The 72089-nt window shown below is 30.7% G+C and overlaps 3 protein-coding genes across 8 annotated transcripts; 1 reads left to right on the forward strand and 2 right to left on the reverse strand.

Annotated features, from left to right (window-relative positions):
• The first annotated feature begins 17997 nt into the window (after window positions 1-17997).
• LOC113861208 (chloride channel protein CLC-b-like) lies at window positions 17998-47530 on the forward strand. 4 transcript variants are annotated; one of them, XR_003504150.1, is made up of 9 exons: window positions 18061-18541; window positions 18639-18839; window positions 18967-19144; window positions 20063-20595; window positions 21148-22265; window positions 22430-22523; window positions 32908-32914; window positions 34105-34115; window positions 47521-47530. XR_003504150.1 is itself a non-coding variant. In XM_027493876.1 (6 exons), the coding sequence occupies exons 1-6, from the start codon at window positions 18345-18347 to the stop codon at window positions 22569-22571; spliced, it is 2370 nt and encodes a 789-aa protein (XP_027349677.1). In that variant the 5' UTR covers window positions 17998-18344; the 3' UTR covers window positions 22572-22732. The 4 variants fall into 4 exon arrangements, 3 of the variants coding, with proteins under 3 accessions (XP_027349677.1, XP_027349678.1, XP_027349679.1); XM_027493876.1 differs by lacking the exons at window positions 32908-32914; window positions 34105-34115; window positions 47521-47530 and having other exon boundaries at window positions 17998-18541; window positions 21148-22300; window positions 22464-22732; XM_027493877.1 differs by lacking the exons at window positions 32908-32914; window positions 34105-34115; window positions 47521-47530 and having other exon boundaries at window positions 22430-22553.
• LOC113861210 (uncharacterized RNA methyltransferase pc1998) lies at window positions 22687-30322 on the reverse strand. Of its 3 annotated transcripts, none has more exons than XM_027493879.1 (15): window positions 30065-30322; window positions 29849-29963; window positions 29657-29768; window positions 28835-28879; window positions 28668-28735; window positions 28508-28562; window positions 28320-28399; window positions 28126-28209; window positions 26175-26288; window positions 25274-25392; window positions 25060-25177; window positions 24707-24840; window positions 24467-24620; window positions 24285-24364; window positions 22687-23038 (listed from the first exon to the last, which is right to left on the reverse strand). In XM_027493879.1, the coding sequence occupies exons 1-15, from the start codon at window positions 30214-30216 to the stop codon at window positions 22945-22947; spliced, it is 1524 nt and encodes a 507-aa protein (XP_027349680.1). In that variant the 5' UTR covers window positions 30217-30322; the 3' UTR covers window positions 22687-22944. The 3 variants fall into 3 exon arrangements, with proteins under 3 accessions (XP_027349680.1, XP_027349681.1, XP_027349682.1); XM_027493880.1 differs by having other exon boundaries at window positions 22906-23038; window positions 24704-24840; window positions 30065-30293; XM_027493881.1 differs by lacking the exon at window positions 26175-26288 and having other exon boundaries at window positions 22906-23038; window positions 30065-30293.
• An 11331-nt stretch (window positions 47531-58861) lies between the features above and the next one.
• LOC113863031 (26S proteasome non-ATPase regulatory subunit 6 homolog) lies at window positions 58862-62046 on the reverse strand. Its single transcript, XM_027496405.1, has 8 exons — window positions 61854-62046; window positions 61667-61781; window positions 60515-60605; window positions 60296-60441; window positions 59984-60203; window positions 59754-59862; window positions 59359-59527; window positions 58862-59264 (listed from the first exon to the last, which is right to left on the reverse strand). The coding sequence occupies exons 1-8, from the start codon at window positions 61987-61989 to the stop codon at window positions 59090-59092; spliced, it is 1161 nt and encodes a 386-aa protein (XP_027352206.1). The 5' UTR covers window positions 61990-62046; the 3' UTR covers window positions 58862-59089.
• Window positions 62047-72089: the final 10043 nt, after the last annotated feature.

Here is a 72089-nt window from a genome sequence, read left to right on the forward strand (position 1 = left end):
GAACGACCCGTGACTGGCAACTATTCATGGTGTGAAACTGTGATTACAATGCCACAATGAGCGTGGCTAGGTGCAATGAGTGCACGTGTGTAAATTGTTTGGTGCCATGAGTGTATCGATTATGAACTACAAATATGCAAGGTGAGTCTTTATGTTGTGCATGTGTGTGGAATAGTATAGAGTACTCACCCCTTACATTTATCATTTCAGGTGACTAAGATTATAAGCACCAGACTCAGTGAAGGAAGAATGAACTGCTATAGGACTTAAATTGTATTTTGAAATTATGATGTAATTGAATTAGTCCTGTAGCAATCTTTGATATCAATTTGTAATCTTTTATTTTTTTGAACTGTTTTATGAAACTCTATAATGGGATCTTTTTATTTAAATGAAAATTCTATTACTTCCATTTTGCGAAATTATTACTTGAAAATTAATTTAAGGTGTTACACTTGCTACTGTGAGAAAGCATCAAAATGCCTGATTATAAACGTTGATTTCTTGTTACAGCGAAAAATCCTACAACTCACATATAAAACTCTCCTAATTTCAAGCAACATGCATTAACAACTCACACCAAATACAAAATTAATAAATAATAAAATAAGGGTGTTACAATCCCTACCTACTCTATCCTATTTTGGGATTGTTTTAAGTTTATTAACCTTTTTATGATGAATACCTAATTTGGATCCTACTAAACTGATTCTATTGACCTTAGCCTGGACTTGGTTATTATGCAAGGGCTCAGATGCGTATTCCTTATTTTTATTATCACTAGAATGACTAGTAGATCAGGGTTGTTTTCCAAACCTATCTGAGGTTCTTTATTGTTTAAGATATTGAATCTTGTACCAAAGGCATACTCCCTACTTTTCCCAACTAGGTTAGAGTGATTAAATGTTATGTCTTATCCTAGTTTATTTCTCATTGGTTTCTCGCTAGACCTTTTCTTTACCTTTGTGTGCTCCATCTTCTCTAAGTTGCAAAGACGATAGGCTTCCTGAGTGAGAAGTTCCCCCCCAAGTATTGGCTAAAAAATCTTGTGGCTAGCGTCGTCGGACAAACTAAGGTTTAAGGGATGGAAAACCCTAGCACAACATCGTAGTGTCCTTCCTCCAAGAAAGTTTCTTGAAAAGCCTAAACTGACAAAACCCTTATTGATATATAATTTTTTTCCTTCTAATATTTGTATTTATAATTACTAATAACTTTGATTGGCTAGATTCAAAATTATTAAGTTACCATATTTAACAAATTAAAAAATATAATTTTTAATAATAAATATTGAATTTAATTTTGGTAGATTGTCAATATAAAAATTTATACACTATCAATCAATTAAAATATATTATAAATATAATATTTATATTAATTATTATAAAAAATAATGATTCTTATTCATGTAATAATTCATGATAGATTGACAATGTAAAATATTTTAATTTTGTATAACTTTAATTAATTATAAAAAAATTATTTTGCTGGCATTCCTTTTGTATTGTGGCTGCCATACTGTACTCATATATTTCTTTTTAAGGAAAAATAATGACAGGTGTCAAAAAAACGTACAGCAAATATGCAATGCATTTTGCAATTGCAATGACACTTTCGAGTCGCCACTGATTGAGTATATATAAGTGTTGTAATGATATTATGAATCTATGACCAAATAATATTTGTAGTCCCCACCCCAAAACTAAATTGCTTGATCGATCATGTGACCCAATTATTCTTCTGTGGAACTTTCACCAATCTTATATGCATACGCAACAATCTTATTATTATACACGGAACGTCACGATTGTTCTCCAGATAGCCTCAATATTATTCTTTTCTAATGTTATTCTCAATATTTTTTAAATGATTGTTTTAAATTAGTCGTTTATTATGAAATGTTGTTGACAAATTTCCTACGAAAATCAAAATAAAGTCCTGCTAACAGTTTCATTATTTTATTAGCAATTAAGTACTTACCTTTTGTTTCTTTTAAACTGCTCTAGTGCTGTCATGTGTTAAATATTCTCATTTTCCCTCATGAAAATTAATAAGACTCAAATTTTTACGTCCAGCAATTTGCATTTTTGCTAATTCATTTATTAAATAATTTTTTATATAGGTTAAAAGTGAAAATAATTAATTAAAAATATATATAACAACTTATTACAGTATATATTTGTAACAAAATTTATTATTCTTAAAATTAAGAATATCTAGAGTTACTTTATTTATATATATATATATATATATATATATATATATAAAAGAGATTTACAATAAATTTATTATTATTAAAATTTATAATGTTTTAGAGTCATTTCTGTATAAATAATAAATTTATATATTACTTTATGTATTTATAATAAAATATAATTATTAAGGTTTAAAATGTTTAGAGTCACTTAAACTATTGGTGATATGCACATTACTTCACTAGAAAAGATAAAATATAAATAAATTTACTGTAGATTACATTAAATTTAAATTTATTAAAATCAATTATAATATTTTGTATAATTTAATAATTTAAATTATAATTTTTATACTTATACCTTTTAAATTTAATAAAAATTTATTAGAATTAATTGTATATAAAATTTTTAAAATTATTAAAATTTATTATATATAAAAATATTGGAAAGAACATTATAAAATGTTAAAAATAGAAAATAAATATTAATTAAATGATATAAAAATAATCTTGCAAAAATCTAATAAAATTTTTGATTTACATTAATTGAAAATAAAATTGTATTATTATTTCAAGTCTTATTAAATTTGAATGGTACTAATTTAAATTATATTATTATTTTATTAATTAATTTGATATATTTTTTTTTTAAAGTGTACATTAAACATTAAAATGTACCTCGAATTAGAAAACTATCTTTACAAAATTATTGTTTATATATATATATACACGATGAAAAGATAATTTTTATTATATCAAATTTTTATTTTTAAACTTTTTATATATCATTAAATAAGATATTTTCTTCACTTATATAAGTAATATTTATATAATTTTAAAAAATTACTAATATTTATTTTTATTATCTTATTTTATTTTTTTATTTTGCAATCATGTCAACGGTTAAGAATTACATATTTAAGTAAGTACATATACTTTTTAGGTTAATATGTTTTATTTTATTTCACTAAATTATATTCATATATTTTATTTTAATTTATTGAGTAAACATAAAAATATATTATTTTTAAGTGATATTATATATTAAATTTTATTTTAACTAATTAAATTATTTCAAAATTATCAATATTTTTTTAACCTATCAAACTTATAATAGTATAAATTTATATTATTTAAAATTATATCATGGAGTTGATGTATTATATATGTTTATATTTTTAATTTTGTAAATAAAAATATTTATATGTATATTTGATTATGAAAATAATAAAATATATGTTATAAATATTTGATTGTTTTAATAGCACTTATTATATATTTTAATTAAAATATTTAAACCAATATATAATTTTGGTTTTACCAATAAAAATTGATCATATTCATACATAGATTCAATTTATATTCATCCTAAAAAATTACTTACTTTTATATTTTTTATACTTTTTCAAGAGAACAAGACCTTCCAATGAAGATTGATAGATTTTTCTTAACAACTTGAATTTTAAAACAGATTATTAAAAATAAAAGTGTAAATATCATGATTGTGAGATATTATAAATATATAGAAAAAAGAGTTAATTAGTATTGATATGGTACCAATTGGTAAAAAAGTATTAGTCTTTATATTTTTCTTATTAAAATTTATTATTTTTAATAAATTTTAATTATTTTACATGTTGTTGTATACAAACTACCTTCCAATTAATTTATTTTTAATTTTTTTAATTAATTTATTTTTTTCTTCAGAGCAATTACATACATGCTTTGATAAAGAAACATATATTGATTGCAAGTTTAACGGTATATTAAAGGAAGAAAAAAAATACTCTATCAAAAAAATTTGTGTCAAAGAACAAAGATAGAGTTGTTGTGGTTTAAAATAATTTGTAATTCTGTCACAACTATTATAAAGAAATTAGACCATAATAATAACAATTTTTTACCATATTTTTTAGTTTATGAACTTTAAAGATTTGAAAATCAAAATAAAAATAAAGTCTTAACAAGTATTTTATCATAAAATTTTACTAAACTTTGTTATATAATTTGTATTTAATTTATTAATTAATTTCCTAAATTTATTTATTTTATGAATAAATGTGGTTAGAGTGGTCATGCATATAAGTCCTATTAACGAAAAAAATTATTATTAAGAAGGAAGGTATTGGCAAGCCCAAAGGGGGGAACAGGGGACGAATTATTAGGGACAAAATTCACGTGATTCTATGCTAGACATTGCCCAAAGTCAAAAGGAGTTGAAAAGTACAGAATCAAATGTCATGGAGGAAGTAACTCATATACGAATAAGAGGGAATCCATTGACTTTAAACAACAATAATGATTTGATTATCAATAATAAGGTAGATATTGTACGATTGGGTGAAAATGCATTGGAAAAGGAGGTTGACTAAGGTGAACTTGGGTTGATGGAAATTTATGAGGAAGAAAGTTTGTGGGACATGGGAGCTGATGAAGGGTTATGACAATTGGGTATTATTGATAAGAGATCAAAAAGAGGCAATAATGTTGCACAAAAAGAGTTTATTGCACATTCAAACGAGGCTAATAATGTATTTAGTTAAGGACTAGACTCTCTTCAATCCAATGATGTTGTCGAGGTGGTGGTGAAGGAAAGAATTAATTTTAGGAGTGCATTTTGTAAGGAGAGGAGGAAGAAGCATGGCTTCAAGTTCTGGACACGGTATAAATCCATTAAAAATAATTCTATAAGGGGATCGAAGCTTAGACCAAATGTTTGGGACATGTCATAGTGTCAGTGTCGAAGCGAGTCTGTTTCTATTTTCTAGGCGTGGCCAGTTTCAAGTAGGAAGGAGAGGGAATTGGCAAAAATAAATATTGTCGATTGGAGAAGATGTAGAGTATGCAGGAATTCTATGGAGGAGATTAACAAATTAGTTGAGATGGAGGCAAGAGATAGCCGAGAGGCAAGTAATGAAGGGGTGCCACTAGTCATCAATGAAAGTCCTAACATTTAATATTCAAAGGCTAGGGTCAGTTGAAGAAGAAGAAAATTGGAGAGATCATTAGGAAGGTAGGTATTGGTATCTTAGCTCTTCAAAAAACTAAACTTAAGGCTTGTTCTAAGGAGGTATATGGTCAAATATAGAACAATGATGACTTTGAGTGGTGTAAGTGGCCTGCAGTTAGAAGTAGTTGTGATTTGCCTACTATTTGGAATGCAACAAAAGGTAAGCTACTCTTCACCTTTCATGGAGTGAGTTTTGTTAGTGTGTGCCTCAAGTGGAGACTAAACACAAAGCAAGTGAGAATATTAAATGTTTACTCTCCATGTTGATTGAATGACAAAAGGAGGTTGTGAAAAAATTTGAGTATATCTAGACGTAAAATGGTTATGGGTGCATTTTAATGCAATCCGATGTTCATGATATGATGGAATTCAATCAATTTACTACTGACATGAAATTGGTTAACTTGTCGCTTGTGGGAAGAAAATTCACTTGGATGCATTGGGGCAACGAGGTAATGAGCAGGCTAGATAGGGTGATGGTCTCAGAGGATTGGTGTGACATGTAGGAAAATGCAGTGGTTCGATACTTACCAAAAGACTTATCTGATCATTGCTTGTTGTTATTAATGCATAGGGTGGATGATTGGGGCCCAAAGCCTTTTAAGTTTAACAATTGCTGGACAGAGCATGTCGCTGTTCACAAGGTAGTTAAGAAGGCATGGAATGACAATGTTAGCGAGTCATGGGTAGTGAAACACATTAAGAGAAGGTTGACTAATGTTAAAATTGCTCTTAAGGGTGGAATTGAGAAGTGTTCAGAGATGTGGATAATAAATTGGTGACATGACATTAGAGCTTGCAGTTTTAGATGTGAAAAATGAAATTTAAGACTTGTCAGGGAAGAAGCAAATCGACAAAAAGACTTGGTTGCGAGTATTTGGCAGGTGAGGAGGTATAAAGATATTCTTTTGACACAAAAGGCAAGGAACAAGTGGTCTGTGGAAGGTGATATAAATACTTCCATGCTTGCATTAGAGGAAGATGATGACATAATCAAATATTGACACTAGAAGTAGAGAGTAGGTGGTTTGAGGATGTAAACAAGGTAAAATCTTATATTCTAAATTTTTTTCATAATCACTTTGTCACTCGTGAATGGAATAGACCAACAATTGACAACATTACTATGCCATTTATACCAGATGATCAAAGGAAGGAATTGGATGAGGCTTTTACTGAGGAAGAAGTGTCGAGTATGGTAAGGGAGTGCGAGGGAGATAAGAGTCTGAGTCCTGACGGATTCAACTTTGTGTTCATAAAATCGTTCTAGGACTTGGTGAGAAGTTGTGTAATGCAAATGCTTACAAAATTTCATATGAATGCCTCAATTCCCAAAAGGTTGCTCTCCTATTTTGTAACACCGATTCCAAAAATGAAGAATCCCTACGGAGTAAGTAAGTATAGACCTATATTTTTATTAAAGTGTATTTATAAAATTATTTCAAAAGTGCTTGCAAATAGAATGCGGGGTGTGTTAGCATGCATAATACATGAGCAACAATTAGCATTCATACTAGGAAGAAACATATTAGATAGTGTACTTGGTTCCAATGAGGTGGTGGATTATGCTAAAAAGAGTAAAAAATAAATGTTTTGTGTTCAAAGTAGATTATGAAAAAGCTTACGATTCAGTGGATTGGAAATATATGTTATATATATTACAAAAGTTTGGCATTAGGGAGAAGTGGGTAAGGTGGATGAAGACTTGTATATGTGGTGGTCATTTATCAGTCCTTATTAATGGGAGTCCTACGGAGAAAGTGACGATAAACAGAGGCCTTAAACAAGACAATCCTTTATCTTCTCTCTTATTTTTATTGGAGGCAGAAGGTTTGAGGGGGTTGATGAGGAATGTTGTTTCAAAGGGACTTTTTTCTAGGGGTCAAAGTTAGTGATGGACCCAAAATCTCATTACTATAATTTTCAGATGATACTTTGATTATAAGTAAAGCTATTGAGTGAAATTTGTGGACGACAAAGGCTATTCTATGAAGTTTTGAGCTTATATCTAGACTTAAAGTTAATTTTCACAAGAGTTGTATTATAGAGGTGAATATGACAAGCGACTTTCTAGATACGACATCTCATTTTCTAAATTGTAAGGTGGGATCTTTGTCTTTTTGGTATTTAGGTATCTATGTTGGGGGAAAACCAAGAAGAAGAAGAAGTGCTTGGCAAAAGCTTATTGAGGTGCTTAACTGCAAACTAGCATCTTCGAAGCACAAATAAATTTCTATTGTAGGTAAAGTAACACGACTTAATGTTGTTAAGCCTTCAACTACATTATTTATCTTTTTGGAGAATGTTGTCGGGTGTTATCAAGGAAGTAGTGAAGATTCAACATCAATTTCTTTGGAGTAGGGTGAAGAAATCATAAAAAATAGCTTCATTTAAATGGAAAAAAGTATGTATGCCAAAGAATGAGGACAATTTAGGATAAGAAATGTAGAATGGTTTAATTGGAGCTTGTTAGGTAAATGAGTTTGGAGAGGATTGAAGTTTCCAAACTCACTGTGCTTTAATGTACTATGGACACGTGGTATGGATCATGTATTAATATGTTAGTTTATTTGAAGGTGACTCAATACTTCATATTATTAAAGGGTCGTAGTGTGGGTTCGTAAGCAAGTTAATGGGTGGATAGATTCTAATGTCACATGAGTTATTGGTGATAGTTGTTCCTTTAGTTTTTGGAGAGATAAATGGGTGAAAAATAGTACGTTGACCTAAGGTTATTTTCAGCCACAACTAATAAGGAGGTGCAGATGGTGGATAATGGATGATTTGAGATGGGTTAATGGGTATGGAAAATTCCTTAAAGAAGGCAATTATTTGCATGGAAGAAGGATTTACAATACCAGTTGTGGGAGACAATGAAAAGTAAGAGGTTGAGAGAAAATGTGAATGATATGTTGATGTGGAAGAGTAATGGTAATAAAGACTACAATGTTCAATCCGCTTATCACTACATTCATAATTACTTCATTGTAAGTAGCTGTTTGGAGTTGTATTTAGTGCAGGCATTACAAAAAAATTAGAAGGTCAGTGCACCAAGGAAAATAATAATATTTGTGTGGTGTCTGTTCCTTAATGTAATTCTGGTGCAGAGGAATTTAACCAAATGCGGATTGACGATTTCTTCAGAAGCTTGTGGGTTTTATGAGGTACTACGCCTTTTTTTGCATTGCGCTACTTTATGAGACTATGGTACATGGTGTTTGAATAGTTTGATATCAGTATATACTTACCTGAAAATTTGCATTAGACATTACTGAGTATGTGTGAAATTTGATGTACAAAAAAGAAATGAAAGAGAGATGTAATAGTGTGATTTGCAGTAGTATGAACAATTTGACTTCAGAGAAATAAAATTTTCTTCATTAACGGTGTACTAAATGTTAATAAAATATTTGATTCTATTAAGTATCATTCTTAGAAGTGGCTCATGGCTAAACTTTTGAGAAGCTCAATTATATATGTGAATTAGATAAATATTCCATTAACATGTATGATTAATTTCATTCGGAAATGTAATAAGTTAAAGTATTCCTTGTAATTTGATTTTATCTTTAATAAAATATTAATACTTAAAAAAAATAATTATTTAAGGTAAGATTAATATCAAGAACACTTCAATTACAAGACAAATATTTTAAAGTTAAAAAAATATAATTTATAAAAAAATATTTTTATTTTAATTAAATCATTTATAGATGAAATAAAGTAAAAATAACATTATATGATAATTATATTTTACTGTTTAAAAAAATAATAAAAGATAATATATCTAAAATTTCAAATATCAATATTGTAATATTTACATTTATGTAGTTTAATTTTGATATATTAATAAAAATATTATTAAATTTTTATAGTAATCTTTATAGGTATCATTAAAATTGTTTATATTTAATTAGTTTTTATTTTTATACAAAATTTTATAATATATTTTATTTATTTATAATTTTTGTTCCTGGTGTAGTTTTTTTGTGTCATAAAATGTTTATAATGGTAGTGTTAAAATATTAAAATTAAAAATTATGTTAAAGTAATAAAAAATCATGAAATAGTTTGAATTAATAATTTTTTAGAAAAAATATATTTTTATTTTTTAATTAACATTTTTAAAACATGATTAGTATTTGTATAAAATTTTTATTAAATTATATTAAATATTATAAATATTTAATTATTATAAATATTTTATTTAAAATAAATTAATTAATATTAAATTCCAGTCAGAAAATAAAAATTATTTTATTAGAAATATATTAAAAATTTAAAATAAATAATTAAATAAAAAATAATTTTTTTACTTTGTCTTCAGATTTGACAATTTGGACTGTGGTGCCTAGCCTAGATTGATTAACAATCATAGAGATAGGTGACGTGGATCTGGTGTCCTTTGGAGCTGGTCAAGAGCCAACTTTTAATATTGAACCGTTGATTATTCAATTCACCTCTCAAAAAGGCACGTGGCACATAACAAGTGGTCCTCAAACTTATCCTTATCTACCTTATAAAATATATTTTTATTATTTTCATCCAAATAATTAATAAAAAAATCTCTATAAAAAAAATAAATACATTAAATGGCTAAAGTAAGAGTTTAACTTAATTTAATATCTGAAATCACAAAAGCATTTCTATATTTCAATTTAAAACTATATTTCAATTCTGTTTTATGATTAACACATTAAGAAGAAGAATTGCTACGTACGAGGTACCACATCAACCAAAACAGAAGGGACCATGGGCAGTTTTCTTTTCTTTTTTTTTCCTATTCAGGGTTAATTTAAATTGGAAATTACCTTGTTGTATGTAAAACATATTTCTTAAAATATTTTTTATGCATGATATGGTCTCGGATGACACTCAATTTTTTCTTTTAACGAGTATATATGCTGTCAACTAACACTTATTTATTTTATTTTGACTTATACGTGTCTCAAATGTTAATAAAAGTTAATTAAATTTAAAATTCAAAAATTTAACACAATCCTAAATAGTATCAACACTAGTAGGAATGATATAGTGTAAGATTACATCACATTGACAGATTTTTCTCTTTTTCTCTTTTGTGTTTGTACTTTTTCTTCTTTTTCTCATTGTCAATGTATTTATTTTTAAAATTCTTTCTCAAGCAGATATAGAGAAAAGACTATTTTTTTTAGTAGTTGTTACTACTTCAATTAGCAACATTTCCTTGTTTTGCTTTAATAAGCAGGATTTAGAAAAAAAATAGTCTTTCATTCTATCTATTTTTTCATGGATGCCCCATATTTGATGGAGTCATCCATTAAACTTATTTTGGCTTTGGCCTTTGAGTTCACAAAGGCAATTGAAAAAAAAAAAAAAATAAGAGCGAAAAGACTTCACATTAAAAATAAAGTTTTTATTATCAAGGAATGTAATTTTATCTCAAAGTGAAACGTTTCTCAAATTCATAAAATTTAGTTCATGTGAAACGGAAAAAAGAATATCTTAAAGAGTATTTTTTTGATCAATTTAATTCAACTCCTAACTCAATCAAACTTTGACAACCTTTGTTTTTAAATTATAAATACAGATTAAGACCAATAATAGAGTAAGAGAAAGAAGTTTTTTTTGTTATTTTTCTTGGCAATCATGGAAGATGAAGGAAAAGAACAAAGGAAAAAGAAAAGAAAAAAAGAAGAAAGGGATTGCAACATAACAAGACCTAGTATGTGGTGCAATTCTAACTAGTATATGCCAATACTAGTTATGATTGCACCACTTGACATCTTTCACGGCTTCACTCCTAATCGTTGATTTAAATTTTTAAAATTTAAATTTAGTTAACCATTATCAACTTTTGACACGTGTAAGGTTAAAATAATTATCGACACTACCAACATACTCATTTAATCAAGTATCCTTCCTAAGAAGGATAATACTAATGTTATGTGTTAAAATTGACCCTAAACTAAAAATATGTTCTACAAAAATCTTATTTAAATAATTTATTTTTAAATTAACATTAAATAACAAAAAAATTATCTTTAGTGCAGTTAAAGAAAAAATAAATTGAAAAAAATAAAATAATTAAAATTTAATCATTTTTGAAATTGTAATAATAATTTATTCTATCTAAGAACTAATATAAGTAATATTTTAATAACTAATTCATTATATTAATTAAGTCATTAACAAAGGAATTTAGATAGTATATATATATATGTATGTATGTATATCTCATAGTTTTAAAAATATTGGTTATGTTGCCTCTAGTCTGACTATTAACAAAAGTAAATTCTTTGTCTTCTTCTCCAAGAATACTAATCCAGCCAATAGTACTTCCATTTCTAAGTGTTTAGGAATTAACCCTTATAAGCAGCTTGGTAGGTACCTAAGGGTCCTTATTATTTCTAAAAAAACCCACTAAGAACCAGTTTTCCTTTCTTATTGACAAGATTAGAAAAAAAATTGTCTCTGTGGAAAATGAATTCTTTGTCCTTAGCTGGTATAGTAACATTGGCCTAATCTTGTCTCATGAATATCACAGCTTATGTCATGGAATCTCTCATAATCTCAGCATTTGTGTGTAATGAAATTCTAGCATCTACAAAATGTTTATATGGGGATTCTTGAGTGGTAGGAAATATCACCTCATCGGATGGGATATAATTTGTGCTCCTAAAAATAAAGGGAGTTGGACTTTAAAGACCTAATTACTACTCTGAATAAATCTTACGTGATGAAGCTGTGGTGGGGGTTGGTTAATTCCTCCTCTAAGGACTTGTGGGCCCAAGTTCTCATTCAGAAATATAAATTTAGAAGAGATAAGAATAATAATAATAATAATAATAGGACATCTCACCTGTGGAAGGGCTTGTTGTTAGTATAGCTGCATTTTTATAAAGGCCTTAAATGGACTGTGAGAAATGGGTTGTCCATCAAATTCTGATCTGATAACTGGGTCACAAATTTCAATAATATCTTTAATTTTGCTACTTTCCAAGTTCCTACTTCTGAGTTAGACTTACCTTACCTGTTGCCATGTTCACTGAAAATGGTGATTGAGACTGGTGTAAAATTAGCTCTGCCTTCCCTGTCCAAATTTGCCAAGTTATTAGCCTAATTCAACCTCCCTTCATTATTGATTGCCATGATTCTGTGTTTTAGTCGTTGACTAGCAATGGAATTTTCTCCATTAGATATGCTCACCAAATTTTAAGTCAGAACAAACAGTTTAACAGGGTGAACTAGACCTTATTCAAAGCTATTTGGAGGTGTGAAGACCCTCCAAATATTTCTTTATTTATGTGGAAAGTAGCCCATGGAAAATTACTCACAAATAAGGAAAGAGTCAAGAGGAGAATGACAGATTCTCCTTGTAGGGGATTTCCAAATTTGTAATCCATGTTGTTAGGGACTGCTTCTATGCTAAAACTATTTGGAGCCATTTTATTTTCCCTGATAAATGCGTAAACTTTTTTAGCTCAAGACTATCATCTAGGCTGTTAAATAACCTTTCTTCTGCTTTTCCTAATAGGTTCAAGAATTGTAGTATGATTTTTGAGTCTATTATATGGCATCTATGGAAGGACAAGAATAATTTTATTTCAAAATCAAAAAGCTAAGCCTGATCAACTAGCTATTAAAGCAATGTTTGATGTTGACTCATTTTCTTTGTATTGCAGGAATGTTTCATCTTCCAAAGCTTTGGATCATGCTGAAATTAGATGGCTACCTCCCCCTTCTAATCACCTAAGCCTCAACATTGATAAGGCTATGTCTAAAGCTGGAGGTGTTGCAGCCAGTGGAGGTCTCATTAGAGATACTAAATGAAATTGCATTGCTGGATTTTATGGCAAAATTAAGTATTGTTCCCCCTAGCCCCTAAGCTCTAGAGTAATTTCTTTGGCATTCAATTGGTAATCTAACTTAATATACCAACTATCTAGATTAAATTTGATTCCAATGAGGCAATTGCTCTCTCATGAATATTCAACCTACTAATCATTTTTTATATCCTTTAATTTGTAAGATTAGAGGAGTATTGAAAGTCATTAAATTTGTTAGACTTTTACATATCTATAGGGAGGTCAATATGTGTGCTGACTTATTGGCCAAATTAGGCTTAGATCTGCTTACTTCCATCTCTCATTTCTATGATACTCTTCTTTCTCTTCTCCTTTTCTTGAGTTTAGATTCTTATAGTCTAATGTTCAGTAAATTATTTATGTAGTTTTGGTTGTTGGACTTTTGCCCCTTTAATAACAAATATATATATATATATATATATGTAATTTTTTATATATTTGTAAAAGATACTCAAATTACTATTGAACATTTGAATTAACAAACAAATAATTATTTTAATTTAAGATATAATTTTAAGTTTTAATAAATACAGTTGTATTAAATATTTGAAAAAGTAATTTTACTGCTTATAATGTCAAATGACTTCAAATTGTATAAATAAATAATCATTCATGACTTTAAATCTCATTCTTATTATTAAATAAATAAATATTTCTTAAATTAAAAATATTATTTATTTTAATTTTATAAAATTCTTAATTTTAGCAATAAATTATTTATTTTACTTTTTTAACTTAGATAGATAAATAGATTTTATTTATAAAAAATTAATTAATTAATAAATATAAATTTTAATATAACATCTTAAATCTCTTAATCTATTTAAGATGAGATTATTTATTTTGTAAGCTAACTTAAACAAATTTTACTTTTAATATCATCATCATAAGTTAAAATGAGAGTTAATTCCTAACTAAATTAATTTAAGATTTTATTATTTATTTTTTCAACATATTGACTATTTAAGATTTTAATTATTTTGCGTATCTATTCTTGTGATTCATTTAAATTTGGCTATAATATTACCTTATAATTTTTGTTTATTTATTAGTATTTATGAATCTATAACATTATTTAATATTATCTCATAATAATACAAATATTCATAAATATTATAAATACTATTAAATTTTATATTAAATTATTGTTATTATTATTATATTTAAAATTTTAGAAATGAAAATCCAACAATACTATTAAAAGAAGAACGAAAAACAATTAGAAAAGTGTTATAATTATTGATAAATTTATTTACTGGATAATTAAGTTTAATAATTTATTTTTTAATCCTTCAAATTATAATTTTTATTATTATTTTTATAACACATAAATAAAATATCTTTTAACACAGTTTTTAGATTAATCCGTGTAAAATATATGTATAAAAACTCCACGTAAAATACGGATATTATGACTAGTTATTAACTGCTACACGTCTTCTTTTGTTTAAATATTTTGGAAAATAAATTAATTTTCTTAAAGAAATTGTTTTAGCAAAATGAATAAAAATTTTTAATGGTGTTATGAAATTTATTTTAGATAATTATTCTTTTTCATCTAATTAAATATCTTTCTTAATTATTTTTTCTCTTTCTTTTGATTTTTCAATGCATACTTTCTTTTTTTTTATCAAATTCACACAACCTAATCTTATAATCATTGATATATTAATATACCAAATATAAAATATTTTTTTATGATTAAATTTCCTAAAAATTATAGACATAATCATTTTTTTTTCCAAAGACATGATCTTATTTTACATAATTAACTTTTTCCAGAACGAATCCAAAGATACACTCACTTTCTATTATTATACCAAAGTCATCTAGAATAGTAAATTTTTTAATGGAATTTATTATGTTGTACTAAAGTATAAAACTCATGCATCAAACAAATTAGAATATCTCTTACGAAGCAATATCAATTATATGGATTATGAAATATTATTGAATTAATAAAAATAAAATTTTTAAAATATTATTTAAAGTCCTTTTAAGTTTATCTTTATTTAGTTAAAAGTCATGTTATTTATTTTCTTTACTAATGTTTTTAATAGTCCTCTTATATTTTTTTTATAATCATTTATTTATTTTTAACATTTTTATTTATGTAACTTTTATCTTTTAAGGTCCAACATTTATTATCATAAAGAATAGTTGATTGTATGATAATATGATAATTTTTTTTTAACTTAATAAGTACTTTATGATCATAAATATTTTTTAGTATTTTTTTTTTTTTTTGTATTTTAACCACCTAACTTATATTTTATATGTAAGTGTTAACGTCTTTATTAATTTTTTTATTATTTCATATAATTGATCTCAAATGCTTAAATTTAAAATTTGTGGTACGATATCATCTCTAATTTTAACTTCCGAAGTATTATCGTTATCTTTTTTCTTCTTTTGATTCTTTAACTAAAACTATATTATCTTTAAAAAAAATTGAGAATAATTTTTTGTATGTAACTTGTAATTACGTCTAAAAGTGAGTTAAATAAGTAAAGACTTAAAGATGAGTCTTGATATAAACTTATTTTTAATAAGAAAGTCGTCCTAAATATGTCTTCAAAAGTTTTTATACTTGTTATTGTCCAATCATACATGTTTTATATAAATTGGATATATGTCACATAAACATCTTTTCTTTCCAAATTTATTCATAACACTTCTCTTTATAAACTCTTTTTTCAGAACTTTACTATAAATAAATTTATTTGTGACCTTAAAAGTTCACTCTTATAAGTGATAAAGTGTTCCTCCTATTTCATAAAATAAGAATTCATAATCTTGAAGTTATGTAAATGAAAAATCAAGATTATCTTGTCCTTTATTCCAAAATCAAAATCTCTATGGGTTCTTATAATTTGTCTTGTTTCACAACAAATGCAACCATTTAGACTTTCACCTATGAAAATACTTTTGTTCTATGGAATAACTTGAATCAATCTTCCAAAAAATTTCATTCAAAAGAGCTTTAAAGCCAACTTACAAATCATACATTGATGTATTAATAGTTTTATGTGCAACTATTAACTTCAATCATATGATTCTATCAATAATTCTTGTAACCTCTTTTTTTTTTAATTTTTGTCCATAATGATACCAAAGTTTAAAATTTGTAATGGCAAGCTCTTTAACTTGTTTTTCTAATTATTTTTGTTTCTTGAAAGCACATGATGTTAATGTTTCTTCAAATCTTAGCATTCATCACTTCTAAAGATTTACCTATCAAAATATCAATATTTGATAAACTAAATTTGATCAAGCATTCATGAACTGAATTGTCTTCTTTACTCATATCTATCAACCGATATATGAGAACTCTTTCTAATTTAACATTATATATTGGTGTTAATGTATTGACTCTAACTTATTTGATATTGTATTCAAGTTATACAAAAGGTTACTTTAAGGTAACAACCTAACTCTAATATAATATCATAATGAGTAATCTATGAATTGATTTTGACAAATTTCACGTTAACTAACAAAAATCTAACATTGTTAACACTCCTATTTTATTCAAACCTAGGACTACTTATAGGATCATAAAAAAAAAAATTTAATGACACAACAATATTAAATTTTAAAATATTAAATAGTGTTAATAAAAGAAACTATGAAATAAATTTGTTTAGTACCTAGCTTGTGAGAGAGGTGATATTGATTAAGAAAATATATTCTTTAGATGTGATTAAGTGATTCTGGTATTGGTGAGGTTCATGCAAGAAAACATTTCAATGTTTAATTTAGAAAGTTAAATTAGAAAGAGGGTGAGATAAGGAATATTAACATACTTAGGCTTTATTTAGGAGTTTAGAAGAGGAGGAAGAAAAAGAGTTTGAAGGAAAAAGAAGGGAAAAGGAAGGAAGGTTAAACTCCTCCATTGTTTGAATGTTTAATATTAAGAAGGGAGGGTGATACAGAGGTTTAATTATATAAATAATTTTAAAATTAATATTTTTATTTTTTATTTTTTTTCTAAAAAATTATCACTTAAAAAACTAATATTTTTTTAAAATAGTTAAAATCTTATTTGTGAAATAGTATGAGAGTGGAAGAGAGAAAACTCCAAAATGGGAGAATTCAAAAAATAAGCTTTTGAAGGGTTTAAAAAAACTCCCAAAACTTCTCTCTCCTAATTAAGCAACTTTCAAACAAAATTAAATCTCTTTTAATCCCTTTCCTCTCCTCCTCTCCCCTCTTCAACCTAACTCACAAATATTGTTTTAAGGCTTGAAGTTCCCTTCCTTGGTATAGACATTGTTTTACCTTTTAATTTGGATTTTTATCATTGTGTTGATGTAAGTTAATGGATAGAAGTTGCCCAATAATAAGTTAAATAAATCTCAACTTTTGCTACCTCTGATCAGATATTTTGCGAAGCAAGCCATTCGTTCCAGCACCTTTGGGTTAAAATTGTTTGTGAATAATTCAAAAATAAATAATCTTAAATGGATGCACTCATCATCATCATAATAATAATAATAACAATCTTGAATGGTAGAATGCTACATGTCAAAATTAAATAAATATAGTAAATAGCATATTTAATTTGTTTTCTTTTGATAGTTGCAGTGGAATCCTTCGGAAACGGACAAAAGCTTACATCTAAAACAATGAAAAATAAAACATCGATGTAGCCCTCATATTCACATATTAGATGACAACTTGTAAGCACCCATTTGACACATTATTTTTCAATAGTAATACAATACTAACACCTTAAAAATCATAATAATATAGATTGAACAATGACATATTTATCATCCATATCCATTCATCGCACAGAACAGTTGCATTTCACTGTCTCTGGTCCCAACCATTATTATGAGCCAAGAATCTTGGATTATAAAAGGTAACATCTTCAACAAATATGTAGTTTTGCTTGATGATAAGCTTATTTTATACCTTTTTCTAGCCAAAAGTTCCAGTTTAGGATAGGAGCTACTCTGATTTGAAAAGACAAGTTCCTTTTGGTCCCTAAATTTCATCTCCAAGTATTTCATGCCATAACATTTCTAATTCTATCCATCATGCAACTTTTTAAGTGTGAATAATACCATTTGGAATCATTTAGATAAAACAATCGTCTAGTTTACTATTCAATAAATAATTAGCAAGGCAACATACATAAGAACAACTAGGCTTAAACGTAACAAGTCTCCACTTGTTTATAGGTGAGGTGGTTCAACTTGTTCTAATCCAAAACAAACAAAAAGCTCACCAACTTCAGAGCTATATAAGCTCTCTTCTCTACCTCAACCTCATCTGTGTAGTTCCCATGGGAGAGGATTCTCGGGAGTTCGGAGAAAGCACAATAATCAACCAAAAAATGGAAGAAGTTGAAAGAGAAGAAGAACTAGACCCAGAAAGCAATTCACTGAATCAGTCACTACTCAAGAGGAACCGCACACTGTCTTCAAATCCACTTGCTCTAGTTGGAGAAAAAGTTTCCTACATAGAAAGCTTGGATTATGAGTAAGAGAAGCATTATCCTGGTATATGTATTTTGTTTCTTTCCACCACCAAAAGGTTCTCTTTTTTTTTTCTCATTAGAAAAGGCTTTGTTATTTAGGATAAATGAGAATGATCTATTCAAGCATGATTGGAGGAGCAGATCAAGAGCTCAAGTGTTGCAATACATATTCTTGAAATGGTCACTAGCATTCCTTGTTGGACTTCTCACTGGTATTATAGCCACTCTCATCAATCTTGCTGTTGAGAACATTGCAGGGTACAAATTTCTTCTTGTTCTTAAATTCATCCGCAAGGTCAGGTCAGAACAACACACCCATTTTTTTCTAATATTTTATAACTGTCAATTCTCTTTTCTTTTTTTTCCCAAATGATTGGGCTTCAACAGTGTCATTAAGTTGGTATGAGTGTGAATATGCATGGGACAGGTACTGGACGGGTTTCCTATATTTCACGGGCATTAATTTCATTTTGACATTTGTTGCTGCTGTTTTGTGTGTGTGTTTTGCACCCACAGCAGCTGGACCTGGAATTCCTGAAATAAAAGCTTATCTTAATGGTGTTGATACTCCCAACATGTTCGGTGCTACAACATTGATTGTCAAGGTAAGCATGCTGGCTTGTATTTTACGACACGCCAATTCTTTTAGTCTGATTTACCTCATCAACATAAATCTCACCATTATTAAAGATATAAAAAGAATTTAGCAAATAATACATCTAAAAGTAGATCTTTATTTTTTATAATTAAGATAATATATATATATATATATATATATATATATTTGTAGTTACGCTTTATAGAAAAGATGAGTAGACAATTCAATTACAAGGTTTTCTTAACGGTATGTTTTGGGGTTTAGAAAGAGGTCCATGAAGGTATGTGGGTAAATAATCCATTGCTAACAAGGGTTTGTTTATTTCCTTAGCATCTTTCTTTCTGTTATACAGAAGATCCAAACAATGAATAATTTCTACCGTCACTTTCCTTTCATTTCTGTTTTCTTCCTTCTATCCACATAAGGGTCCCAGACAATTTCATTATTTGCGGCTGATTTCTGGAATTATACATATAATATAATAATATAATACGGCAATTTCGGTACAATCAGCAAAGCGTCAAAGGTTGAGAAAGTAGTAGTAGTAATAGGAATAATAATATTATTAATAATAAAGCGCTTGCAAAAGATGGCTCGTGATGTCAGTGTTGCCGGTTTCAATCATTCAAGACTTGTAATTTGTCCAACAATTATGAAGCGTCAACAGCATTATCTAAAGTATAATACATAAGTTATGCTTCTCCTTGAATAGAACGGCAGTTATAAATATGGATAATCAAGTTTACAAGTCTCGTTATTGGTAAAAACGACCCCGGTGCTACAACGCAAATGGTGCTCACATTTAACATCAATGTTGTCAACAAATTACCAAGTCCTTTATCATATCCCTATTTGATAATCACTGCTTTAACTACAAAAATCTAGAAGTTCTCTTCCTATCATAGCTCATGAATTTTTCTTGTAGATAGTTGGAAGCATTGGAGCTGTCTCTGCAGGCCTAGATTTGGGAAAAGAAGGACCGTTGGTACACATAGGAAGCTGCATTGCTTCCTTACTAGGCCAAGGAGGCCCTGACAACTACAGGATCAAATGGCGCTGGCTTAGATATTTTAACAATGATCGTGACCGTCGAGATCTTATTACCTGTGGTGCATCTTCAGGAGTTTGTGCAGCTTTTCGGGCTCCTGTGGGTGGAGTTCTTTTTGCTCTTGAAGAGGTGGCAACCTGGTGGAGAAGTGCTCTTCTATGGAGAACTTTTTTCAGCACAGCTGTGGTGGTAATGGTGCTCAGAGCCTTCATTGAAATCTGCAATTCTGGGAAATGTGGGCTTTTTGGTAAAGGAGGGCTGATCATGTTTGATGTGAGCAATGTCACTGTGAGGCACCATGTTATGGATATAGTCCTTGTCGTAGTCATTGGAATCATAGGCGGGGTACTGGGAAGCCTTTACAATCATGTTCTATACAAGGTCCTCAGACTCTACAATCTCATCAATCAGTAAGCAGCCATATCCAAACCCTAGTCTCTAAACATAATGCACCTGATCTTTTAAGGACACATAATTGCAGAAAAATGAAAAAAAGTATCATGATAAAAGTTGTCTACTGACCACACATGCATCATCTATTTGAGACAATGTTGTGCCAGTCGTTGCCAACAAGATTATAAACATATATTTGCTCAGCTGCTCAGGCCAAAATATAAAGAAAACCGCAAAATCAATCATGGCATCTGACGAACCAAACTTGCAGTATAAACTGAGGGATTCTACAATGGTCTCTTTCAAGTTAGCGTGCATCCATAGACCTAATATGTGTAACCGTTGGATCCTAACAAAAAAAGTAACATTTATTTATTTTATTCAGATCCAACAGTAATAGATGCAAGGTGCATGGATGAACCCTAACTTAAAGGGTGAATGTTAGAATTACTCCCCAGACTGTATCCTGGATTCGTACTCTATAATGAAGCAATGCAAGTGCCAAAACATCCAAAATTGATCATATGGGAATCACATGATTACTAAGGGAGTTTCTACCTTTATTGCAGGAAAGGAAAAATACATAAACTCCTCCTCAGTCTTGCAGTTGCACTTTTCACATCAGTGTGTCAATATGGTCTCCCATTCTTAGCAAAATGCACCCCATGTAATTCATCGCTTCCAGAGTCTGTCTGCCCTACCAATGGACGGTCTGGAAATTTTAAACAATTCAACTGCCCACCTGGCTTCTACAATGATCTTGCTACTCTGCTTCTTACCACTAATGATGATGCTGTCCGAAACATATTCTCAACCAACACCCCTCATGAATATCAACCCTTGTCCCTCCTAATTTTCTTTGTACTCTATTGCGTATTAGGACTAATTACTTTTGGAATTGCAGTGCCATCAGGGCTCTTCCTCCCAATCATCCTTATGGGCTCAGCTTATGGCCGCCTCCTTGGCATCTACATGGGACCTAATACAAACATTGACCAAGGGTTGTTTGCAGTACTTGGTGCAGCCTCCCTCATGGCTGGTTCCATGAGGATGACTGTTTCCCTTTGTGTGATCTTCCTTGAACTCACCAACAATCTACTCCTACTACCAATAACAATGATTGTTCTCCTAATAGCCAAAACTGTTGGAGATACTTTCAACCCAAGCATCTATGAGATGATACTGCACTTGAAAGGCCTTCCTTTCATGGATGCAAATCCTGAGCCATGGATGAGAAATCTCACTGTAGGTGAGCTTGTTGATGTAAAGCCAGCAGTGTTTACCCTCCATGGAGTAGAAAAGGTAGCCAACATAGTAAATGTCTTGAAAAATACTACACATAATGGTTTCCCAGTTATGGATGATGGGGTGGTACCACCGGTAGGACAGATCAGTGTAGCAACAGAACTGCATGGACTGATTCTAAGAGCACATCTCATCCAGGCACTAAAGAAGAAGTGGTTCTTGAAAGAGAGAAAGAGAACAGAGGACTGGAAAGTGAGAGAGAAATTTACCTGGATAGAGCTAGCTGAGAGAGAAGGAAGTATTGAAGAGGTGGCTGTGACTAGTGAGGAAATGGAGATGTTTGTTGATCTACATCCTCTTACCAATACAACTCCCTTTACAGTGCTAGAGAGCATGTCAGTAGCAAAAGCAATGATCCTCTTCAGGCAAGTTGGACTTCGCCATCTGCTTGTAGTACCCAAGTATCAAGCTTCCGGGGTGAGTTTATTAAACACATCATTAATATCAACACCATTCAAACATGAATAGACACATCAAATTGTTTTCTTGTAGCCTTTCACAAGCAAAATAAAATTGATGGCTGATCTTTAATTATTTCAAATTAACATATGACTAACCAAATGATGCCATCTCCTCATAGGTATCCCCTGTAATTGGGATCTTGACCAGGCAGGATCTACTTGCCCACAACATTCTGACAGTTTTTCCTCACCTGGCAAAATCAAAGGGCAGAGAAAAGAGGAACTGAAGCTTTCCTAGTCATTGAATGGCCAAGCAGCTCTCTAGGGACAAGTTGGTTTCTTAATTCCATCAGTTGTTCCTCAGTTTTGTATTACTTGGATCAAAAGCATGGAGATGAATAAAATACAAAAAGCGATGTCAACTATATTCAAATTTTAATATTCCTTCAACACAATTTTATCAAATGATGAAACGATATTCCCTTTTCCACCATTACAAACAATCCCAACCCCACAACATTCCCCCAAAACTTGACAATGGTATTGAACCATTCCCTTTCACTCGAGACTGCTATAAAACTTATCCATTTCTTTTCTTCCATGCAAAATTATACACTGATGCTGGTGTACACAAAACCAGGGTATTGAACCATGTCCTAATTAATGTCTCACAGCTCCTTGCAAGTGTTTTTTCTTTTTCTTTCCTTGTTTCTTTTTCTGAGGGCCCCTCTTGAACACTGCTAGAACTTCAATGCTGCAACCAATAGGCAAATGAAAAATTAATAATCTTTCTTTTTCTGGATTTACAGTCATATAATCAGCTGGTCAATGTATCCTTATTTTACTTCTGAACAGAAAAAGGCTACAATAAAATTTAAATGGGGGGGGGGGGGGGGGGAGAAGAAACTCAGGTGGGGGACTAATACAAGTTGTTATAGATTATATATAAAGCAGGCATTTAATGGAGATAGGATAATCACTCCCTCAAGGAATCATTCTGTAATTTTATGTATGAACCAACGGGGTAATTGATAAAATCCTTGGGAGAACCATACCACAATAGCTAGCCATAGTAGTTGGAGAACCCAAGGTCTTATTTAGCGCATACTAGAATTCCATACTTCAAATGTGGGACTCAAGTCTCATACATTGCCATTGGGATCCTAACAGTAATGGTCAACTGTCTCCAGTTGGTTTCATGTTTAGATTACAAACATAAAGCTTGTAGTGCTAGTAGCAAGTTAAATTTGGGTTGAACAACTATGCCTTCCAAGTTAATCCATCACATGTATCAAAGATCAAATATGACACGTTTGACTAGTCCCAGGACTAATATCATGTAGTGGCATTGTCTTATGTGGGAGGACATTGAGCAGGGAAGCTGAATATTGTTAAGAACAAGCCAAGTTCATTCATCTCCAAAATTCAGTTTTATGGGGCGTTTCCATTATTGATTGAGCATGTTTAGATCACCTTATTTTGAAATCACTTACTTCTTTCTGCTTCCCAAGAGGAGAACTTTTGAAAAACAAGTGATTATTCATCTAGAATTAAGTGGAACCAAACATGCTGTTAGTGATCATGTTTCATGAGTCTAACCTGGATACTTGGATAGGTTATCCCCTTCTGGACATACTACACTTAAAAGTTAAAAGCTCCTATCACTCACTTACACTTGTACACAAACAAATGCAAAACTGTAATTCGTGAGTTGTACATGATATGGTGTATATACATACATGGTCTTCAAAGTAACCAATATGTATATTGAATCATTAGAGAAAAATAAGTACTTGATGTGGATTAAAACTATATCGAAGGTTTATGTTCTAGATAAAAACAAAGCAGAAATATAATTTGAATTTAATGCAGAGAATGATAAAAAGGGAAGATTCGTCAACTCCATTAAGATTTTTTATGCAAGAATAAAAGAAAATATCACAATTAGTAAATACTAAAACTTAATTAAAAAAAATAAGAGATAAAAGAAACATAAATACCTTTGTGTACCAGGAAAGAAATTAAAGGCATGAGCTTTTTCCAAATACCATGCCTTACTAGACAACAATGACTTGCAGTCCTGTCAGCAACTTATAGAATTAATATAAAGAGAAAATTCAAGTTTGAGGGGGTAAAAAAAAAAAAACCAAATACACCTATAAAACATTAAGTGTGGAAATACCTCTTTAAAACTTTCCCATCCACAACTTATATAAATAAGGGTTTGTGGCACTGATTGAGGGATGCGGGCCGGAGATGGTTTGCTTCCAATCTGGACTGAAGCTTCTTTAGCACGTAAAACCCATGGTCTTTTCTCTTCTTGGGCTGAGTTTGAGCTGCAATTAACTTGCACTAGATCAAAAACTGGCTTAGGGAAATATTTACCAATTTACCGAACTAGGTAACTTCACAAATATACAACCTTTCAGATGATGAGAAAACTTTACGCTCGATTGCTGATATATTCTTCAATGCATCAATAAGAGATGCATCAAGTCCTTTCCTGGGAGGATCAATGACAACAACATCTGACCCCACAAGCCACAAAAAAGGTTCCTGTTACTTGCAAACAATTCATACAATCAGTTCCAAATAACACATGACTCTTGGTTTTATGAAAAAAAGTTAGCCTTTTCAAATAACATTTTCACATATGATAAATAAATGTGCATACCAAAATTTAAGTTGTAGTAATGATAGTTATGTGAATTAGAAATAACAAAAAAAAGTTAAAACATGAAATATATGATGATGCTTCAGATACTCGGTACTAACTTTTGAAGCATCTGCATGATGCCAAGTAATACTGCTTTCAACAGTGGCAGGTAAACGTTCAATTGTCTTCTCAAAAGATGCCTTTGACTCTTTGTTAATCTCAATGCATTTAATGGATCTGTCAGACAACTAGAAAAGTAAATCCTCCTAATCAACTATGTAACAGAAAGTTAGAACATAGCATTTTAGAGTTTTAGAATGGTCCAGGTCTTGCCTGCATTTTCTTGTGGCAGCTAATGACAACCCAATGACCCCAGTTCCAGCATACAAATCAGCAACAGATGATTCATGTGGAACATACTTCTGTAACTTCCGAAGCAAGGTATCAAAAGCCTGGAAAAATGAGGAAGCAAGACAGGAGTCCTATCACATTAGTTCTTTCATGCTTAATGGCACAGCAGTCCTCAATCATACAATAACACTGGATTCATGCATACACAGAATGCATGTTTTCATGCATCTCACTACTTCATCATACTAAGGAGATTTTGTTTAGTTCAATACTTACACAAGCATAAAAACACATCATGTTGTGTCCAACACGTGCCTGACACTTAAAAATCATAAAATTCACCTTAACACAGTGAGGAAATGAGACCTTAATATAATGCTCTTAGAAACAAAAGAAGCCTACAAGTTATTAGTTGACAATGGAAGACACCTAAATATGTTTCTAACTACCCTAAATAAAAAGTTTCTAAATTTACTAAGCATAAAAAATTAAAAGGTGACCCAATGCACAAGGCTCCCACCCTGTGGGATTTGGTAAAGGTAGATGCAGCAGCCTTACCCCTGCAAGTAAAGAGGTTTACAAAATTTGAACCCATGAGCTTCAAGTTACAAGGCAACAACCTTACTATTGCACCAAGGCTCATCTCACACATACTAAGCATAGTTTAGAATTTAGATATATTTTCATATACTTGATTTAACAATACTATAAATATGTATTTACACTTACACATCAAGAGTTATTTATTTATACAATATGTACTGTGTGTGCTGTATTTTGTGTCTAGTGTCCATGTTTTCAATTCTAACTAACTCAAGATAGACTAAATGCATTCTCTGGCTGCCATATAAATTACGAAAATTTACTAAATTAGAGTATTTACCCGTGTGTTTGCCTGGCCAAAACTAGAAGGGGCCAAGGACACATCAATTCCACCAACATGTTCCCAAAAATCTCTTTCTCCAAGAAGATGTCTCCATCTATTCCCAAAAATTATCTGAGCCATCAAGTAGGCATTTCAAAGCCACGAGTTATTTATAAAAACAATTATGCATGCATGTCATAATGCTTATGAATTATTCATAAGTTGTCTAAAGTTGGCAAGATCAGCATACAAGGAATCCAAGTTAACAATCGCTTATTTTATTTATTTATAATATATTAAAACTGAGTCATAGGCTTACACATTGTCACCTCATCTATTTTTATGCCGTGTATACATATTTTTTCCACATCAAATATAATCTTACTCATCACCTTCTAAGATCCACCCAGCCATTGCATTTGCAAGCTTATGCATTTTCCTCCTACTTGTGTTGCATGTCCTTTTAGTCACCAAAACACAAACCATTTCATCTTCAATAACAATATTTTTTCAATTAATGAATGTTAGCAATAATCATTACTGCTGTACCATTACTCTTAAGTCTTCAACGATCATCAATCTTCAACAACCATTGCTTTTTACAAACATTACTCTTTCAAACAGGAATTGCAGGGTACTGATATATATATATAATTTGACCAAAGGGATACTATGAAATATATCATGATTCATGAACAAAGTTTAAATAAAGGATGTATAAATATACCTGCACTTATATTTAAAGAAAAAGCAAGAAATTGTATGTCACCGAAGCAAAATATTATCATGGGAAAAATTGAATACTCTTAGGAAAATGTCATATATCAAAATGTTTTACAAATTATCAATGACATTGAAAAATAAATATATATCAACAACAACTAAACTTTATCCCACTAGATGAGGTTAGTTACATGAATCGCACAACGCCGCTAAGCTCGATCAAAAACCAAAATTCCAAAAAGTTAGTTAGTCAAAAAGTATCTTTTAATAACTTTATCTAAAGTTCTTTTGGATCTCCCTCGACCCCTCTTTACAGGTAATTCACTCTCTCTACAAGTACCTCTAAAGATACATGACCAAATTACCTTAAACGATTTTCAGCTATCTATTTCACTATAGGTGTTGCTCCAATATTTTTCTGTATATTATCATTTCTTCTCGTGTCCTTTCTTATGCAACCACTCATCTACTTTAATATTCTCATTTTTGTCACTCTCACTTTCTTTTCATGTTGACATGTTCTTTTAAGGTCCGACATGTACTACCATATACGATAATTGGTCGTATTGCAATACTCAAATAAATAAATATCACTTCACTAAAAATTCTACATGATACTAACATATTTCCTTTTTTTTAATATTAACCCAATGCTTATTTATAATATGTAAAATATCTTTTATGTTTTTCATTTTTAAAATTAAAAAATATTTATTTTAATGATATATAAATTAAAAATATTTTTATTTATATGCTTGCACATCATGTGGGTCTTAATCTGGTTTTAACTTTTACGTAATAACTGAAATGGAGATATAAAGTTTCAGAATTTCAACAGCCAAAGATTGCCCCCTCAAACATGAATTATCAACATAATTCATGTCACCCTAGATATAAAATCATTTTCCAAAGACAATCTAAGTTGAAAAATCTAAAATGATATAGAATATTTAAAACTCTTTCGTCTGCCCACCACAAGATGTTTGGAGAAAAACTAGTATAACAGTACTTTGTTCCCACAAAAAATGAAGATATGAACATTATGAATCAACAATATGTCTGATTTAAAATTCCAGCACCAAATGATTTGTATGGTATTCAAAAGCAGTTTATGAACCAAGAGCTCTCCTTGCTTCCCTACTACAACTAAAACATCTATCTTCCATATATCACACAAAGCATACCATTTTCCATTTTAATCACATACAAACCATTCATTTGTTTCATAACAACAATGTAAACTCACATTGTTAGTAGAAGTCTGAAAGTTGGCCCACACAGAGTGAACTAAATGAAGCCTGCTCCGTGGCCCACCATTTTTCCATAGAAACTGCAATCAATCCTATGAAAAATCACTTTTTATGACCAATTGGGAAGGAGCAGGGGAATTTATAACACTTTAAAACAACAATTATACTAGAAAGGAAGCAGTACGCTCACATTTGCCAATGCATTCAATTTGTCTGAACCAGGAGTATTTTCATTTCTTGAATTCCAAACCAATGTAACCTGAACCTTTCCTGAAACCACATAATTGAAATGAAATAATGGTTATTCAATTCCATTAACAATAAGAAAATATTAACTCCTTTTTCTCACATAAATCATGAGCAAGAGAAGTAACAAACCATTCTTATATCTTTCTGCTGCAGGAAGAGATGTGTTGTATGTTGTCACAGCCATCTGCAAACACCCACCCACCAGTGGTTAATTTTACCAAATTCAAAACTTCAATTCTTAACTGAATTTATCAACTACCCTATTTGATATTGTTATAAACCTTGTCACCTGGATGTATCGCAAATCGCCTGTACCTTCATCTTCAATATACGGCTCAACACCTATTTCAGTAATACCTAGATGATATTGAGGAAAAACATATTTAAAATTATTCAAATAAATAAATAATTGAAGAATAAAATAAAATAAACATAGAGATAACAACAAGGAAATACCTTGTCTAACCAGCTCCACAGCAGCATTAATATTAGGATGATGTGCTGCACACAGAAGACATAATAGAAACGCTTAATTAACATATTTTCACATCAGCCAAAGAGAACACTTGATAATAATAATAATAATAATAATAATAATAATAACTTCACATGAAAAAATGAAGAATGGGATAAAAATAGAACAGAAAAACTTTTGGTCTATTTTTCTTAGGTTTACTCTTTAAGTGAAATCAAAATGTACCATTTTTCAATCTCATTAAGTTGTCTTCTATTTTTCAAATGTATCCAGACACAGAATAGAATCCTATGAAGGCACTAATGCTTTGTTTGGAAGTTTGAAAAGAGAGGGAAGGGAGGGGTTGAGGGGTAAGGTAGGAAAGGCAAACAGAAGATGAAGGCGGATTATCAGAAAAAAAAAATAAAACCCAATTTGAGAAAACTAAAAAGTATGAGTTTACGAATATTTGAATAATTTATAAAATTTCTACTTCACATTTCAAAACTCCCAAACAAAAGTTACCATCAAATAAACCTACATCTTCCCTCTCTTCTCCCCCTAAAATTAACTCCCAAACAAATGCTTAAGGTATTTGTTAATGTTTTTCATTAGAAAAACATTAGTAACACATTTTTTTATTATTACTTAAAATGTATTGAGAGTCACAAAAATCAACTTTACTTTTAAGCACTGATACTTTTGTAATTTTCAATAAAGGTTAACTAATAAATACGACTAAGTTAAAAAAAAAAGTAGTATCTTAGAAAGTGTATTCCTATCTCTCTTCACAAATAATATAAATATATAAACAAACTGTGGACCTTTGCAGAGTGGAATGTCAACAACGTTATGAGAACCCTCCTCATAGAGGCCAATGAGAGGGTCGGTCGAAGAGCCACGCACGGCCAATTTAGCACGGCACCTCCAACCCCACTGCAAGATTAAAAGCTAATTTAATTAAAAAGAAAAAAAAAAGGTGAAACCAAAAACATTTGGACAATTAAGAAGAGAACCAGTTTGCAAGTGTCAAATGTGAAGTCTGAGACGCCGTGTTTCCGAAAGAAATCGGTGGCGTCCTCCATTATAACCGGACGGTGGAGGTTGAACTCGTGCGTGCACCCCGAGCACCTGAAACCAGTGATATAAATAGTTAAAAACGGAAAATTATTAAAAAAAAATTAGGGTAAGTGGGGTTGGGCGCGTGGTAAGGTAGAGAGAGGGGAACGTACGATTGGAAGTGGGGGCAGTGAAGTGCGCACGTTAGCGGCGGTGGCTGTGGAACTGAAGAAGTAGGCGGAGGCAGAGGGACGGCGGTGGGGGAGGTGGCGCGGCAGGTGAAGAGAGAGAATGACGGCGGAGCTGAGACGAGACGGAGGGTCATTTTTCCTGTTGAGTGGTGGTGGTATGCGCGGCTTGGTATCCAAGGCGGGAATTAATGGATAATTGATTATTCTATTACTGTCATAGTTCCGATAATATCTTTTTACATTTTTTTATCAACTACTTTCGAAAAACATCTGTAGCAGCTTTGTTGATAGTGGGCCCAACTTGAAGTTGGGCTCTCCTTTAACTGGGTTTCCATTGAGTTCCAACATAATTAAAAATTTTGAAGAATTAAAGCTGACAAAATTCGCTAATTTACCATTCGGTCAGTTTATTATAGGCGGAGGTAAAATTTAATTTTTTACGAGTTTTTCAGACGTAATCTATGTTGGATTTAATCAAATCAAGTTAAGGGTGTTAGTTTTTGTTTGTACTACTTTTTGTTTTTTTAATTTGCACCATTATTTTTATTTATTTTTTATTAATATATCCTTACTTTTTTAAAAAAAAAATTCAACATCAACGTAATTCTAAAGAATATTTTTATTTTTCTAATTAATTTGTGAGTACTCATATCTTTAATTTTTATGACAATTAAATTGAAAGTTCAGATATTTTTAAGTTTCATATTTATCATAAAATTTTAAAAAGTTTTTTTATTTACTTAGTAATTCACTGCAAGAAGATCAAAACTCTTGTTCTTGGTCATTTTAAAAAATTCACTGATGGGGTGTGAAAAGTAAAAAAAATTGCAAAAAGTAACTTCTTTAGTTAAAAAGATTTAGATTTATTTCAAATTTGTTCTAAGTTAATCTCTTATTTATAAAATTTTTTGCTTTTTTGGCGTGGTTACTTTTATAAAATAAAGTAACCATGCAGAAGCCTTTCTAGTAACCTTCATGACTGGAACAATCACTTTTATTTATAATAATAGCAACGCAGAGATGAGGTACCTCAGATAACATGTACGTGTTCACTTTTATTCACAATAAGAGCCACACGCAACTTGTTTTGCTTAGATACTCTCTAGAACAGTCACTTTTATTAATAAAAGTAACAACGTGCAGCTTATTTTGCTTCTTACTTATACGCGTGATCACGTTACTAAAAAATAGTGATCACGTGCAACTTATTTCTTCTACCAGACTTGCGCGTGTTCACTTTATTAAAAAATAGTGATGACATGGAACTTATTCCTTCCATTCAGACTTGCACGTGTTGAATTTACTAAAAAAACAGTGATCACGTGCAATTGATTCTTCTTACCCCAGTTCTGGAACAATCACTATTGTTTGTAATAGTGATAACACAGAGCCTTTCTTCATGGGCATGGTTATTATTGTTGAAAAAAGTGTTAACGCACAAGTTAACTTCTAAACTTAACCTCTAGAATGATCACTTTCCTCAGAAAGAGTGATAACGCCTAGCACTTAACTTCATTATTCTTTGCTCTGTCTACAAAATTTCTACTTTCTTCTAGTTTTTCTTTTGATCCTTCAATCTTATGATCTCAGCTCAAAGTTTCCTACAAAACTAACAAAATTACATCAAAATTCTATTAAATTCACATAATTTGAATTATTAAAGACAACAATTTACTTTATTGAACATTTATATATTTTTGTACAGTTTTCACTTTTCAAATTACATTCTTTTTTATCAAAAGCAACCTAGAAAACTACATAAAAACTTGGTAAAATCTGCATTTATCAGGAAACAACTACAGAATCCCAAATGTAGTATGACAGACCACCATGTATGCAATTGCAAATTTAATAAAGATCATTCAAGCTATATGCGATGCAATTCCAAAATTATCATTACTAGCAGCAAAGGTGATTACTTCCAATTTGCAAAATTTTAACAGAGATGTGTATGTGCAGTGGGAAATAGGAGTTGTGCAGCCAACATGAACACTATAATAAAGAATGTCCAGGCAGAATGCATGCAGTGGATTCATTACAGATTATGCATATCAAAATGCAAAAGCACAATAGCACAACAATTTTGAGAGACACTATAGTCCAAAAGTGAACACTTGCATCAGAGTTCATAATGACAACGACTACTATGAAAATGCAGGTCTAAGGTAAAATGTATAAGGCAGAATGATGTAATTGGTGTGTGTACATGGTCAAAGAGGCAGTGCAACATGGTGTTATTGATATTGCAGTCCAGTACTCACAACACATGTAGCTGGCTCAGAGCAATTACTGGTGCTCAAGATATCTCAGCACATAGTGGTCATAATGAGATACGACAATGACTACCCTAGGATGCAAGTTATGCAGAATTCAGGCTAGGCAAGCACCATATAATTCAATCAAGATAGGTGAAATTGCAGTGAAGGAAGTGACTATCCCATAGAGAGGAAGCTTTAGCAGTCACTATTGTATTAAAACATACAAAATACTCACCATCAAAAATGGAAGTGGCTACCCTAGGATACGACAATGGCAAAATATAGCAAAGTAACTAAATTAAACTCCCCCAATCCCTTTCAATCATACAATCATACTTCAAATAACCGAATTTACACAATTTCAATGCAGGAAGCTCTAGATCAAAATCCCCAATTTGTGAAATGATAAACCCTAACGTAGAAAGAGGGAAATTGAAAAATTACCTAGATTGGAGTTCAAAATTGGTGCAGAAATTGATGGATCTTAGCACAGAATAGTGAAGACGAGGGGGAAAGATGTAAGGAGATTGGAGACGAGAGTGAGAGTGCTCAGAGGATGAGAGTAAGAGTGAGGGTGAAAGCAAGTACTGCGAGTTTGTTCTCTTATCTCTCTAATCTTAGAATTATGTATTGCGATCATAATCGACTTTTCTGTTTTTAGAATTCAAATTAGGACTCGATTGATGCTCTGATTTGATAATTAATGTGGATTAGATTAAATGATTATTTGATTTAATTCGTAACCCTATTCAATTAGGATATTCGATTGAATTAATAATTGAATTGGGTAGTTGTTTAAACACGGATTTAAATCTTTAGATACTATGATAGTCGGAGTTACACGCAATTGGTATTTTGTGGATTGATGATTCTTAATTCATTTTTACTCACTTTAATTCTGTCTGTAATTTAATTTAATTAATTTACAATTTTCAAAACCCTAAAAAAACTTATTTGCATTCCTTTAAACAAAACTTGAAATTGAATTTAACTGAAAATGTGTCTCCGTGAATCGACCTAGGTTTGCCTCTATACTACAAAACCTTTAAAAAACTCAGTTGTTTTGATAGCGACTCGGCATCGTCTATCACACGCGCACTGTGTTTTTACAAAATGGTTCTGCACGTGGTTACTATTGCAAGTGATAGTAATCACTACAGAAATGCTTAAATTCAAAAATATCTAAAAGGCTTGTGCGTGGCTACTATTGTACATGATAGTAGACATGCGCACAGCATGTGCTCAAAAATTGCTCTGCATAGTCACTATTGTTTATAATAGTAGCTACTACAAAGAGCTTCCTGTCTAACACCCAGAGTGCTTGCGCATAACTACTATCGCAAGGGATAGTAGACACACGCATCCCAATTAGCTCAAAAGCCTTTAAAGTAGTTACTATCAATTACAAAAGTGCTAACTACAGAGAGCAAGGTTACATACCTAGGTTGAAAGTAGCTACTATTGCTTGGAAAAGTGATTACATTAACGATAAGCTCTCATTTTTCTCCCTAAAGTGACTACCTTAAATTATGAAAGTGATCACTTTCCTGCTGCACTTGATTTTTTCTTAAATATAAGCAAACTTTGGGTCCAAGAATTTCAATCTCCTTCTACAAAATTGAATTTATGTAGAAACAAATGTCATTAACAAGTTTAATATAGAGTGAGCTGCTTGTGCAACAAAATTATGTAGTAAACTTATCAATCATCACAACTCAAATGCAAGACCATTATTGAATGCAGAAAAATAATTAAAAACCCTAGAAAATCTGTGAGTTGCCTTTCACACACTGCTTCTTTAACATCACTAGCTTGACATAAAGAGTGGATTACTTATAACAATGTTGGTTAAGGTCTGTGACAAGGGTGTGCAAGTTAATCTCCTCAACTTCCTCCAAAGAAACTGAATTTTGCAGGAAATGCTTTAAGTGGTGTCCATTTACTATGAAGCTCGTACAAATGGAGTCACTCGTGATTTCCACTACACCATGAGGGAGTACCTTTGTAACTGTGAAAGGGCCTATCGACCTTGATCTAAGCTTTTCAGGCATGAATTTGATATGAGAATTGAACAAGAGGACCTTTTGACCAATATAGAACTCTTTCCTAGATATCACCTTGTCATGGTACCTCTTGGTCTTTTCTTTATAGATGCTTGAGTTCTCATAAGCCTCTAAATGCAACTCCTCTAATTCTTGCAATTATAGTTTTCTTTGTTCTCTAACTGAGTCATAATGTAAATTACAAGTCTTCACTGCCTAATATGCTTTGTGTTCTATTTTAACCAGTAGATGGAAAGTTTTTCTATAGACAATCCTATATGGGGACTTGCCCAAAGGTGTCTTGAATACAGTCCTATGTGCCCATAATGTATCATCGAGCCTTCGGTTCCAATCTTTTCTGTGAGGTTGCACCACTCTCTCAAGTATCTTCTTTATTAGAGAGATCAATTTGTTCGTTCGTCTATGGATGGTTGATGAATGATTTTTCATTTCATTTGCAAAAAGATTTGTCGTCAACCTTCATCAAAATATGCAAAAAAATTTATGTAGTCTGTGATGCAAGCCTAGGTTGTCTCCAACGACTTTGGTTTGTAACATACATTTAACATGTTGTAAACATTTACTATAAAAGCAATTAAAACAAGGGGGTTTTGTGTAATTCCAATTTTAATGTAAAGGCAAGTGATGAAATTAATGAATCCAATCAATGAAATGAGCAATCCTTAGTTTGTTCATGTAATTTTATCCCTATCCCTGTCAAGATTCAATACTTTTCCTATTCCTTTGAATTAGGGTAACTCAAAAAGCAAGAATTAACCTTAACGTCCCATACAAATTAAGCAATCTTCATAGGCTCCAACTCTTTTTCCCAAGATTACGCTACCTTAGAAACTAACTTAGGATTAAGCAAACTAAGCTAAGAATTTCATTAAAATGAATTAGGGTTAATTAAGCAATGTCCCCCTCATTCAACCATTAATTCAATTCAAAGAGTTGGGAAATATAAATTCATGAAGAAAAAGGAATTATATTGACATTCATACCCAGGAATTCAAGAATCCATTAACTCACTAAGGATTACAAGAAAATTCAGCCCTCCATAAGGATGGGTCTTACAAATTCAAGATGAAAACAAGGAAAACTCAACATCATCAATGCAAGAATTAAAGGAAAATGAAGAGAAATTGTAAATCAAACCCTAAGATTGGCCTTAACTGTCACCCAAGGATCCTAAGCTCTGCAAAATGCTCTCAAAGTGGCAAAAGAATCTAAAGTTATGTAAAAAGCTCCGTATCCTAATTTCTTAAATCCTATTTATAGTGCAAAATTTTTGCCCAAAGTAACTACTATGGTTTCATAGTGATGACGCGCAACGCTCCATAGTGTTTACGCGCAAGACCAGTGATTTGGGTCTCTCTAGAGTTGTCACTTTGGCTTCATAGTGATAACGCGCAACGCTCTAGAGTGGTTACTCTTGCTCCATAATGTTTACGCACAGGTCCTGTGTTTTTAGCCTCTCTGGAGTTGTCACTTTGGCATCAGAGTGATAACTGTGGCTACTCCAGAGTTTCTACTATGGTTCCATAGTAGCTACGCGCAAGTCTTGTACTTTTTGGTCTCTCTGGAGTTGTCATTATGGGTTCATAGTGATTACTTTGGTCTGCCCTTCTGGATCTAGCTTGTTGTAGTGTTCACTATGGGCTCCAAAGTAATAATTTTCATCTCAAATTTTCTCAATTGCTAAAAATTCATGGAATAAGTCTAGAAACTCCTGCACAATTATTCAAATGATCAAAATTGCAAACTATATCTATGTAAATCAATGTAATTTAACCAAAACTTAAGAAACCTATGATAAATTGACCAAAATGATGTTTTTATGTTATTTACAATTTCTAAGTTTACTTTTTCTATTAAGAAACATTAAAATGACAAGTAAAAAACTAATAAAATGTGGATTCATCAATGGTAGGCAGTGGAAACCTTGTGCAGTACTCCAAATTTCCTCAACAAGACTTTCATTGTCTTGTCGCAAAAGTGACTTCCTTGGTCACTAATGATGGCACAAGGGATTCCAAACCTACAAAACAGGTTAGTGCGAACAAAGTCTACAACAACCTTGGCATCGTTAGTCTTAGTGGCCTTAGCTTCTACCCACTTTGAAACATAATCAACAACAAGCAATATGTACAAGAAACCAAAGGATGATGGTAAGGGTCCCATGAAGTTAATACCCCAAACATCAAAGATGTCACAATATAGTATGGTTGTTGGGGCATTTCTTGTCTCCAGGTGATCACTCTTCCTGACCTTTGGCATCTTTCACATGTGGAGTATGTTAGAAGTTTTTGAAAATAGAAGGCTAGTACAGTCCTGAATCCAATACCTTCATTGTTGTCCTTTGAGGTCTAAGGTGGCCTTCTACAGTTGAAGCATGACAGAATTGCAATATGGATGAAATTTCTTCATCGGGGATGCACCTTCTGATTACTTGGTCAATGCAAAATTTTCATAAATAGGGGTCATCCCACACATAGTGTTTGGCATCACTCTTAATCTTTTCCCTTTGAGTCTTTGGTGCATTTGCTGGAAAAGCTCCTGCAACTAAGAAATTAACAATGTCAGCATACTAAGGTATGTGTGAAGTGCATAACTCTAAGAATTATTCATCAAGGAAATCATCCTTGAGTGGCATGAGTTCAGGGACTCCCTCTATTCTGCTCAGATGGTCTGCGACCAAGTTCTATGTTCCACTTCTATCTTTGATGTCCAAGTTAAACTCTTGAAATAAGAGCATCCATCTTATGAGCCTAAGCTTGAAATCTATCTTTTTTAACAAAAACTTCAAAGCAGAATGATAGATAAATACCATAACTTTTAACCCTAAAAGATATGACCTGAATTTGTCTAGTGCAAAGACTATGGCCAACAATTTCTTCTCAATTGTGGTATAATTTGACTGTGTAGGATTCAGGATTCTAGAAGCATAATAAATAACTAGGGAAATCTTACCAACCCATTGTGTTAAGACAGCTCCCACTGCATAGTTTGATGCATCACACATCAACTCAAATGGCATTGTTTAATCTAGAGGCTGAATAATAGGTGTGGTGGTCAGGGTTCTCTTAAGAAAGTCAATTGCCTCCTTGTATTTCCCATCAAAGTTGAACTCAGTTTCTTTTTGTAGTAGCTTGGAAAAAGAAATTGCAATCTTTGAGAAGTCCTTGATGAACCTCTTGTAAAATCCTGCATGGCCTAGAAAAGAATGAACTTCTTGAATGCAAGAAGAGTAAGACAATTGTGAAAAACATTTAATTTTACAGGATCAACCTCAATGCCTTTTTCAAATATAATATGACCTAGAACTACACCTTGTTCTACCATGAAATAGCATTTCTCAAAATTCAAAATAAGGTTAGTTTCTATGCATCTTTTCAAAACTTTATCTAAATTAGTTAAACATACAGCAAAAGATGAACCATATACTATAAAGTCATCCATGAAAACCTCTATGCAATGCTCAACTAAATCAGAAAAAATGCTTAGCATGCATCTCTGGAATGTGCCAGGAGCATTACATTAGGCCAAAAGGCATCCTTCGATAGGTGAAGGTGCTAAAAAGACATTAAAATGTGGTTTTCTCCTTGTCTTCAAGTGCAATGCATATTTAGAAATAATCAAAAAAACATCAAAAAAGTAGTAATGAGACTTACCAACTAACCTTTTCAGCATCTGATCAATGAAAGATAGTGGAAAATGGTCATTTATGGTTACTTGGTTTAGTCTTCAGTAGTCTATACAAACTCTCCAGCTGATTTGGACTCTGATGGGTATTAACTCGTCCTTCTCGTTCTTCACCACAGTGAGTCTAGATTTCTTTGAAACCACTTAGACTAGGCTAACCTAAGTGCTATTTGAGATTGGATAGATGATCCCAACTTGAAGTAGTTTGGTGACTTCATTCTTCACCATATTTAATATGATGGGATTAACCCTCCTTGAGGTTTCCTTACTAGTTTAGCTTCCTCTTCTAATGAGATTCTGTGCATACACAAGGAGAGGTTGGTTCCATGAATGTCAGCTAGTATCCATCCTATGGCTCTCTTGTGCTTTTTGATCACTTCAAGCAATTTCTCCTCTTGATCACCATCAAGCTTGGTGGAAACTATTACTGAGAGCCTTTCATTTGCTTCTAAGTAAGCATATTTCAGTGTAGAAGTTGCTCCACAGATGGAAATGATTTGACACTAGACAAAACTTCTGCAACATTCAAATCATGGGGGTTAGATTTAGCTGTACTTGCTATACTCAATACATCACAGTTTATCCCTATGGATTTTTCAGTTTTATCAACATCAAAAGTTGTAGAGTTTGTATTCAAAAAATCAGAGATACAAGTGTCACATAAGGAAGAATTATTACAAGTTTCACAAATAGAATTATCTACATAATCAAAAAAATTAAGAATAGAGTCTCTTTCTAACAGTTTAGACATTTTATCATCTATCAATGCATAAAAAAAAAATCAATATGAAAGACAAAGTGTTCTTCAGGTGGGTGCTTCATAGCATCCAATATATTAAAGCACATAATGCTATCTCTAAACTCCATGGTAAGTGATCTGACATGCATATTAATCTTTGTTTTTGCAGTCTTCAAGAACAGTCTCCCCAAAATTATTGATGTAGCACTCCTTGTAGATTCTCTCTCTTGCATGTTTAGGATATAGAAGTCAACTGAGAAAATGAGGTCATTTACTCTTACTAACACATCTTTAACAAGTCCAGCTAGATGTGTTGTGCTCCTGTTGGCCAACTGAATAACCACACCTGTGGGTTGCAAGGGGTCAAGAGACAATAAAGTAAAAATAGATAATGGCATAACATTAATTAATGCTCATAGATCTAGCCTGGCATTATTAATCCTGTTACGACCAATAATGCATGGAATGGTAAATGTCCCTGGGTCTTTACATTTTTCAAGAATTGTGGACCTTTGTTCCTCAAAAAGTGCAAAAACATCCCTACCCATATTTACCCTTTCATTAGACACTTTCTGTAGGTACACAAGTCTTTCAGGAATTTGGCATATCTGGGTATTTATTTGATTGCATTTAGTAGAGGTATATTCACCTCTACCTTTCTGAAGGTCTCTAAGATCTCTTTGTTGGTTTCTTCAGACTTCTTACTGGGCTGAATGGCTCTTTGAGGAAATGGGAGAGGAATTGCTCTTTTAACATTCTCTACTGCCTTTGGTTGGGTAGGTGCAGGTCCTGGTTGTTCTTGACTATTTTCCCCTCCATTATCATCAATTGTAGTTGGAGTACAACTTGTATCTTCCTTCTTCTTGGGCAGTTCAGGCTCTTGCATCACTTTTCCAGACCTCAAGTTAATTGCACTCATATTTTTTAGATTTACTACTGTTTATGCAGGGAGATTACCTAAACCTTAAGATTGAATTTGGTTCAGAGAAGAAGCTAACTGTCCCATTTGGTTCTCAGGAGTCTTGCTACTAGCTTTAGTCCTTTGTTGGAAGGTGATGTTGTTCATTGCCATTTGCTTCATCAGCTCTTCTAGTGATGGCTTATTCTTTTGGGCTGCAATGGTTGTGAGGTAGATGGTTAGTGATGTTGAGCTTGTTGTGGTTAGTGGAATTTGCTTAGACCAGCATGATGTGCTTAACAATGGTTGCTTTGTTGTTGATTATGCTGCTGTGAAGAATTTCTCCATCTCAAGTTTGGATGGTTTCTCTAGCCAGGATTGTATATGTTTAAAGAGAAGTCCCAATTGGGCTGTTGAAAAGGTTCTTGTTAGTGTAAATATTTGCAGCATAGGCTTAGGGATTACCTTCCAGAGTATTAGTTTCTTGCAATGTTAGGTAGCTATCAGTATAATGATTTGTGGCTGAGCATATCCCACATAGCATGGCTAGAATATGTGATGATAGAGGTAAAGGTACAATAGCATTCTTTTGCATTGAAGCTAATTGCTTCACTATGGAGGCTAACTCATCAATCTTGTGATCTAATTTGTTTGGGTCTACAGCTTGAATCTCATGCACACCTCTAGTTACATAAGAATTTTATTTGGTAGCAAATTACTAGGACTTGACAGCCATATTTTCAATCAAGTTCCTAGTTGCTACAGGTGTCTTGTCTGCCAATGCTTCTCCACTTGCTGCATCTATCATACTCTTATCCATGGCATGTAATCCTTCATAGAAGTGTTGGATAAGGAGTTGATCACTAATTTGGTGGTGGGTGTAGCTAGCACACAACCTCTTAAATCTTTCCTAGTACTCAAAGTGTTTCTCTCTCTCTAACTGTCTGATTCCATAAATTTATTTCCTAATAGATGCAGCTCTTGATCTAGAAAGAACTTCTCTAGAAAGAATATTTTCAAATTGTCCTAGCTGGTGATGGATCCTAGTGGATGATAAGACAATCAATCTTTGGCTGTGTCTATTAGAGAGAATGGAAAGGCTTTTCACTTCACATGTTCCTCTGGTACACTTTGTGGCCTCATAGTTGAGCAGACTATATGAAATTCCTTAAGGTGCTTGTGTGGATCTTCACCTGCAAGGCCATAAAATTTAGGCAACAAGTGTATTAGTCCAATTTTAAGAACAAAATGAGCATCAATATCAGGATACTGTATACAAAATGTTTGGTAAGTTACATCAAGTGCAGCTAGTTCCTTTAATGTCCTTTCATTATTTGTCATTTTTTCAAGGTCAAAATCAAGTGAATGTGGAGAAGAATAACTAGATGAAGAAGAAGAAGTGTCAGGCTGATGAACGAGAGATTTGTCATGAATCCTCATTAAAATATAAACATAAATTAATGTAATACTAGAGTGCTAACCTAGGTCATTTCCTATGAATCATTGGACGAGTAATCAAACATCAAACATATGGTGTGTAGTGTATTCAGAAAGCAAGTAAATAAGGGGGATTTTGTGATTTCAAGATCAATGTAAAAAGCAAGAAACAAAATTATAAAGTTCAATTAATAGAAAGTGGTAACCCCTAGTTCATTCATGTAGACTCTATCCCTATTCCTCTCAAGATTTAATACTCTTCCTCTCTTCTCAGAATTAGGTTAATTTAACAAGCAAAAATCAACCTTAAAGTCCCATACAAATTAAGCAATTTACATGGGCTCTAACTCTTTTTCCTAAGATTACGCAATCTTAGAAATTAACTTAGGATTAAGCAAACCAAGTTAAGAATTTCATTAAAATGAATTAGGGTTAATTAAGCAATGTCCCCTTCATTCAAACATTAATTCAATTCAAGAGTTGGGAAATATAAATTCATAAAGGAAAGGGAATTATATTGACATTCGTACCCAGGAATTCAATGATCCATGAACTCACTAAAGATTACAAGAAAGTTTAGCCCTTCAAAAGGATAAGTCTTACAAATTTAAGATGAAAGCAAAAGGAATTCAATGACATCAATGCAAGAATTAAATAAAAGTGAAGAGAAATTATAAATCAAACCCTAAGATTGGCCTTGGCTGTCACCCAAGGATCCTAAGCTCTGCAAAATGCTCCCAAAGTGGCAAAAGAATCTAAAATTATGAAAAATATTCATACCCTAATTTCTAAAAAACTATATATACTAAGTCTGACATAGCCTCATAGTGATCACTCTGTAAACAAAAGTAATTACGCGCAACAACTTCAGATTTTTCCCTTTCTGGAGTGATCACTCTCACTTCTGAGAGTGATTACATGCAAGGCTCTGTGATTCTGGAGCTTTCTGGAGTGATCACTCTCACTTCTGAGAGTGTTTACGCGAAGGCAGTGCTGGTTTTCTTAGCTCTGGAGTGATCACTACTGCTTCTACAAGTGGTTACTCTAGCCTATCCCTTGGAATCAGCTCCCTGGAGTGATCACTATGGTACCTGAGAGTGATTACTCTGAGTTCATATTTTTCCCAAGAGCCAAAAATTCATGAAATTTGTCTAGAATTTCCTGCACAATTATTCAAATGATCAAAATTGCAAAATATATTCACAAAAATTAGCGAATATAAGACAAAAATTAGGAAAACATTTGACCTAAATGAGGTTTTTATGTTATTTACAATCTCTAAGTCTGTTTTTCCTATTAAAACTATAAAAAACAAGACAAAATATCTATAAAGTATGGATTTATCACAGGCATGTAATATATTATTAAGAAAATCTGTAATATTTTATACTCACTAAATGTTAATTGAATGATTATTTGGTATTGAAATAGATTTAGATAGAGTTTTAAAATTTTTTAAAAAAAAGTGAATAATAATTCTGGCATAAACAGTAAGGTAGTGTGAACAGCAACTCTGGCATGAACAGTGCCCAAAATTTTTTTCTATAAATAGGGGTCCTTGCATGAGATTTTCACTTTTTGAAATTTCTCAAAGGTTCCAAGGCCATATACCACTATTTTCTCTCATACTAAACCCTCCTAAACTTAGATTTCTCTCTAGATCTGTGATTAGTCATCCGTTCTAAGGGATTTGAAGTAAGTTTCTCTAAGTTTGAAGTTAGATTCATCATTCGTTTCTCTTCTCCTTCTCTTTCTCATAGAAGTTCATGGTGTTCTTAGGAGAGACTCCGTTCTAAAGCCAAATCTTCGGTGAATCTTGCGTTAAAACAAGTAATATTCAGTAGATCTGATGTGAATCACCGTTTTAAGGTAAAGGGAGCTTCAATTAGCCTATGAATTATGTTTTGAACAGTTTGATATGCTATTAAAGAAAGGTTTGAGTTGGTTTTGTTAGATCTTTTTGATAAAAGCTAAGATATAAATGATTTAATACTTGAAAGTTGTTTTTCTATGCTTTAACTGCTGATAACTAATTTAATAACACATAGATTTGGCTAATTTGTTATAAACTTGTCTTAGCTGAGCTGTTGAAATAATTTTAGTTGTGCTGCATCATGCTGAAATATATGTATTGCATCATTATAGAACTGAGTTTCACGTTTAGGTGGATAGACGTGTAACGATGGAGCATATTGAGTTGTGTTATGCTGTCTCAATCTAGATACCAAAATGAGTCGCTACCGGACCGGCTCGGTTCCTTCTGGTTTACTTAGGCTTTGAAACTAGTTGGAAACCGTTTTCATGTTGTGCATTAGGTGGACTGAGAATGCATGGGGCTGTTGCTGTGAGTAATATTTTGCTCTATATATATATATGATTTTATTTTATTTTTTTATAAGCTCACCCTTGGATTTCTATCTATGTTGTTGTGTGCATGTGTACTGCGATAATAATACTGTGGTACGTGAGTAGATGTAGTAGGTGTTGCATTTACTTTACAGACTGAGGGGCTAGTGGAGAAATGTTAGAAGCTGGAGTACAGTAATTTTGTATTAAAGTCCTTTTTTCTGATATTTTGAGACCTCATATAGAGGGAGTGTTGTAGTAAAAACTGTGTATTTTGAGTATTATGAACTAAATGTAATATTATGTTATTCTGTTGGATATTTGTCATAAGGAATTCTATTTATTTTGAATGAAAAGTGAATTTTATACTTATATTCTTCGTTATTTATTTATCTCAAATAAGTAAGTGGTGTAAAAATAATGTTCTTGGTTCCTTATAAAAAAAGGTCGTGACAAGAAGGTTCCTCTAAATTTTCAGAATGATTTCTATATGTCTTAATATTACTATAGAAAGTCTTATCAATTTCTATATCAAGTAGATATAGATCTCTAGGTCTTGATCTGGTCATGTACTATGAATTTAACTATGTGAATGCAGAATAGATATGCTAAATAAAGTGGCTAAAAATGCAGAATGTGCAAATGACAATTATGCAGAAAAATCAATAGATACGTGCAAAAAATAGGAAAGATATGTATCAAAATGTAGGATTACCCTATCTTTTATGAAGCTATATCAATACTAATGTATTCACAATGCAGAGAATTCAAAATAATTAACATCAAACATGCAAGAAAACAATAAAAACATAACACTAAAACAGAGTACTTAACATGTTCAACGCAAAAATTAACACCAATTTCCCTGGCACGAGTGCTAATTTGATGATACGCACAAAGTTCGCTAACTCTCATCAAAATATGCAAAAAATAAATGTAGTCTAGGATGCAAGCCTCGGTTGTCTCCAGTAACATTGGTTGAAAATATTCATCAAACATGTTGTGAATAATAACTGAGAAAGCAAGTAACAAAAGAGGGGGTTTATGATTCCAAGTTCATTATAATTAAGCAGAAAATTAAATTGCAAAGTTCGGTTAATAAAATATAGTAACCCCTAGTTTGTTCACATAGATTCTATCCTCATTCCTCTTCAGATTTAATACTTTTTCTCCTTCTCTGAATTAGGTTACTTTAAAAGGCAAAAATCAACCTTAAATTCCCATACAAAATTAAGCAAATCAATGGACTCCCATCTCTCATCCCCAAGATTAAGCAACTTAAGGATTAAACTCAGAATTAAGCAAACTAAGTTTAGAACCTCATTAAAAGGAATTAGGGTTAATTAAGCAATACGCCCTCATTCAACCACTAATTTAGTTCAAGAGATTGGGAGAAAAGAAATTCATGAAAAAGGGATTCGTATTAACATTGAAAACTCAGGAATTCAATGATCCATATGAACTCATTAGGGATTACAAGAAGTTTAGTCCTCCATTAGGATGGGTCCCACTATTACAAAATGAAAGTAAAAAGAAATCAATAACATCAAGATGAAGAATCAAAGAAAAGTGAAGAAGAAATGGAATTCAAACCATAGGTTAGACACTTGGCTTTCACCTAAGATTGACCTAGCTCTGCAAAAGTGTTCCCAAAATGACAAAAATCTAATGTGGCAAAAAGCTCCTAACCCTAAATGGTAAAAATATATTTATAACGAAGTCGACGTTCTTCATAGTAACTACTATCGTCCATGATAGTAGCCACACGCAACTCCCAGGGTTTTCCTTTCTCTCTGTAGTAACTACTATTGTGCATGAAAATGGCTACGCGTACTGCACATAGCTACTATGGTAAATAAAAGTAGCCACGCGTAACTCTGCGTCATCTGGAAGTCTCTATAGTGTCTACTATCATTTACATTGTAGACACGTGCAGGTCTGAAGCATTTTGCGCTCTCTATAAAGTCTATTATTGCATACGATAGTAGTTGCTTTGGCATGCCCTTTGAATTTGGCTTGCTGTAGTGATTACTATGGTATCTGAAAGCAGTTACTTTCACCTCAAATTTTCTCAAAAGCCAAAATCCGTAGAATGAATCTGGAAATTCCTATACAATTATTCAAATGAGCAAAATTGCAAAATATATCTATATAAATCAGTGTAAATTAATCATAAATTAAAAAAAAAACCTATTGTATTTGACCTAAATGAGATTTTCATGGTATTTACACTTTTTAAGTCTATTTTTTCTATTAAAGAACAATAAAAAAGTAAGCAAAATTTAATAAAATATAGATTCATCAATTTTCAACCTAGAAAACTTGGATTACAATCTAAGTTTCAACATTCCCTCCATTCTCTTTGATCTCTCACTCTTTTTTCTCATAAAAACTCTCATAAACTTCAATCTTCCTTCAAATTCAGACTTGGAAGTTCAACCGATCGACTCTTAATAAGTTCTTGGAGCTTAGTTCTCTCATTTTTTATTTTTTTTTCTCTTTTTCTTACTTCTCAAAATGATTTCTTTTGTGATACTTAGGAAAATATTAGTTCTTTCACCAAAATCTTTCGCAAAACTCCTCTCACAACTTCATTTCGATGTAAGGAGAGCTATATTTTGTCATTTTAAGCATAATGATTATTGTGTACTCATGAGAGTACTTTTGTATATTTTCTTGTATGTAAATATATGATTGAATGATATGTTGGTATTGTCAAAAGTTACAATAATGTATATTTGGTTGATTTAGGATGATTGTACTATGTATCTGTTGTATATGATAAGGACTTAGTCCAAAAATGTCTGGGGCACGTATGATTCTTTAGTTGAATGATATTGGTTTGTGGTGAAACGTTAATGAAGCATGTTTGGCTAATCTTGGGTGTTAATACTACATTCTTCTTGTATATGTGTTTTGAACTTAGTCTAAAAGTGCTTTACTAAGCATAATCTTTAACCTGAGTAATGAGTTTGACACAAAAAAGAGTATGGCATGAGTTCAAAGTGATGAAAGGAACTAGTGTGAATAGTTACAGAGATACACTTGGAGAATAAAGTCTAGAGACGATGACAAAACCACAAAGATAAATTAGATTAGTAGATTATCTTGTTAGTTGTAGAATGAACTATGAATTTAGGGAATATCAACATTTTGTATACTTTAATTTTAATATGAATTGTGATGATGGACCTAGTAACGTATGGACTATAGAGATAAATTTAAGTTATAATGTTCCTTTTGATTTCCTTGTAAATAGGCGTATTCACCACATCCTTAGTCTTTATATCTATTGAGGAACAGTTAGGCCCTTAAGGGTTGTAAATAATGTCTTTACTTTCCACAATCATGACCTTTTTGGGAGATCCACCTAGTATATATTTGAGAGATTTTCAAGTATAAAGGTTGTGGCAGATTTTGGTGATGCATACCTCGAAGAGGATGAAGAATTGACTACTGAGAATCTAACTGAGATAGAGGGCTGGCATGATATTGATGATTAGGACCAGGTTTTCAGTGTATGGGTATGGATAAGGACTGCTCTCAGGACTTAGTTTATTTTGGTTATGTAGCTATTTATTCTAAGTCCTACAACTTTTTTATTAACAATTTGTAAATTATTACAATGTTAATATGTAAATAGAATTTAGTATCTATATATTCCTTAACTGTTTCAGCATAATGTAATTATTAAATCATAGTTTTTACTTTTTACATTTCGCTCCCTTGGTTAATTTTGTGAATGGATTCATCCACAAGAAAGTTTTAATTCTTTTCTATTTATATTATCTATTTTAATTGAAATTTATTTTATGTCCTCTGAAAATACATAAATTATAAGGTATTTGAGAAATTAAAATTAAATGTGTTACAATTTGGTATCAGAGTAGTTCATCCTAACAAAATTGGAGTATAGGACAAGTTCACTTGTGTTGTGTGCTCGTATATTCTTATTTTACAAGAATATGATGTGATTGTTTGCTAGTATAACTTATTTGGGTTTTCCAAATGAGGAATGATGTGAAATTGTTTGAATTGAGTGTATACGTGTATCTATGTAAATGTGAATAATAGTTGCTAATATGCTTAATTGATTTCTTTTAAATTAAAACTATGGTTGGTAAAGGTAGACCTGGGGCTATGACTGAAATCTTGACATGTATGGCACAAGTCGTGAAGACTTCGGTGCATAACCAAGATGCTGAGCCAACTGAGTACCATCAGTTGTCGTCGTTCACTAAGTACAACCCTCCTAGTTTGAAGAGAAATCTGACCCTGAGAGAGCCCAAATATGAATAACTAACATTGAGAAGTCTTCAATATGATAGGCTATTGCGAGGAGCACAAGATGATTTTGCACTAAATTTTATATTAATTGTGCATTTTAGCATGAGAATGTCATAATTGGGTCTTGGGTGTATGTTGGGCCTAAATTGGATGGAAAACGGGACCACATTGTAACAAGCATTTCCATACCTCAATAGTCAGCACACTCATGCTTCGAAACTTATGCACAATCATGCTTATTGGTGTGCATAGTTGTGCTCCTTATTAGAAGACACAACTTTAAAGAACTTTTAGGGCTTTGAAATCCTATTTATAGAGGGCTAAGGGCTTCAACTTGGGCATCTTGGTTTTGGTCAATCATTGACAACTTGCAGAGTTGTGGAAGCATGTCTTGGGATCAAGAATTCTCTTCATCTCTTATCATTGGGGACTCTGAAACATACCATAGCTATACATAGTATAGCTATGGTTTGTTTAATTTGCATTTATTCTTTGAACGATTATAGATTGATTTATTATTGTTTTGGTTTCTTATTACATTATGTCTAGCTAAATCTATGACTAAGGCTATGGTGAATCTTTTGCATACTTTGTATTCTTTGTGATTAATAATAATTTTAATTTCTTTTCTTAATTGGTGTTTATCCTATTATGTCATAATCATATGTTTATAATTGACAACTTTGAAACATACCATAATTAATCATATTCTAGGCGACTATACTACGTATAATTAATAAACCTATAGGACAAAATGAGACAGAGGATTAGGTGGACAAAGCTTAGTTTTTCTCTTTCAATCATTATTAAATTAACAGCTTGTATGTTTTTTATGTTTTCTCTTCTTTTTGCCTTGCATGACCATTATGGATAATAGTTAATGAAAAAGATTATTAACATTGTCTTACCATTGGATGTCAATAGATTTAGCACGAGTGGTTGGCAATCATAATAAAACTGAAATTAATCTAAAAGTGAACATAGAAAAGTGTAAAGAAAATATTATATGGCCTATGATTCATTTCAAATAATTTATTCCCATAAGTTGTGCTACTTTCTTTATTCTCTATTTTCTCTTAGATTTAAATCCTTATTTTATTTAATTTTGCTTCTCTTAAGTTCAACCAATTGAATTAAGATATTATTAGTACTTAGAAACAATCCGTGTGGGATGATATTTTGGTAACTTATTTTAGAACCCTTAATTACTTTTTGAAAGGGATACTTGCCCACGAATAAGTATCAACATGGTTACTTATAGTAAGTTGTGTCATATTAGCACATACCATGCCACCTCTTCCTTAGCTTCCACCTACCTTCGACTGATTCCTCTCAACCTTTCCTTCTTCATTTCGTGGTCATTCACCCCACCAGTCAGAGTATCCTATAATTTGAAAAACTCTTTTCCATTATGTCCTAGTTTGCCACAACAAGAGCATACCACCAACACATTATTTGTGTCATCTCGTCCTCTTGACTTGTATCCTGTCTAGATAGTGAGCCTTACAACCACCCATCTCTCTTTCTTTGACTTGGTAATTGATTTCATTCTCTTCTCTGGTACTATGATTGCATGGACATGATTTAGAGAAGGTAACTGATTTGTTGCGAAGATATTGTAACACATTGTTTCGTAGGTCACATCCTCTAGACCCATCAAAAATTGATGGACCTTTTCTTCTTCTCTTCACTTCTCAAGTTGAGATCCAATGTTACACTTATATCCCTTACACATACACCTTGGAATCTATTCATAGTTCCCTAACTCATCCCAAAAAAAAATTTAGTTTTCCATAGTATGCCACCGTGGTCATTTCTTATTACTTACAGTCTGCCAATTCAGCCTTCAATTAGTGAATTCTTGGTTCATTTATCACTAGGAAGCATTTTTTAATTTCTTCCCACATGTCTTTTGCATTTTCTATATACACCATAGTGGAACGTAAACTACGCTCAATGGTGTTTAGAATCCAAAATACAATTATAAACTGAAGAGTCCACCATTCTTCTTCTTTTGGCACGTATTTTGGTGGCTCTTTGTGAGTTTCATCAATGAACTCCTAATTTCTTCGAGCTCTTACAGAGATCTTCACGGCACTAGCCCACTCTTCATAGTTTTACCTTGCAGTTTTACCTGCGTGATGATATTTCCAAGGCTGTCACTTGCACTTAAGGTGATGGAGTTTTCTTACTCTCATTCTCGACTTTTCCTGGCTCTTTTGTCGCACATCTTTTCTTTATTTCTTGCCATTTTTTGTAGCAAATTTCAGCCTTTGTGTATTTGAATATTAGAGTTTGGGCCACTCCGATATCATGCTCAAATATGATTACAAATATATATCAATAATTTGATCTATTTCCATTACAACACACACACATACACACACACACACACACACACACACACACACACACACACACACATATATATATATATATATATATATATATATATATACAAGTTCATTGCTAAAATGGTGCCAAATCAATGCACCAAATTATCTGAATATTGAGCTAATCTACTTGCCCAAATTTGTGGGTCAAAAATACTAATAGAAAATACCTTCATGCTAATTAGATGCTAATAAATTATGCTAGATATAGTACAAGTATATGCAATTATTCTCAGTTTACCCTCTTTAATTTATTTTAAATCAATCATTTGTAGATGAAGACCTTGATGATGAACAAAGAGGGGAGTCCTTTATTTAATGTCCAAGAAAGTATCTAATGTGGAAGACAATTATCGCGAAAAGAATATTTAGAGAATGAGTGTTTCTAGTGTGACATCCTTAATTTTTATTTTCAAATTAAACAATAATTTATATAGAAATGAAATAAATAAGATAGATTTCATTTATAACAGATAAGATAAAAATGAGAGGAAATTAAAACTTTTCCTTGAATATATCCATGCACAAAATTTTCAACATGATGGAATGAGATAAGATAAACTGCCATTTAATAATTATAGTACACCAAAACAACTAAGGAAATAAAGGTACTAAATTTTTATTTATATGTAATTAGTATAATAATTTACAAACTGTTAATCAAAAGATATATGATTAGAATAATAATTATATCACCAAAATAAACTAAATCCTAGAGTAGTCATAACCCATATCCACAAACTGAGGACCCAACGCTAGTCATTACCATGACATCCCTCTATCTTTGCTAGATCCTTGTCCCTTCCAAGGTAAAGATCGTCAGTCGCGAACTCAACACTAGTAATCTGCTCAGCGGTTACTCAAGTTGGCCTTTCCAGAAGATCATGATCGAGATAGGAGCACAAATAGCTTAGAATAGCTGGTGTTCTAACTGTTCCTCTATAAATATAAATGCAAAAGGTACAGTGGATCCTATTGTTCATAGAAAAATCTAAGGGGATATTATAATTCAGGACCATTTTTAAAGTATATATATGACTAGGTACATTGTCACAATCTACAATAAACTTAAAGTAACAAAATCTCTGATACTCATTAAATACATAATTTATTCTACAATTTACATGGCTATCTATTAATCTAATTTGTCCTTGGAGTGTCGTCATCCTTATTCCCAAAATAATTTAGTAAGGATAAGCATTTATCTTACCAATTAAACATCACAACATAATCATAGTCATGGAATGAAACAAAACATAATAATTTCAACCACAAAACAATATAAAAATAATTATCACATAGTTACAATACATGAATTAATCATAAATTATTAAATTTCTTTCTTTCTAATGCATACTCTTAGTGCACTGTGATTACGGACATACAATTCCTCCAACACTTTGTGAGGTATTACACAACTAGGTAAATAGTTGTCAGATAGCCCATGTACAAAGATACAATGTATACAATAACGGGCCTTTTAACAAAGAATTTAGTCATGCTCTAAAAAAAAGTGTATATATATACGCAAATGTCCTTCACCACCTTACGTCTCCCCTAGATTTCTCATCGTCTCCAGACTCTATACCCTAATATATCTCTGTAGTTATTCACACTAGATCTATTCAACTCTTATTAATCATATCACATTCATTTTCATACCACTTTTCTTATCCAACTAAAATATTATGCTTAATAAATCACTTTCATACTAAGTCTCAGTCATATATTATTAACTTTTCATCACAATCAAACATCATCCAACTAAAATATCACACTTTCTCATTATGTGTCTAGACTAAGTCCTTATTACATATTTCATAGAAATATAATACATTTTTAATCAATCAGTGTACCTCATCACATATTTCATACAAGTACAGTGGAATCACTCAAACTAACCCAAAAACATACATCATTAGCTTTTTATTGCAAAATAGCTTCCATCAAGCATACACTTCATACTTACACCAATCCATTCATAAGATCGTGCTGAGTAGTGCTCCATATTGCTCATCACTTGCTTATTATCTCAATAATCACATCATTCAATAAATCATCAATGACTCATTCATCATTTTCAGGCATATCTCAGCAATAAGCTCATATCACATCCAGTACATTCATCAAACTTGTTCAACTATAATATTATACTTTTTCATCATTATTTCATATTTATACAGTATAATCAGTTAACCAACCATCAAACATATGCATGTTAGCAGTCTTTCTTCATCAATACTCATTACTCATACATATCTCATCAAAATTGCTACATAAACATACTCTCATGAACTCAACATATAACTTACATCATATAATGATATAATAGAACTCTCCTTACCTTATAATGAAGATCTAAATGAAGATTGATGATGAAGAACATCCTAAAATAGCACTTCTACCTAGATAACACGAATTTGTTCCTTAAAAATAAGATTCAAAGAAAATGAACGGTAAAAATATAATTAAACATAGGGAAACTTACTTAAAATCACTTAGAACGAACGTATTTAAAGAATAATTGGTGTTTGGAGAGGTTTTATCTGAGAAAATGTAGAGAGTTTAGAGAAAATGAGGGTGGGACGTGAGAGAAGGAAAAGAAATGAAGTTTCATGCATGAAAACCCTTAAAAACATCATAATTGTGATATTCTCACTTCTTGCTGCAGCGAGAGACTAACGCTGTAACACCCTCAATTTTTTTACTCTTGGATAGGAAAAATAGGAATTTGGATAAAAGGTATCTCGTCCAAGCGAGATAGATCTCGCTCAAGCGAGGTAGGATTTCCTAAAAGAGAACGTTTTGGAACCCTCTTGCTCAAGCGAGATGAGATAACGTTGCCACAATTATTCTCTCACCCAGACGAGAAAGGGGTCTCGCTCAGGCTGGGAGCAGCTCGCCCAAGCGAGAATATCAGAAAAATGAATAGTTTTGTTGTCTGGTTGTCTCGCTCAGGCGAGGATGGAAGCTCACTTAAGCGAGAATTTTATTGCTCAAGCGAGGTCGCACGAGTTTAGAAGGATATTAAAGGAACCTCAACCTCAAAAACATTCATTTCTCACCAAATGACCTTCTCTCTTCATTTTCTCTATTTTCTTCCCTTCCTCTCTCTAAAGAGAACTCTCTTGGACTTGAATCTCTTCTAGATTTAAGCTCAAACATCGATTTCATTCGGATCTAAGTAAGTTTCTCGAAGCTCAAATCTCTATTTTATTCCTTTTCTTCGGTTTTCTGTTCAAATTAAGATATCTATCTTGAAATACTTAGGAATCTTCATCTTTCGGACGATATTTCCATTAATATCATGGAATTGCTTTGTTAGATCTCTCAGAAAACTAGTTTTGAGGAACTATTACCAGGTAAGGGGAGTATTCTTACCTTAGTTTTATATATACATATATATATATATATATATATATAGTGATCCCATAGGAATTTGAGTAAACTATTTTAGTAATAATCTATAAATTTTATGAAATCATATGATGAAAGTGTATTTTTGGTATAAAGAAAGGTTTTGAGTTTATTTGAAAATAATGAAATCGGATTCTTAGAGACAGCTATGGTTAGAACAACATCAAGAAGTTTTAAGGCTAAGTTACTTAGAATATATATGAGTTAAGTAATAAAAGACACAAAATATTGAACTTTTGGATAGAAGACCATATTGAGTTTATACAAGTTGAAATGAGTCCGAAGGTGTCTGACCTTCGGCGTATTGTACTAATTGTATGGTATGATATTGTGTGATAATTTATGTGCTAGATTGATATATTGTACTGATTGTATAGTGTGATGTTGTGTAATAACTTTCTTGGTAGACTGGTATGATGCAATAAGTATTTATATGAATTGATAGTTGAAATGTATTCAGATTGAGTAAATTCACATGAATAATTGAAGTGTTGATTGATTTTGAAAGTATGTGATATATGAAAGAGAAAATGGAATATGTCTGAGAAAGAATAAGATGCATGATTATGATGCGTGAGTCAAAATAAATTGAAAGGGTGATTATGATATATATTATGGTACATTGGAAGGTGTATTATAATATATATTATGGTCCATGAATTGATATAAATCATAACTCACGTATCATGACATGCTGATCAATAGAAAGAATATGGAACAAAAAATGAAAAATGTTGAGAAAAAGAAAGAGAATAAGTATAGATAGTTACAGAGATACATTGGGGTATAGAATCTGGAGAAGATTTGGGAAATCTTGAGAAAATGAAGATGGTGAATGCTAACGATAAAGGGGTGTACAATAATTTGTTGAAATATGTCAACATTCACAAGCCACACCCTTATTTCCTGACGAAACTCCTAACTATACCTTTGCTAAAATGGGTCGGGGCAGCACACATGTGTCTGTGATGCTGCGGTTAACCAGCAGCTATCTATTCTATGAAGTCCTCAAGGGATCTCAGGGGAAATTATCATGAAAGCATGAGGAATGTGAAAGTGTTATAGATCTGAAATGTTATAGAATTTGTATGATTATAATATATGTATCGTAACAGATCGATTTATGTTGTTATAATATGTGTTGTAGTATTTCAACAGGTGTGACTGAGATACATGTATTATGACATATAATTGAGACAATATGATACATGTATAATAACATACAGGTCAACATAGAAATGTATGTATAATGAGTGAATTGTTGTATATGCTTTGATTGATGGTTGTTTTATTGTATGTGCTTAAATATGATGAGTATCAATATGAATTGTGCACTATTGATAATGAATTAGAATAGGATATTAGACAATAACTTTAGTTTCTTTTAAAATAATTTTATAATAAAAAAGATTTAGTGGGGCGGGAAGTATTCACCCTTACTGATATTTTCAAGTAATGAAAGAAATGATATGGAGATGGTTGATCCGTTCTAGGATCATACTCGTCAAGGATTATGGGAAAAGAACTGCTCAGATATAATTGATTTAATGTAATAGATGTATAAATATGTTTATGTATCTTTATTTCATTAATAGTAAAATTTGATAGATTTTATAAATTTGTCAAATTTTATTAATTTATACTTCTATATTGTACCATTTCTTCAAAGTTGTGCAATTTCTTAAGAATTTTATAAATCGTATTTTCAATAATGCAAATTATTTAAAGAAAATTATTTAAAGAAAAGAAGGATGTTACAGTCGCTACAACGAGGCTCTCTTTCGCCACAGCGAAAATATCAGAAAATATTGCACCCTGTTTTCTGCACTTTTCGCTACAGTGAGGAATCCTCGCTATACATGAGCACTCCAGAATGTTCCATTTTCACCATCTCATCTCGCTACAGCGAGAGTCTTACAATTTAAACACTTCAAAACTCTCCTAACATACCCTTACATGCATGTTTATCATAACCATGTAATTTTTTTAATTAATATAAAAATAGGAATGTTACACCATTGCTATTATAGAACTTCGAATTAACTTGAATAGAGCTAATCAAATTATTAATAAATGTAATTTTAACTTCTTTATAAAGATGAATTGCTTTGGGTTTTTTTGGGGACATATGTTGTTTGTAGAATTTCCTTTAATTTCAAATTTTTCTAATTTTTAAGTCTAAATGTGTTATTTATTTAAAAGTTGGATTAAATAATATGCGATTTTGGACCCTTTCTGTAAAGTATGCTAGTCCTTAAGAACATTTGAGAGGTATTCTATAGAATGAGTTAATTAAGTTTAGTTCAAGCATTTTAGGCGCATGGTGTGTTGCAGGGGATTTTAATTCAATTCCTTACTATTATGAAAAAGTTAGGAGGCTCATGTTAACTATAAAACCATGAAAAAATTTGTTGGTCATCTTCAAGATTCTAGGCTATCAAATTTAGCCTTTAAATTTGTCTCTTACTTTTGGCAAAGAGGGTCCTTAAAAGAGAGGATAGATAGAATGGTAGTTAACAATGAGTGAAGAGACTTTTTTTTTCTAACCATTCCTTTATTTATATTAAATTTGACCACAATACACTATAGCTGAAACTTAGACATCCTAATTTTAAACATCAAAATAGTAGACATTTTAAATTTCTTACACCTTGGAGAAGTCATCTTGACTTCCCTAACCAAGTCAAAAGCAATTGAAATTTTGAGTGGTTTGATAATCTGGAGAATTTTAAAAATAATAGGAGTAAGCAGAATAAAGAAACTTTTGAGTATATTTTTTTTATCATAAAAGAAAATTTTTTAACAGAAGTTAGAGAATTAAAAAGAAAATTAGCTTGGGAATAGCCAGTTTTTGTAAAATTTAATTATTAAACTTTGATTAGCAAGAATATGAACATATTTTAGATCAAGAAGAAATTTATTGGTTCCAATAGGCAAAAGATAAATGGATATTGTTTGGGAACAAAAACACAATTTTTCACCAAAAACTAATATGCGTAGGCAAAATAATAGGATTGAGGCTTTAAAAAAATTGGAACAATAATTGTGTTTATAACTAAGATGAAATAAAATAAATTGTCACCAACTATTTTAAAACTATTTGCTAATGATAAGGTTGACAAAAATCTTTTAGATTGTTTGATTTCCTTATCGTATAATTAATTTTTCCTATATTGAAGCTTAACTAGAGATATATGTTTAGATAAAATTAAAAATGTCTTATCTAGTATTGGTAATTTTAAATCTCTTAACAATGATGGTTTTCATGCTCATTTCCTTAAATCCCAATGGAATTTGTTAAAAATTCATCATTTAAATTTTATTAAAGTTGTTATAACTTAGCCTAAGAAAGGAGGAAGTGAATCAAACTATCTTAACCCTTGTTCCTAAAATTATTAAACCAGAAATGGTTACTCAATTTAGGCCTATTTCTCTACGTAAAGATAGTTACAAAATTTTTAACAAATTTCTAGCTAATCAAATGAAAAATTTTCTTTGTCAAATTATCTCTAACAACCAATGTAGTTATGTTCCAAGCAAACATTGTATTGATAATGTCATTATTTTGTAGGAATTAGTGCATTCTTTCAAACAAATAAAGGGAAAGAAAGAATATATGATTTTAAAACCAACTTAGAATAAGTCAATGATATGCTAAATCAGGTTTGTAATTGTATAACAAATACTGTTATGAATATTAATTGGAATGAGGTATTGCTTGATTAATTCTACCCATATAGGGGTATTAGATAAAGAGATCATCTTTGTCCCTATTTATTTGTTCTTTGTATAGATAAGCTAGTCCACTGCATCTAAAATAAGATAAATAAGGACGATTGGAAACCTTTTTGTTTTGGTAAATCTAGTCCTAAAATTTTTCAGTTATTTTATGTTGATGATGTAATTCTTGTAGCTGAAGTCTCTCTCTCTCAAAAATTCATGTCATTCAATATGTTTTAGATTTACTTTTTCAAGTATTTGGCCGAAAAACTAATAAATCCAAGTCTACTATTTATTTTTCAAATAATATCAGACATTATTATAAAAGGTAAAATTTACGATACCCCTTGTAATTGAGAGAGTTTGGTACCCTCTCTTACATATGAAACAATCTTGACCGTTAATTTTATATTGATAGATAATAAAGTTAGTGATTTAGTTGAAAAATATGTTAATATCCTATCATTCTTAAGATATTAGAGAAATCACAATCATTAATCTAAAGAGAATATAAAATACCCTCTCGAATTTACGAGTACCACAACAAGCACCAAAAATTCCTATGAATAAGGCAATTAATATTAAATGCACTAATAATTTGAACATTATCTTTTCTAATAATAATAAGAGAAATGTTTATTGTAGCATTTTGGACAAGATTAGAAAAATATTGTCCACGTGAAAAATGAACTTTCTCTTTTGCTAGTAGAATAATTCTTGCCCAAGCCTATATCATGAGCATCCATAACTCCATTATGCAAACTCACTTAATTCCTATAGGTATTTGTGAGGAAATACATAGATTATATAGAAAATTCATTTGGGAGACATCATTGACTAATAAAATAAAATGTCATTTAGTAGCTTAGGATAAAATTTGCACACCTAAAATCAAATGAAGGTTAGGCTTTAAGGACATTATTCAAGTTAATAGAGCAAGCTAGGTTGGAAATCAAAATTATCCTAATTCACTGTGGGGACAAATTCTAAAGGGTAAATACAAATTTTCCACTAATAGACTTCATAGTAATTTAAACAAAAGTAAACTTTGTTCTATAACCTGAAAAGGTATATCTAGCCTTCGGACTAAATTAAATAAAGGAGTATTTTGACTTTTACGAAATGATCTTAGAACAAAGTTTTGAAAAGATTATTGAATTATAGGTTTTCCTAACCTTGAACCGTATAGTATCAAAAATATTCCTGAAGACATAATTAATTTACCTGTTGTCATTTTTTATTTATGAAAATCATTGGAATTGGAAGATGATAAAATAATATGTTCCTTGTCATATATGTGATATTATTGCTCAATTTCTTCTTAAATCTGCTCATAACATGATTATAGAAAATTTGGAAAGATAGCAAATGGCGGATTATAAAAAAATTTGGTCCTAATATACAAGTCCCAATTCAACCTAGCAAGACTTCGGGAAAATGAGTGAGTGGAGTAGAAGGGAATCTCCTCGTAAGGTAAGCCCAATGATAAAACAATCGTGTATACCAAGACGGCCAGTCATAATATTCCATACATACTCAAAAATTCAAACAACCAAATATATTAATCGTAACAAGTAACTGAAAACTGATTTGACACACGTATATTCAGCAAGTTAGATTGTTTCAATAATTTGAAAATCAATTAGACTACAGAAATGCCATGCCTCATGCCCACCTAGTAAAATGCATTCAAAAGATTTCCTTGAAATTTGAAATTGTCATCCGCCTTTTCAATAAACTTATAATTTAAAATACAAGAAATGACCTAGAGATCAATCACACGAGACAATTTCTGGATCCGATTCAATAGGAAGTCCCCTTGCTTAATAGTTGCCTGATAAAGTGCATTCTTAGCATCAGGGCGGTTAGTTTCTAGTACGCCTGCAACTTTATCAATCTTACAATGAAGTTTCCCTGCTGCAATAAAACGTGATAGCTCCCTGGAAGCAAATAATGTAATGAGTTGCCTCCCATAGAATCTAAAAACCGATCAAATATTAAACCAAAATTGGGTTTGTAAAGGCATTCACTCACAGATCAATGAAATCCAGAGTCACTCCAAAGGCTTTAGCCATGGCTTCAATTGTCACACTCTTGTAAGATTCCAAAAATTGGGAATAAACAACAGTTCTGACCTCCCTCATGTAATATCTGAAATGTGGATGCAGATAGCGGTCCAACTTAATTTGCTCTGTCAGGCCAGCTGAAATAAATTTCAAAATGAAACAAAACTATGAACATCGGACCAAACAGAAATGAATGAATTATCTGCAAGCACCTAGAAGCCTCTGCTCTACATTAGGTGATTTCCACAGATTCTCAAAATATAATACAAAACATTAGCATATTGCAATAAATTGTCTCCACTAAAGAGTAAAAATTCAGGAAATCACTGCAAAAGTACTGAGATTTCGCAGATGCCTGCTCACCAAATGCTGAGAAAAAAGACTTGTATTGACAATCATATAAGGAATTCATAAACTCTGAAAGATATGGGATTTTTCCAATCACTGTCAAGATCTCCGGAGCATCCACTACCTAATGCAAATTAGCAGAGTTTATTATTTACAATATGCAGAACACGTGCCAAGAAACATAAGTCAACTGTATAAAAGACAAAGATAAGCAGTGTAAAGATCAAAACAGAAAATCAACATACCTTTTGCTTTAAGGAAACTCTATCCAATGATATAATGCTTGTCAAAACTGTGTAAAATATAAAGGTGTCATAGGGAAAAAGTTCATAGGTAGTAAATGTTGAAATAGAATCCAAAAACAATTTGGCAGCCTTCTTGAAATTACGAGTGGCCATGCAGTACAGGCCTTCATACACTTTCAACCTATTCTTCCTTTCCCAATCACCACCTTCTTCAAACAAGCTGTCGTCATGGTGCAAACAGTTAGAAAACCTATCCTTAACCCAAAAAATATGACAGAAGGCACAGCTACAATTTGTAATTCAAAATATTACTTTTTAGCTTTGTCAATGCTTTTGGAAATGAGATCAAAATCCATGTCAAAGAAACCAAGCTGTAATGTATAAAACACTAGGTCCATTTTCTGGCCAACTGCAACTGTCTTGGTTTCTGTTACCTTGAGATGTTCCAAGGCTTTCTCCTGGTACATGGGAAAGAGTGTTATAATAATTGATTACAATAGCAGATAGGTAATGAGCAATAGTTATATGTACCTTCTCCCCAATTCGGATGAAAAACAATGATTTTGCCAAGTGAGCCTCACGAACTTCACTCTCACCTAAGTTTTCCTCAGCATCAGCAATCCTAAAAAGCGGCATCCACATGTATTATCATACGTGTAAGGGTTATTAAACTAGCCACTTTTCAAATCATAGGAATCATTACATAAAATATTATTTATAAATCCACAACATGTATATGTAATAAATTTTACAACAATTAATAGTTATTATCCTTTCTTAACTATGGTAGTTTCCATGCCATCCACCATGCACCATTATGTGTGGAGTTTGTTGCCATTGGTGGCCATAAGCCACTTGCAGCAGCAGCAGCACTAGGTATACAACATGAACTCAAAAACTAAAATACCTACAATAAGCAAGGTCTGGCCTAGACACAACATATTCCAACATTGCTAGTAGGACTGAGAAAATACTACATACATAATTTAAATACTTTTATCATATAATTCCATGCACATCATAACATACTTCTTTTTGCCTTACAATGTACCATTAAAGTCAACCTTTCATATTGAATTCACTAAAAGAACTGTGTCAGCATCTGTTACTTCAACAGAAAAAGGGAGGGAAAAAATAGCGCAACTCCAATCACATTGCGAGAGAAGGGAAAATTTTAATGCTAGCGGCTCTTAGGTAGGAGAAACATGGATTCACAACTTCAAATACACTTCAGTGACAGGCATTCAGCATCTTACTTTTAATTCCGTGTCTGCCTTTTCATCCAATAATTATTCAATACAAACAATGTGCCCATATGATCAACTCTAGTTAGTTAAATGCATCATACAGCAGTTAGGAGGTACTATCTTCACAACCTAAGTGACAACAATGATGAAGCACCAATCACAACATGCAGCAAGATGCATAAGAAAAAAAATAGCACAAACCAAAACACATTTGTATAATTCAAATAAGCAAATATCACATAAGATGGTCGGTTAATTGAAAAATAACCGTTGAAAAAGGATTACATATCCAATAGTGGTAAAAGTTTTCAACACTGACCTTTCGTTCAGATTCGGGTAGATTCGTTAATTAACCTACTAAATTTCAAATTGGATATTCTAAATTGGGGTTTGAAGCAAGCATAGAAGGTAAAGGGAGGAAGAGAGAGAAACTCACTTTTCGTCAAGCTTGTTGAGTTCATCCTGAATTTTAGCACGTATGGAATCGAAAAGGGTACGATCCATGTCCAAAACGGAGTCGGCGACTAGGGTTTCGTACAAAGGGAGCATATCTGTAGAGAAAACGTGTGGTGAGAAGAGGAAGATGGAAAGGGGGTGAGGTAGAGAGAGAGAGAGTTAATTACCGTTATCCTTGACATGAGTGAAAACATCCTCCTTGTAGCGAACCTTATCGATGTCTTGCACATCGGGTTGCCGGAGAAGGAATAGCTTATCGGCGAGAACCAACTGCGGCTGCTGAGACCCCTCTTCTCCTTCCATCCCTTCCTCGCTTTTCAACACACCCCTGAAGCGGAGTTACAATTTGACTTAATTCCCAAATTCAGCTATTTGTTAATTCCCACGTATAACAATAATAATAATAATAATAATAAAGATAATAATAACAATAACAATGTGCCCGTAATAAATATGAATAAGTCTTTAATTATTTATAAAAAATTTTAAATTTATTTTGATAACCTTCTTGAAATAACTTAACTATAAAAAAATTAATTTATTCTTATAAAATTTATGATCAGATTTATGTTATATATAAAAACTTACTTAATAAATTATTTATTTATTTATCTATTTTGATGCATTATAATTTTTAACATAATTTTTTATATAAACTTTCAGGTGAACTTAAAATTTCTAAAAGAGCACCTTAAAAATTTTATATCATATAATAAAATAAATTTGTACTTTAATTTTTAGTAATATATCAAATTCAGTCAAACAAATTTTTTTTCTTCTTTCTGTGTTGATTGAGTCAATTGTATAAATCAACATATGCATAATTTTAACATTTAAATTGAGATTAAACTTAGTTATTATTATTATTATTATTGATGTTTAAAAAATATTCACTTAAAAGAAATATTATTAATTTAATAGAATATATTTTATAAATTTAATTATCAAATAAGAATATTTTTCTTTTTTTAAAGATTATAACACTCTTTTAATGTGTGAATAAACTAATAATAAATTTAATAATAAATTGACGCACACTTATTTTTTTTACCTTAACTTCAAGATAAAATTCATTTTTATTCTCTAACTTTTTAAAAATTTTCAAATAGGTCATTTTCAGTTAAAGACCCTAACTCCGTTAAAAAAGTTTTTTCATGTTGTACCACATGTACTATATATTACTATTCATGTCTCCTTCATCAGATTTTCAATCTTGTCTGCATCTTTCCTTTTTCTTTCTCCCTTTCATCTTCATTTTTTTATACTCAAAAATCATCTTCTTACCACTAAAATCAAGTACTCACCTCAAAATCTCAAATCCTAAATAACCTAACTTTCTAATACTCATTTTTTCACCTTTGGTAGATTTGAAAACATGTTCCTATTTTTTATTTTATTGATTTTTCATTCTACCATGACCTCTAAAGCCTTCATTAACAAGAATAATGTGTTCCAAAAGGTTAAAACACAATATGAAAACAAGCTCAGACTGTCAAAAATGAAAAATGGATATTTAAAAAGTTGATTTGTTTATGATTTGGGATGGGTGCTTGGTGTTAGTGGCAAGAATATGGAGTTTTCAATATAAAAAGATGAAGATGAAAGGGAACAGAAAGAAGAACAGGTGCCAGAAACTATATCGAAGATCTAAAGAAGAAGACAACGCACAGTACACGTGACACAAAACGACAAAATTTTTTAACAAAGTTAGGGTCTTTAATGAAAAAGGACCTATTTGTAACTTTTTTTAAAAGTTAGAGAATTAAAATGAACAAAAAAAAAAGTTAGAGGACGAAAGCGAATTTTACCTTAAAGTTAAGAGACAAAAGTAATATTTTTATCATGAATTAATAATCACTAATTTAATAATCAAGATTAACATCGAGCAATAATCCAAGCATGGAGTAATATGTTTTACTTTCAAGAACTATTAGAAAATAATATAATATTTTATTCCATCCTTACAACTTTGAATTAACTTTCTAGAGTATGGTACAATCCCAGCATGAAATAATTTATCATGAATGACTTAAGAAAATTTATTTGTTTCTTCATTTAATTGTCCTCGCAAAAGTCTTAATTTTAATAGAGTTGAATCTCGTTACCTAGAATTAATATATTCCTTCTTAAATTATCATTATTCTTACAAGTATTTAATTATATCCAATATTCAATTCAACTAATGCTCCAAAGAAATAGGTGTCTAGAATTCAAATATAACAAATCACTTATTGATTCCTATAATAATGTCAAAGAAATTTTATTTTTTTTTTTGAGAATTTTATATTGACAATATAAGGTAATATTAACTACAAAAAAAATCTTAGTTTGAGTCAATTCAATAACCACATGCATAAGTATATCATCTATATATGTAAATTAATAAACACAATTTATTAATATTCATCCAATAAATACTATCACATATATATCGGTCTATCTAAATTATTAATGTCTTAATTATAATAATCTTATGATCAAGAACAATTTAGATTAAATTATAAGAGACATGATTTCCATTTTCATAATCTCTATTATGATAGCATACCTTTAATTTTAATCAAATACCTTTATCAAATAAACTATTATATTAAAACTGTGTAAATAGGATAATAAAAGAAAATAATACTCTATTCTTATAACTAGAATGGAGTATATGACAAATTGAATCTTAAAGATACATATTTATTTCTAACAACACATATGATACTAAATAATAGCTATTTATTAAACTAACGTAGCGTTTGATAGCTGCCCTACTTGTAAAGTATCATGTCTAGTCATAGCAAAAAAAAAAAAAGTATCATTTCCAGGAACCATTTGTATGATATGCATAATTGGTAATTTTTACAAACAATATTTGTTACTATGATAGGTGAAAGACATTAATAATGGTCATTGGATAAAAAAAATAGCATAGATTTGATGTTGTTATTCTACTATTCACTTTCTTCTCTCTCTTGTTAATTAATTCTCTTCTCTCACCTCTCAAAATAACAAATTCCTCTCACTTGAAATATATATATATATATATATATATATATATATATATATATATATAAGGTAAATTTAAGATTATACACAAAAGGAAAAATTAGAGTTATCCATCCTAAATGCATCCTAAAGTTATTCATCAAGCAAACTTTTAACGATCAAAATTCATACTAATACCTAGAATAACCCTACCCTAATACTCAAAATTATGGGTCAAAGCACAACTAATTGAATTCATCCAAAGTGAGAAAGTTACCTTGTTTACACAATGAATAAGCTTGTCCATCTGCCCGAAATCATGTATGTGCATATTGATACTTAAAATTAGTTTCTATTGTTCATGTTATGTGTTCAAGTTATGTTTACCTTAAAATGCAACAATTCGGGGCAATAGTTCAAGTGAGATCCACTGTAAAAGCTATTAAAATTCCTTTTAGGTAGAATTTAAATAGTAAATTAACATTCTCATTCAAGTTTCTAGCTAAGAACGTATTAGTGTAGTTGAGATGGATTGTCATTCAATGAGGTAAGGAAAAGGATTAGTAAAAGCAAAAGGCTCCTAAAATTAGTTTTGATAAAAGTTTCATCTTTAAAAAATTGCTTTATTTAAATATTGTTTTCTTACAATTCTATTTGACCTAACTTCTTTTCAGAAGAGAAATATAAAAGAAGTTAGGTCAAATACTACCCTTATATTCAATACACTTACAAGAATAAAATTCAATTACACAAATTTCCAAACACACTTTTGAATAACAAAAATTATATAACTTCTTAAGTAGTTTAAAAATAATTCATATCAATATAATTTAGAATTTTTAAAATTTTGTTACATACTTATAATTTAAAATTTTAATTTTTATATATTAAAATTTTAATCTTAATAACTTTTATCATCATTTTTTTAATTTACATATTTAATTATAAAAAATTAACATAATAAATATAAAATTTAAATGTTACAACACACACGTGCACACACATCTTATAAAAAATATTTAAAAATAATTTATAATTTCTATTAGCTACTTTTAACTTATTTTGATAAGTTTCATAATCAAATTTCATTGTATAAAAGAAATTATTGAATTGGCATTTAATTAAACTACTTACGTAAACAAGTATATTATAATATGAAAAAAAAATATTAAATTTATAATTATTTTGATAAGTAAATTTGAATAGTTTTGAAAAAGAAAATTACATACAATTATTAGTATATCTTAGAATAAAAAAAATATCTTTCACAGATGTAACTAAGGATTTGTTGAAAAGAGTTTGTAAAACATTTATGAATATAACTTATAACATCCATAAGTTACTTTCAGTTTATTTTAATAAATTTTATGATCAAACCAAAAAATTTATTGAATAATCACTTAATTAAATTACCTACTCAAACACATCTCGAATAAAAAATGATTTTTCTTTCAAAAATAAATTTTAACGTAAGTTATTTTAAAAATTAAATTTATTCTATACATTAATTCTTTAAATTATTTAAAATTTAAACAAATTAACATGTCATTAAATAAAAATAAATATAAATTAAATTTACATAATTAATAAAGGGATTAAGTTTAAAACTCTTATATGTCATTAGAAGACATTGATAGCTGTATATATCAATACATATTTTTGTTATTTACAATTAAATGTAAGTTTTATTGCTAAGATATTACTACAAGAATTAAGAATTTTTAATATTTAATTGGTTCAATTAGTGCGTGAACTATATTTAAAATGTAATTTGTAATAAAGTATTTTATAAATTACTTTAACATGTTTATTGTTGATATATTTCAATTTTATACCATAATCCACTTAAAAGGTATAACTCATATTTTATCATAATAAAAAAAATACATACTCTATTAAAAAAAATTTAATACATGATTATTATAAAATTTAAGTACTAAAAAATTATATTTTAAAATAAAAATGAATTATGCATACAAATATAGTAGACATAAATTTGTTACTTTTTTTTATGCATTTTACTTTGTATTGTATAATAATCTTATTTAATATATTTTAATTTATTTTTGAAATTTAAATAAGTCTTGGAATGCACGAATATTATAATTAAGAGATAAGAAAACTAGTCTTATGTCCCTAATATTGTACTTCATTTCAAATTTATTATTTGATAATGAATTATAATTATTACAAAAAATTATAAGAATTTTATAAATATTTTTTTATAAAATAAATTTCTTTTATGAAAAGTATACTTTCTTAAAAATAGTTTTTACTAAAGAAGTGTTCATATGATATATTTTTTTATAAAAAGCATTAGAATTATATTTTTAAATAATTATTTTTATTATATATTTAAAAGAGTATAAAGTATTAGTAATAATCCAATTCAAAAAACAAGTTATCATATTTTTCTAATCAATCAGGTCCTTAAGATAAAAATTTGAACAATAAGAATATGATAAAATAACTAAAGATAAATTGTTATATTTTGTTTAGTAAATATCAAAAATAAAATACACGAGACTATAATTTACTAAATTTTTTAAGATAGAATTGTCTTTATAATTTTTTAAAGGTCTTGCATATTTAATTCACAACATCAACTTTGCACAATATTATTTTTTTTATTTTTTCTTTGTTAAAACTCAAGACTTAAGTTATTGGACGCAAATGTTCTTATTTTTAAAATCATTCAACATTAAAGTGTTAATTCAACCTTTATTTTGCGCTCTCATTATTTTTGTTATTTGTTATGTGTCCACAATAATAAATAGATTAAGAGTAAATCTTTAGATTGAATGGTATGTGTTGGATAAATTGATCCTTTAAATTTTAAAATGAGTCCCTTAATTATCGACTTTGCTAAATGTTTATTTTAATTTAATTTAACACTTTCTATCTTAATAATGTTAACTTTTGTTAAGTGACACTTGTAATAGTGGACAAAATGATTATGTTTCTCACTTTTAAATTTAGTATAAGGAATATTAACTTAAAATGGTAAATCTAAGTTTGTATTATCTTGATTATCTTTCTCTTTTTTATGCTTCTTCCATTACAATCCCGTCTAAATCCATTTTTATCAAGAGATTAGTTTATGATTATCATCTATTCTCCATGTTGTTGTTTGATCTCATTTGGTAAGCAACAATAGATGTTCCAAAAATGGGAGTTTAGTTCCTAACTAGTATGCAATATAAGGGCCTAAATCCTAAAGTTTACTATAGTGCGATGAGAGCAATTGTTAAAGTGTCAAGAACGTTCACAAATTCAAACAGTGGTGAGGAGTAGGTTAGACTTGTGCATCTTTGAAATTTGTGCATACAAAAATTATTGTAACTATATTTCATGGGTTAAGAATGTTGTTAGTACATAGGAGAATTAAAGTATTTTGAAGGTTAGCTATGCACTTCACTTTTTGAAGATAAAGATTAGAGAACGAATGTGATGAAGATGTCATTTGTTAAAGTTAAAATTAGGAAGTTTAGGATACAGATATATTTGTAGACTAACCAAAAAATTGTAATAAATTTAATACTATATATAATATTTTAACTTAAATAATTTTATAAATTGAATTTAAATTTAGTTTCTATAAATTTTGTGGAGTTTATCAACAAATAAAATCCCCCAACATGAGAGGAACTGAAAGGGGAAAGACAATTGGAGTTTTCCTTTTTTATTTTTTTCAAATTATTGGTATAATATAAAATAATATAAAAATAAAAATAATTTATTTGTTAAGAAAAACTTATAATTAAATTTTTTTAAATTAGTATAGTTTTTTAATTTTAATATATTTTAATTAATTTTTATTCTTTTTTTACTTATGCAAATAAGTAGAGATATTTTATTTATTTATTTATTTCTTATTTTAACTTATTCAAATATCAAATCCTTTTAATTTTATTTCTTATCTTCTTACATTTTTTTTTAGTTATTTCGTTTCTTATTTAAACATATTATAAAATAATTTAAAATTTTACTCTGGTTATTAGACATTTAACTTCACTTGTGTCATTTTTTTTCTCTTATTTAAATTAAATATGACATTTGTCTATGCTACTCTATTCTCTAAGTGTACGTCTATTTCACAATTATTTTTATAACATATAATAAGTTATTTTTAATGCATGAGAATCTCATATAATACCTTATAGAATGTTTTAAAAATATTTTTTTGGTACACTTTTAGTTAAAATTTATTAGAAACAATAAAAGTATAAGTGAATATCATTAAATTAAGAATGAAACCGTATGACTTTTATAATTTTAAATAAATTTTATTTAATAATAAATATATTTTAAAAAATATATTGTTAATGGCATCGAATCCATCTTAATCCATTAATAAATGACAATCAAGATACTTTTTATCATATCACTTCCGTGTCTAAATTCTTTAACTAATGACATTGCCTTAAAACATGACTACCTATCAATGTTTATGTTTTAAATAATATTATTTTTTCTACTTCACACAAGGTTCTTTCACAAATTTTTTCTAATGGTGTAGTATCAAAGTAAAAATTATGCTTACAAGTTTCACACAATGCTTTTCACATTATTAAACAATGTAATGTATTACAAAAATTGAACTAAATGTAACATTAAACATCCATGTAGATTTCAGTCCTTTAAATCTTGACTTAAATGGCTTGATAATAAAAAAGATAAATAAAAAAAAATAACTTAACTAGAATCTATTATACCTAATTTATTCTTTTTTACAACCTACCAATTTTGGCCCGAGATGATTTGTATTTGAAAAATACATAACCTATAAGAATAGTGCTCCCAAATTTTCCTTTTAGAGTTCATTTTTCCACTAATACAGTCTATATTTGTTTTTATAATGGGTCATAGTATTGAGTTTAACTCTTTCAACTAAGGTAACATTTAATAGATAAAAAGTTAATAGTATGAATTAATTTTTTACCTACTTAAATTGAGTTAAAATACATATTTAATTTTTATAATTTACATTTATTTATGAAAGAGTTCATGTATTTTAAAAACTTACATTTTAGTTCATATTAATTCTTTTATTTTATGTCATTGTAATATCAATTAATATAATAAAATTCAATAAAGAGTACCTCTTATTAATAGTATTATAATATTACATGTCAAAATGTAACAAAATATTTGTCTAAAAATAAAAATATAAATTTTTATTACATAAATAAATTTTTAAATGAGTGTAATTTATAATATTTAAATGCATATATATTTTTAAAATTATTAAAAAAAGTTTAATTATATTTTTTGTCCTTATAAAAATAGCATTATTTGTGACAAGTGTAACACTCTAGTCCCTAGTTTTTATTACAATTTGTTTTTAAAATAGAAAAGGTTTATTTTTTAAAGCTGCAGCTCTCGCCCAAGCGAGATCGATTGATGTAAAAGGGGAGCCTTTAGAGCATTCTTGCTTAAACGAGAATGAATTAGAATTCTCTAACCGTACTTTCGCTCATGTAATGCCCCGAATTTTGGTAATATTAATTATTATTATTATTATTATTATATATGTATATATATTCATATGTGTGTTGATTTATTTGATGATGATGTTTATATGTATTAAGTACATGGATGTGTGTATTTATGTGTATGCATGACTGGATAGGGTTGAGATAGACTAATTGCCTAAGTACAGAGCGTGATACTGGGCTGTTCTCGCTACAGCGAGAGGATTCTCGCTGTAGCAAGAGGGCCCTGGGAGGAAGGACTAGAACTGTTGCCTTCTCGCTGTAACGAGAGATGTCTCGCTGTAGCGACAATTTGGGGTGCATTTTTTTGTGCAGTCTCGCTGTAGCGAGAAGGTCTTGCTGTAGCAAGATTCTACAGAAACTAGGGTACAGTTTCGTCCCCTCGCTGCAACGAGAATATCTCACTGTAGTGAGAGTATCGCAATTAGAAAAGGATTTAAATGGGGTATAGGGTTTGAGAAGTTATTTCTAAAAAATCCCTTCGAATCCCTCGACCCAGAACTCTTTTCCACCAATTAAATTGCCTCTAAAGCCGTTCAGGAGCTTGATTGAAGGTTGAATCCATGTAGGGAACGCTTGGAGGTGAGTTTTAATGGTTAGGGTTCCATTTCTCATCCCTTTTTCTCTGTTTCTCGGTTTCTTAGAGTTCTCATGAAGTTTTTCCATGTGTTTTAGGCCGAAATCTATGTAGGGAGCACGTCCGTGGTCGAATCTGAGTGTGGAACGTCAATCCAAGGTAATGGGAGGACTTTACCCTATCTCAATTTATTGTAATTCTTGTGCGTTTTGATGATTAATGTAATGTGACTGAGATAGAAGATAAAAATTGTGTGTTTGATGGAAATTGATATGCAATGTGATGTGTGATAGAATAATTGGACCCCGTGGGGGTGATTGTGTGTGATGGAATGCCATGGATTGGTGAATTAATGATATTGTGAATAAATGTGGGCTATGTGCCGTGTAATGTGAAATGAATGTAGGCCTAATGCTGTGTATTTGAGTGCCATGTGGGCTGTGTGCCGTGTGTAAGCATGATTATTGCATGCATGAATGAAATATGTTTGAATGGTCGTGTTAACGCCGTTGTAATGTGTTGTGAATGGTTCAACGATACACTGAGAATGTGGGAGATGAGGACGGTAGAAATACCTTGGGGAAGAAGGAGTGGTGGTGCACGGACTGCGGAACGGGTGCACCACGGGCCGCACACTCTCTTCCTGACTAGACCTCTGACTACTATCTTTGCTGAGCGACCCGTGACTGCCCACGTGGTATCCGTGAGGTGGTGGTAACTGGCGATCATTTATGGTATAAATCTGTGATCACAGTGCCATAGTGAGTGTGGCTGGTGTGCATATGCATGAGTTTGTATATTGTACTTATGGATGCGAAATGTTGTCGATGTCGTGAGTGCATCGGTGTTAAATTGACATGAGCATGTGTGATAATGCTGCTTGTGATTGTGTTTGTTTAATGTATTGGAAATGTTCTGGAGGTGAGACTCTACGTTAATTGTGTGTTTTTGGGTAGTATAGAGTACTCACCCTTACATTCATTTTCAGGTAATCAAGACGATCAGCACCGGACTCAGTGAAGGGACTGATGGACTGCTATAGGACTTAGATTTTATTTTAAAATTGTTGTAATTGAACTAGTCCTGTAGCAGTTATTTGATATTAATTTGTAACTCTTCACTTATTTCGAAATCTTTTATGAAAAATTTAGTTATCCGATTTGCAAAATTATTATTTAATTAGAATTAAATTTAAGGTGTTACAGCTCAAACGATAAGCCTTTTCGCTCAAGTGAGATTAAGGCGGCAAATTAAGAACACTCTAGAATATTAGGTCGCACTCAGACAACCTATCTCACTCAAGAGAGATTATCAACAAATGTGTAAAAAAATTTCTGTTTACTTGTCTCGCTCAAGCG

The sequence above is a fragment of the Abrus precatorius genome, unplaced genomic scaffold (genome assembly GCF_003935025.1).
Source record: "Abrus precatorius isolate BTA unplaced genomic scaffold, Abrus_2018 Scaffold3, whole genome shotgun sequence".
NCBI classification, from domain to species: domain Eukaryota; kingdom Viridiplantae; phylum Streptophyta; class Magnoliopsida; order Fabales; family Fabaceae; genus Abrus; species Abrus precatorius.

Excerpts from the sequence above, each read along its gene's own strand:
- LOC113861208 (XM_027493876.1), top strand. The coding sequence starts at position 18,345 with ATGGGAGAGGATTCTCGGGAGTTCGGAGAAAGCACAATAATCAACCAA. Across the intron at positions 18,840-18,966 it reads AAATTCATCCGCAAGGTCAG|GTACTGGACGGGTTTCCTAT; the intron begins GTCAGAACAACA and ends TGCATGGGACAG. Across the intron at positions 22,301-22,463 it reads CCAAGTATCAAGCTTCCGGG|GTATCCCCTGTAATTGGGAT; the intron begins GTGAGTTTATTA and ends ATCTCCTCATAG.
- LOC113861210 (XM_027493880.1), bottom strand. The coding sequence starts at position 30,216 with ATGACCCTCCGTCTCGTCTCAGCTCCGCCGTCATTCTCTCTCTTCACC. Across the intron at positions 28,210-28,319 it reads AATTGAATGCATTGGCAAAT|TTTCTATGGAAAAATGGTGG; the intron begins GTGAGCGTACTG and ends GATTGATTGCAG. Across the intron at positions 24,621-24,703 it reads TTCTCATCATCTGAAAGGTT|CTCAAACTCAGCCCAAGAAG; the intron begins GTATATTTGTGA and ends AGTTAATTGCAG.
- LOC113863031 (XM_027496405.1), bottom strand. The coding sequence starts at position 61,989 with ATGGAAGGAGAAGAGGGGTCTCAGCAGCCGCAGTTGGTTCTCGCCGAT. Across the intron at positions 60,606-61,666 it reads CTCAACAAGCTTGACGAAAA|GATTGCTGATGCTGAGGAAA; the intron begins GTGAGTTTCTCT and ends GCCGCTTTTTAG. Across the intron at positions 60,204-60,295 it reads AGCATTGACAAAGCTAAAAA|CTTGTTTGAAGAAGGTGGTG; the intron begins GTAATATTTTGA and ends CCATGACGACAG.